Source organism: Amblyomma maculatum, unplaced genomic scaffold (assembly GCF_055883805.1).
Source record: "Amblyomma maculatum isolate TAMU_Amacu unplaced genomic scaffold, ASM5588380v1 scaffold_13, whole genome shotgun sequence".
Lineage (NCBI taxonomy): Eukaryota > Metazoa > Arthropoda > Arachnida > Ixodida > Ixodidae > Amblyomma > Amblyomma maculatum.
Window position 1 is genome coordinate 31,824,211 of NW_028146738.1, and position 72,089 is coordinate 31,896,299.

Consider the following 72,089-nt stretch of genomic DNA (forward strand, 5'->3'; position numbering starts at 1 on the left):
CAAAGTGATGAATAAATAAAAGCATACGAAGCAAATGCAAGAAATGCAAATTTCAGCACTAAACATGAAAAGAAATATGGAGGCTCTAGCAAAGAATGTGACCCATGAACTAAAAACAAATTTTTACTCAATTTTAGTTTCTCTTTTTGCCAAATTCTATCTTCTAAGCCATTTATTAAGGAAAGTTGAATATTTACGAAAGAGTCACGAACAGATATCAAATGTCAAGACAGGTTAAAAGCAGGGAATGAGAGACTTCTATGCACGTTTTGGACCACATGGAGACAGACTGTGGCCATATGTTTACTTTAGTTTCCCTGCCCTAATTTTTCCTGTCAGGTGAAGTTGCTCAGCCTTGAGTCAGTGTATGTGTAAGCATTTCCCAGATATATGCACATTCTGTGGCCACGGTGCCTCACACATGCCTATATAGACGCTCTCGAGTGACTGCAAAAAGATGCGGCCAATTTCACATCATGTCAGTTGACAATATGCAAGCATTCTCACAGATTCAAAGCCGCCATGTACTCTAGAAGAAGCTTTCATATAGCACGCTTTAGTTATAGAGATAAGTGTGCTGGCAAAAAAAATTATAGCAACACATCAGCGTTGCTCCAACTCCTTTGTTTGCAAACCACATAGGCATAATGGCCAACATCCGTTCTTTTAAACAGTGGCATAACCGGACACAATGATGAAACAGAAAACTTTACTTTAAACCTTTCCAAAAGAATTTCATTAAACCAGCATCATATTTGTACCATTCAGAAATCGCAAAAATGCCTTCGCCCATACATGTTAAAGCTCTCCATCATTAATGAGGCGAGGACAGGACTGGCATGGTGAAGGAAACCTGCACGTGGAAATAAACAAGACAAGAAAGGAGGATGTTGAAATTCAAAAATGTTACAACTGCAGATAGTGTGCATTAATAATTTGAACAGCCCTGCTGCCGGAAATGGTAAAATATGCAAGAGCTCCTGCTGCAAAAGAAAGCCAAGATCTATCCACATCACGGACACATCTAACTTATTCAAAAGAAGTTTTCACAGATAGAAGTGTAAATTTAAATGGCACAGTGAGTACCGCTTTTAGAATGCAAATAAAGAGGCTGCTCGATTCAGCAGAAAAATGTATTATGATCCCACGTGGTAAAAACACACAGAATGAGGTCTAATAGCGCAATTCATTCAGTTTTAACCTGACATATATTACCACGACCACATGAATAGAGGGGGGGGGGGGGGGGGGGCAAAGCACGCTAGCGCAGGATTATTCACGATCAGCCCCATGCCAAACCCCCAGGTCATTATTTTTTACAACAGTACAGTTTTACAACAAACAGGGAAACAAAATGACAATGCTGACATTAGACAATAGCTCTTTTGAAAAATCAAGTTAATCGCGACGAGACTCAGCGGTCTCTCCATGCTTTCCGGTCCCTCTGTTGCAAAATTAACTTTAGTTGCCCCGTCATGAGTTCAGACCACACCACTCATCGCAATCCTGAAAAGGCTAATGTATTCCTCATCTACCAGGGCGATGTTCAGGTTCTCGCTCGAAGGCTAGTCTATAATGAAGTTAATCAGAAGTCGCCGCATCAATAACCGAGACCCTGCACACCTGCGCTGCCGTGTAAACGTTCCCTTAACACGCCAGAAAGCGATGGTACAGCGACGACGAATGCTTTAGCTGTTCGCAGGCAAGTACGAAACAGCATTCTACGTGCACAACGAAGTATTTTCGCAGCACTCACTGCAATCAGGAGTAGGCTACAGGTAGAACTGCCCTTTTATTCAGGGTAATTGTCGTGACGCTGGGACTAAGTCGATCCCGGCCTTCACTTGGTAGCGTGCAGAGACTCCGGGTTGATGAAGGATTGAATCTTCGAAGTTGGTAAAATATTGACGCATATAGAAGACGACGCAAAAGATGACATCTGAGACGACAAGCGCGAGCCTGGAAGTGAAAGAAGCTTGAACGCAAGACTTGTTCTGGTCGACCATTCAAACCATGTATCGCTAGGTTCTCCTTAGTGTTCTACCGAGACGTGACACTGGTGGAGCGCGCTGGGGTATGCATAGGACTCCTTCCGACGTCCACAGCCGGGAATAAATGGATAATTGTCGCCACCGATGATCTAACCCGCTACGCGGAGATCAAGGCTGCCAAGGGGTACCGCCGCTGAAGCAGCTCGGTTCTTCGTTGAGAACATTGTCCTGAGGCATGGCGCTCCGGCACTCATTATAACAGACTGAGGAACTGCATTTACGGCCGAACTTTTGGAGACCGTTCTCCGCCTCAGCGGCACCAGTCATCATAAAACTACAGCCTGTCACCCCCAAACCAATGGGTTGACGGAACGTCTCAATAAGACCATCGCAGACATGCTTTTCATGTACGTCGACGTGAACCACAAGGATTCGGACGAAATTCTTCCCTACGTCACGTTCGCCTACAATACGGCACGCCAAGACACCACTCGTATAACACCATTCAGCCTCCTTCACGGGCGACCACTAACAACTATGCTGGATGCAATGTTGTTCCCGAATGCTGACACCGATGATCTCGATCAGGACGCCGAGGAATTCGCTCAACGTCCAGGGGAAGCTCGACAACTAGCGCGTGTGCGGATCAAAAATCAGCAAGAGCATGATGCACGACGCTACAATCAGAGACACCGACATGTCATGTACAAACCTGGCAACAAAGTGTGGGTCTGGACTCCTGTTCGCCGCCGTGGACTCTCCGAAAAACTATTGCGGCGATACTTCGGGCCCTATGTTGTTCAGCGACGTTTAACCGACGTCACTTATGAGGTGGTGCCAGACAAGGTGTCAACATCAAAGCCGCGCCAGCAACAAGCAGACGTCGTCCACGTTGTGCGTATGAAGCCGTACAACTCGGACTGACCTCATCGAGACGATGCTTCCTGAGGGGGGGACAAATGACGCATATAGAAGACGACGCAAAAGATGACATCTGAGACGACAAGCGCGAGCCTGGAAGTGAAAGAAGCTTGAACGCAAGACTTGTTCTGGTCGACCATTCAAACCATCTATCGCTAGGTTCTCCTTGGTGTTCTACCGAGACGTGACAATATATACAAGCAGGTTTAATGGCACTTTGAGAAAACTTATTTACATGAAAAAGAAGGGTATATCAGCAAAATGGCAAGTGTTAAGAGTTCATAGCGAGAAGCGTCTGGATGAGCTGTTTACCCAGGGCTCAGAGCAAAATTTCGTGCTCTGCAACGTCTTTAAAACCCCCTATGTCCAGCCCCTCTCTGAAGATGCTGACCAACCAGTTCCAGGGCACGCCCCTCAGATATCGGCATCCAATCGAACACATCACTGCACTGATGGTCTGATGCACTGACTGGTCCGATATTGTTTCGTCGGGCGTGGTCACTTGTCGGCGGGTAAAGCTTGGGAACGGCGAGGAGGTACATTTCTATTCTTCGGCAAAGATCCGATATGGTTGTTCCGGTAAGTGGATTTCCTTCTCAGAAACCCAAGTGCACGTGCGCGCCACATACTGCTCCCAGCATTGTTCCTTTCCGACAATTGCAAATCTTTCCTGCATTCTCGGGAATTCCTCTAATGGCCGTATTCGTCATGCTCCTTTCTTGTCCTGTACGTCAGCGGACGTGTCACTCTGTCGTCTCCTGTGGACAATAGGCATTCCTCACTTGACAATAGCGCTTCTCGACGGGAAGGGTGAACAATTGAACAAGAGCACATCCGGCTATTTCTCGCAGGGCGACGTTTCTTTGTATTTTTCTTGACGTTCGCTTGACAGGGCCAATTTGGCATTTGCAGGGTCTCGACAAAGCAAAACAGGCTCACACAAAAGGATTCATCGAAACAGGCAAGCCCTCGCACCAACAGCACATATCCACAGCACATATTCATGCCCACAGGCGAACAATAGAGCGCGCAAGTGCGGACCATGCACGGTCATAACAGCTCCTCCCCCGCCAGAAGAGTCACGGAGGGCAGCAGTCGCAGCTGCTGCATGAAGAGACGACTTAATGGCCTGCACATGAACGCTTGAAGCTCGCTGTTGCTTGTCGCGTTGTCTTGATTGTCCTAGGCCAAATTGCTTGAGCTGTCTGAAACTCAACCACATGTCTAAGCAAGCACTCGGCTCCCGTCTGAAGAGACCAGGTCAAAAGAAAACTGTCATCGTTGTCCGAGAAAAGCCCACACTCAAGACGCTCAGGACCCACGTATGCCTAGAAAACCAAACGTGCTGCTTTACATCGTCACATATATACAAGCGCACGAAAAAAAAAGAACCTGAGTATCAATTTGGATACCTGGTGAGGAGCACCTCGGACCGCTTAGAAACAGCGGCTAAGCGCGTCCGCATTCCCATTTAACTTGCCCTTTTTGTATGTTATTTCAAAATTGTACTGCTGTAAAATCAAGCTCCACCTCAGAAGGCGACTGTTCTTCGATGTCGCAGTTTGCAGCCAAGCCAGGGGACAATGGTCCGTCTCTACGGTGAATTTGGCCCTTCCAAGATAGCACTGCAATTTTTGAATGGCCCATACAATGCAAGCGCACTCTTTCTCTGACGCGCAGTAAGCCCTCTCTCTAGAACTCAGTTTTCTGCTCAGGTAGAGCACGGGGTGCTCATTACCGTCGTCATCTCTCTGGCAGAGAACAGCACCTAGCCCTCGATCACTTGCATCACACTGGACCGTGAATTCTCGGTCATAGTCTGGAGCTCGCAATACCGGACAGCTAATCAGCACAGCCTTAAGGTTTACGAAGGAGGCTTCCTTTTGTTCGTCCCAGACTACATTTGTCGGTTCTGTCTTGCGGAGAGCGTCGGTCAGAGGGCTAGCCAAAGCTGAATAGTTAGGGATGTAGTGATTGTAGTATCCCGTCAGCCCCAGGAATGCCCGAATTTCCGTCTTCGTGCTCGGCTGCGGGTAGTCTGCTACCGCAGAAATCTTAATCTCGCTGGGTTTCCTGAAACCTTGACCTACATTGTGACCCAAGTAGTCCACGGTCGCCCTTGCCAGGCAACATTTCTCGGCCTTTACGGTTAGCCCAGCTTGACGCAAAAGGCTCAGTACAGCTCTTAGATGTACCATGTGGTACGCCCATGAGTCGGAAAAAACCGCAATGTCATCTAAATAAGGCACCGCGAATGTTTCACACCCCTTTAAAACCCTATTCATGAGTCGGGAAAAACAAAATGGAGCATTTTTGAGCCCGAAACTCATCATTGTTGGCTGGTAGCTGCTCGTCGAAGTGACGAAAGCCGCGCATCTGCTGGCGCGTTCAGTGAGCGGTACTTGCCAGTATCCTCGAGTAAGGTCCAGCGTAGTCACATATGCCGCTCTACTGACCTGTTCCACTCTCTCCTCGATATTCGGAATGGGATACACTTGATCCCTGGTGAGAGAATTTAGCTTTCGGTAGTCTACCACAGGCCTAGGGTCTTTACCTGGAGCTTCTACTAAGATCATAGGAGGAGCATAATCGCTTTCCGAGGGTTTTATTACTCCCAATTCCAGCATGCGAGTTACTTCCCTATCCAGAATTTCTCTTTGCCTTGGAGAAAATCGGTAGCACCTTGATCGCACTGGCACGTCTGAAGTCAGCTCAATATCGTGCTCAGCAAATCAGTCCTGCCTGGCCTGTCTACGAAGCAGGCCTCAAACTCTGTTATTATCTCGCCCAGATCGGACAGCTGGGATTTCTTTAGTTCTCCTCTCTGCTCCGCCTTTTTGAGAAGCTCCTGAGCGTTGCTTTCTTTTCCGCTGAGGCAAATCAAGTTGTCCCCCATCTCCTCAGGAAGGTTTAACGTTAGATTTACCACGGCTTCCCTCTGCACATAAGGCTTCATAAGATTGCAATGATAAATGCGCACTTCTTTACGCCTACCGGGGATTTTCACTGCGTAGTTGGTGTTAGAAAGCTTTGCAACGACTTCAGCAGGTCCTTCCCACTGTACTTCGAGCATATTCTGCCTTGAACCTCTCAGCAACATCACCTGGTCCCCGATACGTAACGTCCTTTGACGGGCTGACTTATCATAGTACACTTTGGAACGAGCCTGGGCTGACTTCATGCTGGCCTCAACGAGTTCCTTAGTGCTATGTAAGCAATTCAAGAGATTCAGAATGAATTCTAATACTGTTGGGTCTTCTCCGCGCCCCTCCCTGGCTTCGCGCACCATTCGCAAAGGTGAGCGCAGTGACCTTCCGTACACCAACTCAGCTGGGCTAAATCCAGTGGATTCGTGCGGCACTGACCGCAAAGCGAAAAGTGCTGCAGGCAGGCAGGTATCCCATTCGCGCTTGTTTTCATAGCACAGTCCCCTCAGGACTCGTTTGAGAACAGAATGCCATCTTTCTACGCTGTTGCTCTGCGGATGGTGGATCGAGCTATGCACTACCTTAATGCCGCATCGCTCGAGAAATGGGGTGGTGAGGACACTTGCGAAAACGCTACCCTGATCACTTTGGACATCGGAAGGGAATCCAACTCGTGCAAACACTGACAGCAGCGAATCCACTACACTCTCGGACGTCACCTCGCGCAGCGGAACAGCTTCTGGAAACTTTGTGGCTGGGCATAACATAGTGAGGATATAACGGTACCCTCACTCTGTCACAGGAAGTGGCCCAACTACATCTATTACTAACCGGTGAAACGGCTTGGTAATGATTGGTACTAACACCATCGGAGCTTTACACTTATCTTGCGCCTTTCCAACCCGCTGGCACGTGTCGCATGACCGTACAAAATTTTCCGTGTCCTTAAAACATCCAGGCCAATAGTATTCTTGCAACAGCCTCTGCTTTGTTTTCCTTATTCCAAGGTGACATGACCACGAGCTGCCATGGGAAAGTCGCAGTAAGTCCTCGCGGTGCTTTTGGGGAACGACTAATTGGTCCCGCTCTACTCCGCGCTTATCCTTGAATAAGCGATACAGCACTCCCTTTCTCATCTCGAAAGAAATATTCTTTGCTGTCTTTGTGGCGCGGTGGCGCTCCCTTATCTCCTGTCTCTTGGGATCATTGGCTTGCTCCATAGCTAAGTCCTCTCGGGTTCCACTTAAAAGTCTCGTGAGATTACTAGACACTGGCGGCAAGAGGTTACTCTCAAGAACGTCCTCATTCCGCGTCTCATAAAACTCACTTTCAAGACTTCTGAGATGCCTCGCTCTCAAAGTTTTCTGACCCGCTATCTTCCGCATCGACCACTGTTTTAACTGCCGTTTCCTCCGATGTGGATTTTTCTGGAATGAGCAGTGTAGCTAGTTCTCGCGCCTTTGAACGTGTTAAGGCTTGCACAACTCTGCCTCCGAAAAGGATGCCCCTCTTTCGCAGTAGCATGTCCGATTTGTTTGAAAACAAATACGGATAGCACTTAGGAAGCTTTCCTGAAACGGCAGCCTCGGTTGTTAACTCGCCGAAAGGGCCCTCGATGACCACGTTCGCGATTGGCAAGCAAAAACTCTGTTCCTCCACTACCTGGCGGATCCATGCACACTGTCCTGTATAGTCGGAAGGCGACACATACGCCGGATGGACAACATCCATCGTTGCGGCCGAATCGCGCAGTACCTTGCAAGGCTTCCCGTTGACTACCAGGTCATGCAGGTAGGGTTCCAAAAGCTGCATATTTTCATCGCAGTCACTGACATACGAGAAAGTAATCTTTTCTTTCCGGCAGTTGACGGCAATGTGACCCTGCTCATTACACCTAAAGCATGTGAGCGGCTTCCTAGCCTCAAGCTTATTCTTTGTGTTCTGCGCGTTGGTCACTTCCCCACTTTTCTCACTGCCGCCCTTTCTAGGGAGTTTGCTTGAAGAAGCCTTCCTTTCTTCGTTTACAACTCTAGCAAAGTGCCTTTCCCGACGGTTATTCACACTCAACTTGGGATTGCGGGACCTATCCACTGCTGGGTTGCTGAATTGTCGGCGCGAAGCATACTCCTCAATTAGTTCGGCAGCTTCAGTTGCCGACTTAATGTCGCCTCGGTCCTGTAACCAATTTCTTTCTTTTTCTGGGAGTCAGTTATAAAACTGCTCCAAATGAATTCGCTCGACTACAGCGTCCCTATCACTGTAGGAATCTGTGCTCTTTAGCCACTCGCCCAAATTGACTCTTAAATTGTACAGGAATTCAGGGTAACTCTCGTCCCTGGACTTAGTAGCGATCCGGAAACGTTGTCTGAACGCCTCGGCGCTAAGCCTATACTTTCTCAGAAGGCAAGCTTTGACCTTCTCGTAGTTGTCCGCGTCCTCCTTGCTTAGCCGCGCGACAACCTCTGCTGCCTCGCAGGGCCGAACCGTCAATAATCTCTGAGACCAAGTGTCCCGCTGGAAGGACAGTTTTTCGCAGGTTCGCTCAAAGTTAGCCAGATACAGACCGATATCCCCTGCTTTCACATATGGCTGCATGTACTTTGACATCTTGAAATCTGCCTCCTTGTTGAGAAGTGGTACCGCTAGCTGGGGACAATTGCCCGACCTCTTGCTCAACTCTAGTTCTAATTTCCGGAGCTCAATTTCTTGCTCCAGCCTTTTTGCTTCTCTCTCAATTTCACGCCTCTTTTCCTCTTTTTCCCTCTCAAGTTCACGCTCACGCCTCTTTTCCTCTTTTTCCCGCTCTTTCTGCTGTCTGAGTTGCTCCTCCTTTTTTTGTCTGATGAGGTTCCATGCTTCACTGAGCTCCTCATCATCGGTTCCCAAATCAGTGATTGCCTTTATAATCAAAGGTTTTCGTGCGAAACCGCTTGTATCAATTCCCAATTCCTCACACAATAGCAACAGTTCCGGTTTCCGCAGCTTTTGTAGGTCCATGATCGCTCCGAGTGTCGGCTACTTCCAAAACAACTGTGCAAACTACCAAACCTAAAGGTGTTTCAACACTCTTTACCAGTTCTAAAGTCTAACCCTGTTCTGGAACCTGGTCCACATCAGAAGAAAAGCCAAGCACTCACCCACACATGCGATCGATGTTCCGAGCTGCTCTCTTGTTGGCCGATTGTTCCTCCTGCTTGTTGCTTGAGATGCCACCTCCGATCACCAGGTGTTGTGGCTTGTAGATTCAGATCCCACCGCTGGTCACCAGTTGTCGTGACGCTGGGACTAAGTCGATCCCGGCCTTCACTTGGTAGCTTGCAGAGACTCCGGGTTGAGCAAGGAATGAATCTTCGAAGTTGGTAAAACATATACAAGCAGGTTTATTGGCACTTTGAGAAAACTTATTTACATGAAAGAGAAGGGTATATCACCAAAATGGCAAGCGTTAAGAGTTCATAGCGAGAAGCGTCTGGATGAGCCATTTACCCAGGGCTCAGAGCAAAATTTCGTGCTCTGCAACGTCCTTAAAACCCCCTATGTCCATCCCCTCTCTGAAGATGCTGACCAACCAGTTCCAGGGCACGCCCCTCAGATATCGGCATCCAATCGAACACATCACTGCACTGATGGTCTGATGCACTGACTGGTCCGGTATTGTTTCATCGGGCGTGGTCACTTGTTGGCGGATAAAGCTTGGGAACGGCGAGGAGGTACATTTCTATTCTTCGGCAAAGATCCAATATGGTGGTTCCGGTAAGTGGATTTCCTTCTCAGAACCCAAGTGCACGTGCGCGCCACATACTGCTTCCAGCATTGTCCCTTTCCGACAATTGCAAATCTTTTCTGCATTCCCGGGAATTCCTCTAAGGGCCGTATTCGTCATGCTCCTTTCTTGTCCTGTACGTCAGCGGACGTGTCACTCTGTCGTCTCCTGTGGACAATAGGCATCCCTCACTGGACAATAGCGCTTCTCGACGGGAAGGGTTAACAATTGAACAAAAGCACATCGGCTATTTCTCGCAGGGCGACGTTTCTTTGTATCTTTCTTGACGTTCCCTTGACAGGGCCAATTTGGCATTTCCAGGGTCTCGACAAAGCAAAACAGGCTCACACAAAAGGATTCATGGAAACAGGCTAGCCCTTGCACCAACAGCACATATCCACAGCACATATCCATGCCCACATGCGAACAATAGAGCGCGCAAGTGCGGACCATGCACGGTCATAACAGTAATAAACCCCAGAAAAAAGCTAAATTCACCGAGTTCGCATCTAATTGGACGATTGCCAGGCAAAAAAGCGGCGGGCTGATGCACGAAAAAGAAACGGCAGCAGAACCATCGCTTGGCGGGATCTTGAGGCTCCAGGTCGCACTGGGTTTGAGACTTAATCTTTGAAAAAACAAAACGAAAAACAATTTTGACGTCATATCGGCCGAGCGACGTCTCATCCTCCTTTCCACCGGTGGTGCGGGCGCGCATGCGCAGTTTTGCAGAGTTTGTTTTTCCGATGTTCAGGTTGAAAGGAGGCCCTTGGCAGTCGGAGCACGGCTTCCAGCTGGGAGAGGGGAAGTGTCTAGCCGTCCTGCGAGTAAAGCACACAGCAGCAAACACGCTTTTTTTTCTTCGCAGCGAGGGGTGGGCTGGCTAGATAGCGTAGAAAGCGTGGTTTCAAATAAGTGACCGGGTGGAGCTCCCATCGGTTAGCACAGAGCTATATATATGCACTCTCACCTGCTTTCTTTCTTCTTTTTTTTTCCTAGCAGTGAGATATGGGCTCATTTTACCTGAGCTGCAGCGGAGGTAGCGCTAAAGATTTGACTGCTTCTGTGCGTAGCGTTTTGAAGCACAGGGCTCAATAAGCCACTTTTGCGCCTTAAGCTACGCCAGTAATGTTAAACAACTGTAGAGACAGAAAATGTTCATAAGCGAAACAACACCTTGTATATATTGCCGCGAAACCTTCAAAACAGTATTTGTTGTTTTTTAACAGCCGCCGGCATACAGGCTTATCACTCTTATTCTTGACCGCGTATCAGTTCCGTAATCTTTGTTTGTTAATGCTCGATGTCGCGAGTCACACTTTTATCAGTTTTGTTGTAGCGCAAGATGCACCGAGATTTGTCTCGAAGGTTCCGGCCACTCGGGTGTCTTTCCACAATGTTCCAGCCCGTGCTGGTAGCTGTTTGCGACGTTATCTAGATTGTTCTGTGCAGCCTTTAAATTGAGTGTTGCCGAGTGTGACGGGCGTTCTTTTTTCGACGACCGACGAGCGCGTTTGTTGCTATCGCCGCCGCCGAGTTGCTTAGTTCTTTTGCGGGCGCAAGTCAGCCCAGTAGAGTTTCTTCAGTGCAATCATCGACCCTTCATTTGTGTCGTCGACCTTGTCACCCCTATGCGACATCTGGTGGAGGTGCTGGGTATCGATCCCAGTTCACAGCTTAATTACGTCAACGTTTACGCGCCCGTAAAATATGCTCTCAGTCTAGACAGTTCTTTTCCGCCACTAAAAACTGAAAGTGTGTGGGCGCTCGAGCGTGCAAATAATTACTCATGCGCAGGTACTCAATATGTTGCGGCCCCGCATACGGTCAGTACTCCATGTTTCATTACAATGACGAAAGCAAACGCACGATCCCTGCAGCGCGCTGCGAAGAAGCAGACCCACCACTCTCTAGTCTCTGCGTCGCTTCGAATACCAGCCACCCGCCAAACCACCGGAAGAAAACGAATGAACTCCAAGTATTGCGAACCCACAGGATCGTCGCTCACTCTACACTTCCTCTCATCGCGCTTTTTGACTGAGCGACGCACCCCACCCAAAGAAAAAAAACACGAGCATCGTGAATGTCATGTATAGGCTGTCACCCAAGTGTCACGTGATTGCACACCGAGGATCTGCAAAAACATTTTCCCAGTCTGTTAAGTCTAGTCGAAAACATAAGTTTCGAACGGTTCATACCTTCGGTAAAAAGTGAAAATGTAGCCTGCTCGGTCGGATTGGTGGTAGTGGCGGTAGGTACTCCAGAGGAGGCAGCAGGGCCGTGACGATTGCTCCTCGCGACGTAGCGGGTCATGCAGTCAAATTCGATGGTCGCCTCTTCCCTCATTAGAGTCCTCATTAGCCTCAATATCTCGCTTGTGCGAGCCCATGCCCGCGCGCGTCGGCGTACTTAGTGGCGTACCCATGGCTGTCCCTCCTAGCACCTTGTGGTTTAGCAGGCTGGTAAAGAAACTACGAAGCGCGCTTGCACTCCCTCCCTCGGCGCCGACCGGCTGTCTCATCCTGGGAGTCTCGAACTTTTTCGTTGCAGAGCTGGGCACTCCATGCAGGCCGAGAAGTCGGCGCTCTGCGAACATCTGGACGTTGACTGGTGTTCTCGCCACCGCGGCTTCGGCGGCCAGCCCGGGCACCGACGGTTGCTCGTTCATCATCGCTTCTAGGCGCGCCAGAAACGCCTGGTCATCCTCAGCCACAACCTCAGACTCCTCCTGGAGCGGCTTGCTGATTGTGGACTTGGGGAGCACATCCGAATAAGGGTCGTCCGTCGAGAACGAAGTGAGATTTCTGTACAATATAGCGATCGTCTGCTTGTTGTCCCAACCCAAAGGGATGACCGAAACATCTTTTTCGATCACCAGTGCAGGCGTCTCGGACGGGAAGCCATAGATGCGATGCAGGGGGTAGCTGTGGAGGAGGTTACAGTTTTTGTCGTTCTTCACTGAGGTGTAGATGAGTGCGGCGCCATACAGCAGGCAGAATTTGTTCTCCCATTGCTGGATGAAGTCCAGGTGCTCGTCTCTGAGGTCATAGTTCTCCAGTAAGCTGATGTAGTCGGTCTTCGTGATAACGACGATGACGTCAAGACCCAGGTTGCTTCTGAGCGTGTCTTCGCACAGCAGCGTGCCGGCGGTCAACGCGTTGTCACCGACGGGGATAGCGGTTATTCGCTGAGGTGTAATTTCCCCTTCGGTCTCATCTCCGGGCTGGATGTAATCCTGGAAGCTCCAGAGAACTCGCTCTCTGTTCTTCTGGACCGCGCTGGGCGAAATGTGCTAACTAGTAAGGCGCTCCTCTAGCAACGTAGCCCAACGCTGCAGCGACTCAGGCAGGGTCCAGTGAGTCGTAATCGACACCGTGAGGAGCACAGTCGTGTTTTCGAGTTTGTGTTCATGGAGCATGATCTTTAGAAGGTTGTTAAAGGAGTAGAGACACCAACATTTCGAGTTCTAGTTTTATGGTTTTACTTGATGTTTTGGAACACAGTGATAATAGTATGTTGCCTAAACGTTCCACCGCGCCACGAATAATTAATTACACAGCGATTTATCACAATCACTATCGGTTTCCAATGTTAGCAGCACGAACTGTTGCGTGACGTAGACGACGCGCGCGCGCAACAAGTTAGTGATCACGTCACCTCAAAAACTTCTGACGCCGAGGCGTGAGCATTCGTCTGCTTTGAAAAGCACGTGCGCGACACAACATCGCATGCGTCCGCGCGGACGATGGCATCGCCATCGTTGTCGTTTCTGTCCTGGCCGTCCTCGACCTCACCAAGCGACATTGATAATTTATAGCAGGACTATTTTGCCTCTAATATGGGCCCACAGAAACACTATAAGTTTTACCCGCTGGTGAGCCCGTCAACAAGCCCGCCGCCCGATAGTGCGGGCAACGCTTCTGAGAGTGAGGAAGCAGACTGCCACGATGTCCGCCGAGGCACCAGCTGGTAAGTAAGTGGTCGATGCAGCGCATGATATTGTACCGCTGTGATGTTATGCAACCACTACATGTATCTTTTGGCATTTGTTCCTAATTTTACGAGAGCCTACCGCACGGTTTTCGGCCAGCGCCATACGCGAAAGATTAAACAAAGGTGCTAATTGTACATGAGTGAAATGAGTACGCGTGTAAAGCACGAGCATGTTTCCGGCCAGCGCCATGTCAGTGATGTTAGAAAAAGCTGCGAAGTGCATGAGTGAAATAAGTATACGTCTTAGACACCCGATTTTTTTACCGGTGAAATGCCTGCATGCCTATGCGTGAGTTTTCTCGCTGATCATCGTGCGCGCTGTGCGTCAAGCAAGGGCGGAAGTGAATGTTGCCGATCATTCTTTTAGGTGCCAGTGCAGCCGGTGCCGCCTCTCCTGCTGCAAGGTGCGACGTGTGAATGCTGTGGTGCAAGACGACGCAGACTGCATCACCGAGCACATTGCATTTCATGCAGCAGTAATCAGCATCTACGCTATAGAAGTCGCCTATTACGAACTGGTGAATAACCGGCTGGCCGGGTGCTGTGGAGGACCAGCGAGAGATACACTGGTATGTGACAAAAAGCATGTATCACTCATTGGTGGAGCTCACCGCACCGATTCTCGAATCATAAGGCGCCTCTGCACAATTTTGTATGACTAACTTTGTATTTTCGGGATATTTGCATTGGCTCCTCAAAACCCTAATTTACAGTTTCAAAGTGACGCACTTTTTTAAAAAGGCGTCCGTACACAGTAAAATGTCAGCGCATGCTGAAGAAACCTGGGTGGTTGGAACATCGTCAGACCTCAACCATGGTGTTCATAATAGCCAGAGTCACTTTGGTGTTTCGATCCTACAAATCAAAGCAAACATTTCTCAAAACTGCATGTGTATAAGGCATGTTGCATCTTTGCTAAAACACACACAAATGTAATACGACTTACAGCTGCAGTGCAGTGATAAATACGAAAAGCAGTGAAAGTATATCTTTGGAACGGCAGTTATGTGTCCTCACAGCTGTTAAATCATGCTTTCCTTTTTTTCAGCCGCTACAGATCTGCTGCTTACCGGCAGTTTTTGCGGTTGTTCTACCACCAACTCGGCAAATACAACAGTGCTGCCAAGCAGTGTGGCAAACGTAATAAGGGGCAGATTTCCTTCAGATGAATACACAGGATATAGGTATTCCCGGTTTTAATAAACCCATTTTGCAGAAAAGAAAAAAGTATCCTTAATTGAAGTTGCCATTTTTCATGAAGACATAATAGGGTGAAAACATGAGTGGCATCAACAAAGTTATATAACAAACTATTATGAGGCATGCACAAAAAAGCATGCTCCACACTGCACATCATATACAGAAGCCATATGGGTTCGTGAAGGTGCCAATGCCATAAGGCCAAAATGTGTCAAATGTGGCACCAAGAAATCAGCTCATCAAATGCAGTAAAAAGATGCACACTGTACACATTCTTCCCTACCCTGCTGATGTCAAGGTGAGGAAAAAGCATGCTCATATAGCAAGCACCATCTGCAGCCAGTTGATGCTTGCAGTCTCATAACTTCAGGTGTCTGCAGCAGAGGCTGATCCAGTAAGCAACCCATGCAGCCATCCAACTTGTTTAGGCGAGAATTGAAATGATGAAGTCATTTTGAGAGGGCTCCTCACATAATGTAGCAAAATTACGTCAAGAAAACCAATGTGACAACTATGCGAGAAGTAGGCTGGCCTCATTCTGCCACTTTACAGGAACAAACATCCGCTTAAATTATACAGAGCAGTCGTTCAATATTAGTGGTCACAAGTACAAGCCTCGCTAATTACATTCTGTGGCAAGGGAATCACTGCACAAGCAGACAGGTACGTTAAGTGCTAACCTGCCTGAATTGAGTGGGTGCTAGATAATCTCATTCTCTACAATTTGTATTAGATTAAGTGTAGTTACAGCACAGGCCAATGTTCTAATGGAGCAGACATCGTACATTGTAGGGAGGGAAGTAAAGGGTAGCAATAAACCTTGCTCGTAACATCTTGGTGCAAATGAGTCCTTGTAGCCTTGTTAGTAACAATATTCTGAATTTTGGGTGCAAGAATGCAGTGAAAAACTGCAAATGACTTCTTTTTATGTCATTCGTGCTGTACAGTGCAAAGTTGTCCAACCATTGTGCCTTACTGTTTTTAGTTACGCAACTGAAAAAAAAACCTCTCTGCAGGCTGTCAAGTAGACAGCCGTAATCGGCCGATTAAGCGCTGACACATATAATCGAGTGCCGACAGAGTAACTGCCCATGGGATGCAAGCAATCACAGGAATTACTCCACTGAGCCATAAGACACTACCAAGCCAAAGATAAATTATATCAATAGATGCACAAAGCTACACAAACTATCAAGCATAATGATAACCAAAATAATGTGTTTGGATCTGCCGTTATTACATTTTAATTTCCCTGTCAGTAGAATGCACAGCAGCAGACCTTTATCACAGCATTGCTTTTCAGAAACTATCTTATTCGGGATTTGATGTTATAAACAACTCACTTTATGGGAAGTTTTGCTCGGGAACCAGAGTCTAAATTAACAAGGTCACCACAACAGGCATTCGAAAATTAAATGTAGCAGTACGATACACTAATTCAATGCAATTAATGCCAGTGCACGACAAAAATGTCATGCATCATATTTCTGCCGCAGGACAAGCTTTCAAATAAAATCCCTAACAATGCTAGTTATCCTCAGGCTTAGCAAAATTTTTATGCTGCCGAATGTAGTGGTGCAAAGGGCAATGCACCGCTCTCAGCCTGCAAAGTGCTTGGAACTTCATTGACATTTATATATTGTCACGTGCCTAGCGCCGCGCGGCCGCCGTGCTTGGTGCCGACGACGACGAAGCGGTTGTCGGCTCGAGAGGCGAGCTGGTGCTGAACTCTGCTATCGGAGCTATAAGCCGACCTTATTCTCGGTACCTCGTCTACGTGTACCTTCACGGCTCCCTGTGACTTGAGTCGTGACAATATATACAAACATGCACATGAAAAATACTGAATGGCAACACCCTCTAGTAGATATGTCAGTATAGTTAGTAGCACCACTACGTCCCTTTTTCCCTAGCATCACTGTGATAACAAATGTTTACAAATTCACTCTTCGGTGGGATGACCCACCTTCCAGACCCCGTGTTCTTCATTCGGAGGTTGTTTACCATGGCTATCTTTAGCGCTACCCTTTAATGCTGGTCCTATCTCCTGAAAGTAGCAGGAGGCTTCTACTTTACTGGTTCAGAACACAATGATGTTGACACCGGAATTGTTACTGACCCGAACAAATCGAAGAAGACAAAATGCAAACAGGACGGGTTCCCTCTCAAAAAGCACCAGATGCCACTGTTTGCGTGATATGACACTAACACCCCTGGGCGTCTCCACAATGCAATGCAAGATTGTGGCCGTTGCGCTCTGCTGAAGTTCATAGCTTGCTTTTTCTTGGCAGTGCGCTGTCCTTTTGGAAGAAAACACCAACTGGCGGAAGTTCTGGTGGTAGCTTGTCTGCAGCCCCATGTATATGTGTTTGCAATACTACCAGATGTCTTCAGCTGTTCCATCAGTGCTTCATGCCCTTGCTTCCAGACCTAGCAAAACAAACAGCACTCTATAACGTGCATGATATTCATGTTAGAAATTGTGTGGCAGCAACTGTCTCACAAACTTGGAACCAAGATCGAGGCAGCATTACCTTGCCCAGTAAATGCAAAGTACTTGTGACTGATTCTATCTACACATATAATGCGTGACGGCATACTCCACTATGGCACTCCCTGTCGACTCCTTTCAGACCGTAGCCACTCCTTCCTCTCATGCTGCATGCAACAGTTTAACCATCACTGGGGATTCAGATGTTAGCAGACAAATTTTTGAACTTCACCCACAATATTTATATCAGTTATTCTGCCAGGTACTCTAATTTCTATCTGGACGAGACCCATTACTGCTCTGGCACCTTATTGCCTGCACCATGATACAGAGGGCAACCACAGCTAGAATCCATTGTGAAGATCGTGGTCATGTTCCAACTGTATTGTAAATGGTGTTCTGTCTATGCTGCGAAAGCTCGCCGATAAAAAATGCGCCGGTCCTGACGGGCTTTCCAATGCCTTCCTGAAACGTTTTGATGCAAAGTTATCTGTGTTTTTAACCACGATTTTTCAAGTTTCCCTACGTTCTGGTGATGTTCCGAAAGACTGGAGAATGGCCCGCGTTGTACCGATCCATAAAAAATGCGATAAGCAATTTCTTATTACCGATCAATTTCAATCACTTCTTCGCATTATAAGTTATTACAACATATCATTTCTGGTTACCTTAAATCATTCCTTGCTGAAAATAACATTTTACCTTCTTTGCAACATGGCTTCAGAAAAGGCATGTCCACTGTGACTCAGTTACGACCGTTAATGTATTATTCCAACAAGTTCCTAACAAATCAGGACAGGTTGATGTTCTTATTGTAGACTTTCGGAAGGCATTTGACACAGTTCCTCACAGTAAACTCATTTATAAATTAGAAAGTATCGTCGTCCCTACTTACCTTGTTAACTGGAATTCTACTTACCTTAATTATAGGAAACAATATGTAGATGTTAATTGCTGCAAATCAAACGAGCTACCAGATACTTGAGGTGTACTTCAAGGGAGCGTCATAGGGCCGCTGCTTTTCTTAATTTATATCAATGATCTGTCGGTTTCTATTTCAGAGAATGTCTCCTTAAAGCTTTTTGCTGACGATTTCATACTCTTTAATGGCATAAAGGAACAGAATGAACACTACATTTTGCAAAATTCACTCTTAGCAGTTCATGATGGTGTTTTAAATGGGATATGCAATTGAACCTAGAAAAAACTGTCCTTTTGCGCATCACGCCTACAAAACGTTTTAGTTCCTTGCCTTACGCCCTGCTAAACTGCTTAATTCAGGAAGTTGCACATTATAAATACTAACACATGATTTAACATGGACTGCCCATATAAATGACATATGTTCCTGGGCATTTTCCAAGCGGGGCTATTTAAGGCGGAGGCTTAAAGATGCACCAAGTAAGCTAAAATTTCTTGCATACTCAATATTTATTAGGTTTAACTTAGAGTACGCTTCGGTTTTATGGGATCCATTTATAAAGAAAGACGTATACCGAATAGAGATGGTGCAAAGGAAAGCTGTCAGGTTTATTTATAACAAATACAGGAGATTAGACTCACCCTCGACTGAAATGAAAGCCAACCATGGCACATCACTTGAAGTACGCAGAAAAATGTCCCGTTTATTGTTTATGCATAACCTTTTGACACATAAATTAAACATACCCTAACCTACAATTCTCAAAGAGCTGGCACGCCGAACACATCATTCACGAATTCAATTGCGCGAACCCATTTTTATAAGGACTGACACTTCAAGCACAGTTTTTTTTTCCGCGGACCGTTTCCGGCTGGAACTGTCTTCCAGAGGCCATTTTCCAGTCTCCCAATTTTAGTAAAGCTCTAGAGGAGCATTTTCATGAGTAAGCAAGTCCTGTATTTTTGTTCTTTTTGGTTACTGACTGCAACCGCCTGAACTGCCTATTTATTGTATCTTTTTTGTCTGTGAAGCATTGAATACCTTATTCATGATGTCAGGGTTCTGAATTAGGAGGAGCGACATTTCACATCGAGGCCCTAGAACAAGAAGCGAAGGTAGGACGGGCGGATTTTCTCGCTGAATTGCGCTACCAGCCACCCCCCAGGCCAGCCGAATCGCTAGAGCCGCGATGCGCCTGGATCGGAGGCCAAGACTCCGCGCTCTGCGCCAGAGGCGCAGACGTAATGACGGTAGGGCAGGAAAGGCCAGCGGAAGGCTCCGCTATTCCTCGCGCTCTTGCCCTTACGCGTTTGAGCAGCGGCGTTGAGCTGGGCTCGTAAGGAGAGAGAGGAAAGGCGTCCCCAACCGCTTCGTGGAACGCGGAATCCCCCGACCGCGCGGCAGGTGAACGATCGGCTCTGTTGGAATTGCAACCAGCCGGGCCACGTGGCACGCGAGTGTCAAGCAAGGCGTATACAAGGAAACGCGGACCGCCGCGGTGATAATTGGTAACACCAGCCTGTCACCGTCGGCGGGAGAATTTCGCGGTAGCTACGGTGGAAAATGGGAAGGGCAGTTCCACGCCGCGTCACCGGGCGACTGCACAAGCGGCGCAGTGGCTTTTGTTCCCCTCGCCTGTAGAGGGGAACAAAAGCCCTTTTATGCTAGTGCGGTTAGCTGGTCAAAGCTACTCTGCACTCATTGACAAGGGCTCAACGCTGTCACTGGTCGGTGACGACGTGTTCGAAGCCTGCCGTAGATGTAACATCCGTGTCAGGCCAGCCGAAACCCCTTTGAGCTTAGGGGCCGGGGTGGCAAAAGCGGAGGGAGCAGTGCGTATTGTGGTGCGCTTTGACAGCAGAAAGCATAGGCACCGCTTCGTCTACCTGCCCGGCTTAGGCATACCAGTTATCTGGGGAGAGACTTTCTTTCGAGCGAAGGCATTGGGCTCGACATGGAGGAGAACGGCAATTGCTACAGCCCCTTCACCCCCCTGAATTTCTTTGTTAGCGCACTCAGGCAGGAATGCACCGCCCGGCGGGCAACCATCCACGCTTGTGTGGCAGACGGCTCGCCCGCGAAAGGTAGCCCATTAGAAGCAATTATCGCGTCGTTCTCAGGACACGGTAGTCAGCGCCGAAGGCTCGCGGAAGCTTTACTCCCGTTTTCGGATTGATTCCCAGAGAAACCGAGCAGAACCGACGTGCTTCAGCACGAGATTGAAGCTGATGCGCGCCCTTTAAAATGTAACCCACGGCCGTTAAGCGCGCGTAAGAGGCAGTTTCTAGACAGCGCCCTTGACGAGATGATTGATACCGGCGCAGTGAGACCCTCACAAAGTCCCTGGGCGTCCTCGGTGGTTCTAGCGCCAAAGAAAGATGGTTCGGTCAGGCTGTGTGTTGATTATCGAAAGCTCAACTCACTGACGCCTACAGTTGCGTACCCTTTCCAGCCGATCGAGGCTGTGATGTACGCGTTAGGGAACGCAAGGTTCTTCACAGTTCTGGATGCAAGCAGAGAATATCTGCTGATTGAGGTGGCGGAAGGTGACATTCAGAAAACCGCGTTCATCTGCCACCGCGGACTCTTCAAATTTACTCGACTCCCGTTTGGTTCGTCTAATGCCCCGAGCAAGTTCATGCGATTGATGGATGGACATCGGGCTGGGCGATGCAAGGTTCAACTACGCGATGGCGTACCTCGACGACATCGTGATATTGTTACGTGCCTAGCGCCGCCTGACTGCCGTACTTGGTGCCGACGACGACGAAGTGGTTGTTGGCTCGAGAGGCGCGCTGGTGCTGGACTCTGTTTAGGGTGCATGTAAAACCAAGATGACCGGAAGTTGGTTCGCCGTGGCAGGCCAGGAGGATTTCGTGCCTTAGATCAGCCGGTATGACTAGCAGGTATGTTTTTGCACTCGAAGTAGAATTCTTTTTATAAAGCTCCTCATTGCCGAGGCAGCACGACGACAGCCCCCGAGCAAGATACCGGGTTATTGTAGGGTGCCCACCTTCAAGGATGATCAGTCGCAGCTCGGCGTCGGCACGCTGGTTGGAAACGAGGTCGGACGTAGTGACTGCTCCAAGGAAGCTATCGTCGTCGGTAGCATCTGACGAAGGCGTGTCGACGGGCGCGCGGGACAGGCCATCGGCATCGGTGTGCTTTCGGCCGGACTTATCAATAACGTCGAAATCGAACTCCTGCAGGCGCAATCCCCAACGTGCTAAGCGACCACAAGGATCCTTTAAGTTTTTCATCCAACACAACGAGTGATGGTCAGTGATGACACGAAACGGTCGGCCTTAAAAGTACAGGCGGAACTTGGCAGCGGCCCATACTACCACCAAACATTCTTTTTCATTGGTGGAACAGTTGCACTCAGCACGGGAAAGTGCACGGCTGATGTAGGCAATTACTTTCTCGACCCCGCCTTGGTGCTGAACTAGAACGGCACCAAAGCCGACGTTGCTCTCATCCGTTTGTAGCTCTGTGTCGGTGCCATCATCGAAATGTGCCAGGATAAGGGGTGACTGGAGCCGGCATCGTAACTAGTTGAAAGCCATCTGCTGCTCGGCGCCCCAGGAAAATGATGCGTCATCTCGAGTCAGGAGTGTCAGAGGGCTGACCATCTGTGCAAAGTTTTTGATAAAGCGGCGATAATAGGAGCACAGCCCCAAAAACCGTCGGAGTGCTTTTTTGTGGGTGGGGACGGGAAAGGCAGCAACGGCAGCAAGTGTCTCAGGGTCAGCTCGGATGACACGAGCACTCACGATGTGCCCAAGAAACTTCAATTCGGTGAACCCGAAGTGGCACTTTTGAGGCTTGACAGAATGGTTGGCAGACCGGACGGCTTCAAGAACAGTTCTCAGGCGGCGCAGGTGTTCCATGAAAGTCAGCGAAACGATTATCACGTCGTCGAGATAAACAAGGCATGTCTGTCACTTAGGACCTGTGAGCCCAGTGTCCATCATCCGCTGGAAGGTTACAGGAGCACAGCAGAGCCCGAATGGGAGGACGCGGAATTCATAGAGCCCATCTGGTGTCACAAAGGCAGTTTTCTCATGGTCCCTCTCATCAACTTGAATTTGCTAATAATCACCCCTAAGGTCAATGGAGAAGTACTTGGCTCGGCGAAGCCGGTCGAGAGAGTCGTCGATCCGTGGCAGCGCATAGACATCATTCTTTGTCATACTGTTAAGCTTCCGGTAGTCCATTCTTCATGAAAGACATTGTGCGAAGACATGGTGCACCGTCGACCATCATTACTGACCGAGGAAAGGCATTTACAGCTCGGCTACTGTGGGACACCTTAACTCTCAGCCATACCGAGCATACCGAAAAACAGTGTATCACCTTCAGATAAATTGCCTAACGGAACGACTCAGCAAAACTTTGGCGGACATGATCTCAATGTATATCGACGTTGAACATAAAATGTGGGACGAGATCCTCTCGTATGTCACCTTCACCTACAATACGGCGCCGCAGGAAACCACAAAGTTTACGCCGTTCCGTACGCCGTTACGCCATTCCGGTAGGGAGGCCCGCACGATGTTGGACGCGATGCTCCCGTACGAGGATGAAGAGGTCGAACCCGATGCCGCCCATTTCGTAGAACAGGCCGAGCAAGCCCATCAGCTGGCCCGCTTGCACATCAAGGAGCAGCATGCCACCGACGCTCGACACTGTAACCTTCGGCACAGGGAAGTCGACTACGAACCAGGGGACCAAGTGTGGGTGTGAACCCCCGTGCGCCACAAAGGCTTGAGCGAGAAACTGCTCCACCGATATTTCGGACCCTATAAAGTCCTGCGCCGTTTAAACAGCGTTAATTACGACGTTATTCCAGATGGAACTGTGACCGTCAGTGTTCGGCGTCAGCAGCCTGAAATTGTGCATGTGGTCCGCTTAAAGCCCTACTTTTCGCGTGACTTAGCGCTGTGTCGAAGTCAAGTTCCGTAACATTGACGCTTCCTGCAAGTGAGACCTTGAGTTATTGTACAGCTCACCTCACACCTAATTTTTTTCTCCTCTCACCTTGTAATCGGGACGATGTTTTTCTTTCACGGGGGGGGGGGGGGTGCGATAATGCCCCGTGCTTAGCGCCGTGCGACTGCCGTGCTTGGTGCCGACGACGACGAAGTGGTTGTTGGTTCGAGAGGCGCGCAGGTGCTGGACTCTGTTTCTCTGTCGTCGGAACTAGAAGCCGACCTTATTCTCGGGTCCTCGTCTACGTGTACCTTCACGGCTCTCTGTGGCTTGAGTCGTGACAATATTCTCACAGTCGTTCGAAGAGCACATCATTCACCTGAATTCCGTTCTCGAAAGAGTGAGACGTGTGGGTCTAACGATCAACCCAAAGAAAGTGCAGTTGGCATCAAAGAGAGTGAATCTCTTGGGCTTTGTGGTTGATGATGGCACTTTGAGACCGAACGATGACAAACTGCAGGCAATTCTGAACTACCCCTGCCCGATGGACGTGAAAAGATTGCAAAGGTTTTTGGGAATGGTTTCTTTGTACAAACAATTCATCCTTCGTTGTTCAGAGCTCGCAAGGCTGTTGAACTAGCTGTTGCGTAAAAGCTCGAAGTGGGCCTGGGGCAAGGAACAGAACGACGCATTTATTGCCTTGGCTTGTGTGATAGCGACTACCGCTAGTTTGCGCCTCCCCCACCTGAACAAGCAGCTTGTCTTGCAGACAGATGCTAGTGATGCCGGTGTAGGATCTGTTTTGTTGCAAGAACACGTGGGCAAGCTGCGCCCTGTCGCGTTCGCTAGCCGTACGCTCACGTCGGCGGAGCGGAATTACTCCATGACCAAAAAGGATAATGTTCGCATTGTCAAAGTTCGACATGTACATACCTAGACGGAGCGGTTTTCACCAGGCACTTTTGTGGTTAAAGAGGCCGAAAAAGCCCGCAGGTAGACTCGCGAGATGGGTGCTGACGTTGCAGCGTTACGCGTACGCCATTGAGTACCGCCTCGGCAGCATGAATAAGCAGCATGAAGGTGGCCGATGCTTTATCGCGCGCACCGTGGATAGCTGGCAGAAGCACATCAGAGGCACAATCCAGCATTGCTGAAAGCGGCGTCACCGCTATTGGAGAGGAGGAGAGGGCTAACGCGAGTGACGGGCCCTGCTTAGTTAGAGAAAGGATGCGGACAGAGGTACCGCACTGTGCTGCGAGAGAGAGAATGCGCAGCAGCTGGTGGTGGCGACTGGTCGCCGGCCAAGAAGCAAGGCAGAAAGAAATCTGTCTTGCAGAGTAGCGGTCATTAGGGAAGAGCTGATTGAGGCCCAGAAAGCAGACGGTCTTTGCCACAGGGTGCTGACAGAGCTTGCGAGTAGTGTAGCTTGCACCGGCATGTGCGACGCGTATCTGATGGGCGATGATGGTTTACAGCTCCGCTATCTTCCCCAACATGACGAGGAAGAGGCGACTACATCCCCTTTCCGACTTGTGCTCCCGATAAGGTTGCGGAAACGCTTCCTCTGGTACTTTCATGACTTAGCGCTTCGATTATATAGCTCACAGTATTCTTTTAGAAAAACTTAATCACTATGGTATACGTGGTCTTGTTCTATCCTTGTTAAAGAGCTACCTATCTCATAGATTTTAGTATGTTGACATCAACGGTTTCACTTCGCGCAGAGAACAGATACTATCTGGAGTTCCATAAGGCAGCATTTGAGGCCCTGTCTTATTTAATTTATATATTAATGATATTGTACAGATTTGCTCAGATACTAAGTTTATTATATACGCAGACAATACAAGTGGCCTAGTAACGTCACGTTCTGAAGAGGGAGGAATTACTAAAGCAAATATTTTTTTCTGTAAATTGGACTCGTGAACTACTTGTAATCAATTAAAAATTAACTCCACCAAAACAAAAGTAGTCGTCTTTAGAACAAAAGGAAAACAGATTTTGCCGGAAGACATAAAATTTAGGTCTATACCTATTGATGTGGTTGACAGCATAAAGGTAGTGGGGGTATATTTTAGTGCAACTTTACAATGCGACAATCATAACAGTCTAATAAGTAAATTAAGTTGTATAACCGGAATATTAAATCGCAATCGCTATGCTCTTCCGAAAAGAGCTAAACTAATAATCTATAATGCTCTCTTTATCTCTCACTTAAACTATTGTCATTTAGTCTGGGGAGCAACCACCAAAACAAACCTACTGAAGCTTCAGAGAATACAGAAAAAGATGTTACAGATTACTGACCCTGTACCCTGTACCCTGTTCGTTTTATATTTTTGCTTGCCGATGGTGGCGCTGAAATGCATTTTCTATTGTCCTGTATTGCCCTCCTGCTTGGTCTATATTGACTGCAGTATGTTCTAAATAAAATAAATAAATAAATTGAAAACGTTGAATACGCAGCGCCGACATCGCACATCTTTGCATCGCTTAATCTGATGAGAGTAACTAATATGTATGAGTACAAATTATGAAGACCATACCGTATAAGTAACGAACAACACAGTTCAGCTTTTTTAGTAATGGCAGACTTATGCCCAAATAATAGAGTCTATAACACCCGAATCCCGGAAAGGTGGAAAGTTCCAAAATGCCACACAATATATGGCGAACAAATGCTTCGACATGTTCTATTCTTGAAAGAGAAGGCACTGACATACTCAAAACCTCGTTCTCAAACGTTTACAAAACAGTTGCTGTTTTTTCAGTCTCCTTTTTGTGAATACATGCACCCATTACTCTCCTTCAGTTTTTAGTTCATTCTAATACTGTGAAAGAAGGCTAGGTTGAGACGGCAAGGTCGTGACGGCAAGGCCAGCGAGGCCTTGTCTAGCGTTTTACTCCGATGACAAAACCCATGCGTGTGCCGGAGCCGGCGCCGCGGGACGATGATGATGGTATGTACAAATGAAAGAGGAAGATCATGGCATGTACAAATTAAAGAACGTCCACGGAAGGCTCACACAATCTGCCCGGGGGGTCGGAAGCGGCCAGCCTGGCCGCTCCTAACTAACCGATGCATCGCGGCGCACAAACGGTTTCAAGCGAGACACATGAACAATTTCAGTTCCACAGTGGCGTCGATCAGCTGGGGGATCAACAGGCGTCACTTTGTAGTTCACTGGGGAAGTTTTGTTTATGACCTCATAGGGACCTACGTAGCAGTGGTGGAATTTGTCACTAAGGCCCGGGTGCGCAATGGTGTATAAAGCAGTACTTTGTCACCAGGACGAAAAGAGACCACTCGATCTGTAGAATCATAGCGAGTCTCGCGGTCTTCCTGGCACGCTGCCGTGTTGAGGCGGGCAAGATGACGGCATCTGGCCACACGAGATAAAAAATGGGTAGGTACTGATGTGGAGTAGTCGGGCGTAGAGATGAAGGAAGCGTCGAGAATTGTAGTGGGAGGACAGCCATAAACAAGGACATGGAGAGTAACCGGTAGTTCTCTGCACTGCTGTATTATAGGCGAATGTGACAAATGGTAGAACAGTATACCAATTTCGATGATCTGGTGTGATGTACATGGATGTCATGTCCGACAAGGTGCGAATAAATCGCTCAGTCAGACCGTTAGTCTGGGGATGGTAGCTTGTGGTTGTCTTATGAAGGGTGGATGACGCGTGGAGAACTTCGGCAACGACTTTCGATAAGAAGGCTGTACCGCGGTCACTTAGGAGCACCCGATGAGCGCCATGACGAAATACAATTGATCGCAAAAAGAAATTTGCTACTTCTTCAGTGGAACCAGTCGGTACAGGTGCTGTCTCAGCGTAGCGTGTGAGGTGGTCGACAGCCGTTATAATCCAATAGTTACCCGCATCGGAGAGAGGTAGGGGACCATATAAGTCGATGCCGACTACGTCGAATGGCGTGGCGGGACAAGGAAGAGGTTGTAGAAGGCCAGCGGGCGAAGAAGTCAGCCGTTTGCGACGTTGGCACAGAGGGCAGGATGCAACGTATTTGGCAACAGTGGAACAGAAGCCAGGCCAAATGTATCGTTTTCTTACGCGGTCGTAGGTTTTGTCAAAACCAAGGTGACCTGCAGTAGTCTCATCGTGCAGAGCCGCCAGTATACGTGGGCGAAGCACACGCGGGCACAACTGGGATTTAGCGAGTTCCATCAGGGCAATACACGTAGCGGAGTAGGATGCCATCTTCGAGCTTGAAATTGCGAAGCTGTCGGCGAAGCTTAGCATTGGGCGGGTCCGAAGCGCCGGTAAGGCGGTCGATGATGGGACGGCTGTAGGCATCGGCTAATTGCTGTGAGCGTAAAGCGTGCTTGCTCTCAGAGTTGTCAAAACAAACTGTTCTGATATACGTCGGGCAAAGAGATGGTCGGCTCTGGTCAGAGGTGGAAATGCATTGGGAAGAAAAACAGCAAGCTGATTCCGAGAGTGGACAGCGAGAAAGAGCGTCGGCGTCTTGGTGTTGGCGACCAGATTAATAAGTGACGTCGAAATGGCATTCTTGCAGGCGTAGAATCCAGCGGCCAAGTCGGCCTGTCAAATTTTTGAGTGAAGGCAACCACCAAAGAGCATGGTGATCGGTCACAACTGTGAAGTGCCGACCGTACAGGTAAGGGCGGAATTTTTGGACAGCCCAGACGACGGCAAGACACTCTTGTTCGGTAAAGGTGTAGTTTTTCTCAGCTGTAGTCAGAGTCCGACTGGCAAAGGCAATCACTTTCTCACGCAATGTTGCATCACGCTGCAGAAGTACAGCGCCAAGGCTGTGACCACTGGCATCAGTGTGCAGGATGGTTGGAGTGCTGTCACTGAAGAGGCCAAGAACAGGATCTGATGTGAGGGCGTGCTTTAGGTGATTAAAAGCAGTTTCGTACTGTTCATTCCACACGAAAGGCTGGGTGCTTTAAGTAGCTCATGAAGTGGTGCAGCAATAGTTGTAAAATGCCTTATAAAACGCCGGAAATAAGACGCGAGGCCGAGGAAACTGCGCAAATCTGTAGTCCGTTGTGGACGAGCAATGTTAAAGACCGCGATGATTTTTTCAGGATCTGGACGAATGCCGTCATGGCTGACCTGAAGTCCCAATATTCTCATTTCCTTCTGTGCAAACTGGCACTTCTTGGCGTTGAGCTGAAGGCCTGCCGAAGCGAGACCGGTGAGGACTTTATTCAGGCGCGTGAGATGGTCATTAAATGTTGCCGAAAAGATAACAATGTCGTTCAAGTAACACAAATAGGTTCTCCATTTTTGGCCACGAATTACAGTGTCGATCATTCTTTCAAATGTCGCTGGTGCGTTACAAAGTCCGAAAAGCAAAACATTAAATTCGTAAAGGCCATCGGGTGTTGCGAAAGCGGTTTTTTCTTTGTCGTCCTCGTGCATAGGTATTTGCCAATAACCTGAGCGGAGGTCCAAGGTGGCCCAAGGTCGAGAAATATTCGGCGCCTTGGAGAAAGTCAAGAGCGTCATCAATTCGCGGCATCGGATATACATCTTTGCGGGTAATTTCGTTGAGTGCGCGGTAATCAACACAAAAGCGTACCGAGCCGTTTTTTTTTTTTAACTAGCACTACTGGGGAGGACTATGGGCTTATTGAGAGACGAATAATTTTACGATGGAGCATGTCATTTACATTTTCATCAATTGCTTTTCGTTCAGAGAGGGAAACCCGATAAGGCCGTCGGCGAACGATAGAGGCACCTTCAGTAATGATGCGATGGTGCACAACACTAGTCCGTCCCAGTGGTGGGGAAGTGGCATCGAAAATGGCGTGGTGGTGTCGAAGCAATGTCACCAGTTCTTGGCATTGGTTCGGCGTGAGTTTAGGATTAATAGTCTTTGTGAAAACAGAGAGACGTCTGACGAAACTCGTTGCTAAGGCGGAGGGGCGGTGAGCACCATCAGGGAAAAAGGTTGAACATCCACCATGCAATGCAGAGAATTTCCTTTTGAGAGCACTAGAGATTCACGTGAAGTGTTGGTGGCCGCTACTGTCGCTCAGCCGTTGTGAAACCGGACAAGACTTGATGGCAAGGCGATGTCGCGTGCAAGATGAATATATCATGGTGCTATGAGTACGTCCCTGTCAGTGATATGGTCAGAAACAACAGTAAGCAGTTTTTCGCACTGAGGAGGCAGAACAGTATCAGCGGCGGCAACGAGGGGATGATGTTCAGAAAAGTCAGATGAAAAATCGCTGCCTGTCATATGAATAACACGGTCACTACAATAAATTAACGCTGAAGCGGTTGACAAAAATTCCACCCAAAAATCATCAGATGCGCACAAGGTGAGAGCACAGCAAACTGCACATGATGGCGGATGCCGTCGATAACAACTCATACGGTGCATTTCGCTGAAGGGCGCAAAGGGACGTCATTGGCTCCACGGAGTTCAGGCCCATTATCTTGTAGCGTGTGCAACAGCAGCCGCTAGACGGCTGCTCATCGAGAGTCTCGTGTGCGGACTCGAAGAAGTGCCCCGTGGCGTTCGAGAAGAAACTGAAGTTAGCTGCCGTCTCTCGGTGTTCCGAACCTGCTCTTATGCGCCTGCTAGCTCAACCCCCCGTTAAAACCCAACCTTCTGGTTACGGACCTAAACGACTACGTGACACTGGTGGAGGTGAGGCCTTGAACTACATGTCTCGGGCCTCTCGCAGCCGCTCATCGAGTCCCAACCGGCTTCCGCTCGTTTCTACACCTATTCATCGCTGCAGCCGTCGCCTCCGGGGTCTGGCGCCGGAATTCGCTCCTCTACCTGAACCGATGCCAGCTGACCAACAGTTAGAGACTTCTGCAATGGCCCAGGCAAGTCAGCATCAGTTGCTGCTTCAGCAGCCTCGTACGCCCCCCAGTTTCCACGGCGGTACTGGGGAAGATGTCGACGACTGGATCGACCAGTTCGAGCGAGTGGCGCAACTTAATCAGTGGAACCCGGCTCAGAAGCTGCGCAATGTATATTTCGCGCGTGAAGACTGTGCTAAAACGTGGTATGAGAATAGGGAGGCCAGTCTTCAAAACTGGGATTCCTTTCGCCAGCAGCTGCGGGGAACCTTTGCCAACCACGACCGCCATGATCGTGCACGCCGCCTCCTAGAAGCTCGTGTGCAACTACCTAACGAAAGTGTGGCCATGTTCACCGAGGACGTGACGCGTCTTTGCCGACAGGCTGATCCCGACATGACGGAATCAGCGAAGTTGCGCCGCCTGATGCAGGGTGTAAAAGAACCCCTCTTCGCTGGTCTGGTTCGGAGTCTACCTCAAACCGTCGCGGACTTCAACAATGAAGCTACCCTCATTGAGCGAGCCCTGCAGCAAAGATACCGGCGCACGGAGTCTGCCTGTGGTCAGCCCTTCAGCAGTGTGGCCACATTGAACGGGTCCACTGACGATCACTCTCTGCATGAGCTGATCCGCGAGGTAGTTCGCGAGGAGCTCCTCAAGTTCAACCTTGGATCGCCTAACCCGACTGCTGTGGCTTTCACCGAAGCCGTGCGGGAAGAAATACGCCAAACATTGTCACCGCCTGAGTCACTGTCGGAGCCACGTTCTATAAACTACGCAGCGGCTCTTCGTCGGCCTGCAGTGCCTCCTGTGCAACAGCTTCGTTTCGAAGCACAGCTGCCGCCCACTTTGCAGCCACCGTTCTACCAACCGTCCTACCAGCCGCCATCCCAGCAGAGCCTCGTCATGCAGCCGTCCGCTCCTCAGCCACTGTTCTACCAGCCGCCATCCCAGCAGAGCCCCGTCATGCAGCAACCGGTTCGGAAGGCAGACGTCTGGCGCACTCCTCGCCAACGGCCGCTGTGCTACCACTGCGGAAAACCCGGTCACTTGTACCGTCGTTGTCTATGCCGTGAACTCGGTCTTCGGGGTTTTGCTCGTGATTCCCCGCGTCCCCGGGTCGGCGAACGCCCTCCAGAAATCGAAGAATATCTGGCAACCCGTGCAACCTCTTCGAGCGACAGTACACAGTCTTCTCCCGTGCGCTACTCGTCACCCGGCCGCCGTACGTTTAATCATGTGCCGAGGCGCCGGTCGCCAAGCCCACACCGGGGAAACTGAAGGCGGCGACCTCAGGGGGGCAGGTTGCTGACGAACGGAATTAATGTCCCGAAGACCCTCCCGTGACGACTCAGCACGATGCCGTGACTACGATGCCTCCGCCGCCGCATGAACCCGAAACTCCAAATCAACCTCAAGCCGATCACGTTCTCAGCGCCGACCTTTCCGTTCTCGTCGACGGACACCCAGTAACCGCTTTGTTAGACACCGGAGCAGACTTTTCAATAATAAGCAAGAATTTCGCAGATCGGCTCTTCAAGGTTAAAACTGAATGGCTGGGGCCGCAAATTCGTAATGCTGGCGGTCACCTTATGACGCCGATCGGACGATGCACTGCCCGAGTAACCATCGCCGATTCAGCCTTTGTAGCCGTTTTTGTTATCCTGCCGCACTGCTGCAAGGACCTCATACTCGGCATGGACTTTTACGTGAGCATGGGGCCATTATTAATGTTCCTCGCCGTACTGTCACGTTTTCGACGCCTGCAATGACGACCGCTGACTCCGAACGACGCCACGCACCTTTACGCATCGTTGATGCGGATGTGTCTATGCCGCCACGTTCGTCTACTCTCGTCACAGTCAGGTGCGACGACCAGTCCTGTGCTGCCGGCATTGCCGAACAGAACACAGAGCTTCTGTTACATCATGGAGTCTGTGTTGCGCGCGGTATAGTTCATCTGACTAATGGTGTAGCTCACGTGCTGATTACGAACTTCGGGTTAGAACGGCAACGCATCGCTAAAGGCACCACGGTAGCCTACTTTGAAGGTGTCGCAGAAGCAGCCCACGACTGCTTTGTTCTTGGGACCAACACGTCTGCCAGCCAAACGCCCAACTTCGACCCTGATGTGAATCCCGCTCTATCACCGGCAGAGAAGGACAGACTCGTCGGGCTACTCTTTCAGTTTCAAGACTGCTTCTCATCCGCCTCCGCGGTTAAACAGACGCCCTTGACCAAGCACCGCATAATAACCGATGACCGCCCCCGACCAGTCCGACAGAACCCCTACCGAGTGTCACCGCGGGAACGCGAAGTCATTGCTCAACAGGTAGACGAGATGTTAAATGACGGTGTCATACAACCATCGAGGAGTCCCTGGGCTTCGCCTGTTGTCCTCGTTAAGAAGAAAGACGGAAGTTTAAGGTTCTGTGTGGACTACCGTAAGCTCAATCAGGTCACAAAAAAGACGTCTACCCGCTGCCACGCGTTGATGACTCATTAGACCGGTTGCGCCACGCGCGCTACTTTTCATCGCTTGATCTTAAGAGCGGTTACTGGCAGATCGAAGTCGATGAACGTGATCGCGAGAAGACAGCGTTTGTCACGCCCGACGGACTTTATGAATTCAACGTCCTACCTTTCGGATTGTGCTCCGCTCCAGCGACATTCCAGCGAATGATGGACGCAGTTCTATCTGGTCTTAAATGGCAGATGTGTCTAGTCTACCTGGACGGCGTTGTTGTGTTTTCACCAAGTTTCGAGGAACACCTCCAACGTCTCTCCGCTGTGCTACGGGCTATCAGATCTGCCGGCCTCACGTTAAAACCACAAAAGTGTCACTTTGGCTATGAAAAGCTCCTGTTCTTGGGCCACGTCGTCAGCCATCGAGGAGTTCGTCCCGATCCCGCTACAACAACAGCTGTCACCAAATTCCCTATTCCATGCAACAAGAAGACAGTTCACCGTTTCTTGGGCCTCTGCGCCTATTAGCGCAGGTTTATTGAAAACTTTTCGCGCATTGCCGCTCCGTTGACACGTCTCACCCGGGATGATGTCACCTTCACCTGGACGGACGAAGAGCAAAAGGCATTCGACGAGTTACGGCACCGCTTGCAGACAACACCTGTGCTTGCCCATTTCGATGCGAATGCCGAGACTCTGGTCCACACAGATGCCAGCAACGTGGGTCTAGGCGCTGTACTCGTCCAGTGGCAAGACGGTGCCGAGAGAGTTATCGCATATGCCAGCCGGACTTTGTCCCGTGCCGAATCGAACTATTCCACCACCGAAAAAGAATGTCTGGCTGCTGTATGGGCGGTGATGAAATTTCGACCCTATCTTTATGGCCGGCACTTTCGGGTTGTGAGTGCCCATCATTCTTTGTGCTGGTTAACGAACTTGCGAGACCCCTCCGGACGCCTTGCACGATGGAGTTTATGGCTACAGGAGTTCGACATGACCATCGTGTATACGTCTGGACGTCAGCACAACGACGCCGACTGCTTGTCCCGTTCACCTGTCGAGGCTTCGCGGGGAGACGAAGAACCAGACTTCCCCCTTATCGCAGCCGTCGACGCACTCACTGTTTCGCAGCAGCAACGTGACGACCCGGCTCTCGCACCACTTATCAATTTTCTTGAAGCGCGCTCTACAGAAGTTCCCGGTCTCTTCGCCAGAACGCATTCATCGTTTTGCATGCGAAACAATGTTTTATACAAGATCAACTTCTCTCCGACGGGAAGAGATTACCTCCTCGTCGTACCAGAGTCTCTTCGCGAAGAACTCTTACAGGCATGTCATGACGAGCCCACCGCGGGTCACCTGGGGTATGCTCGAACTCTGGCCCGAATTAAAAAGAGTTATTACTGGCCAAACCTTGCGGCCGCAGTGCGACATTACGTGAGGACATTCCATGATTGCCAGCGACGGAAAACGCCTGTGAAAGCGGCCGGTTTACTGCATCCTGTTCAAGTGCCAAGATACCCATTCGAACAAGTTGGCATGGATCTGTTGGGTCTTTTTCCAATTTCTGATTCGGGCAACAGGTGGATAATTGTCGCTACAGGTTACCTCACGCGTTACGCTGAAACGAAGGCTCTCCAGCGCGGTACAGCAATCGAGGCAGCGAAATTTTTTATCGAACGCATCGGCCTGAGGCACGGCGCCCCGACAGTTATAATAACGGACCGAGGCACTGCTTTCACTGCCAAGCTACTGGAATCTGTCGTGCAACTAAGCGGCACTACCCATCGCAGGTCAACCGCCTACCATCCACAAACTAATGGCTTGACAGAACGTCTGAACAAAACTCTCGCCGACATGATGTCCATGTACGTGGATGTTGAACATCGGTCTTGGGATGACGTCCTGCCATACGTCACGTTTGCGTACAACACGGCGCAGCAGGAAACAACGCAAATGACGCTGTTCTCCTTATTGTATGGCCGCGAAGTTCCGACAATGCTCGAAGCCATGTTGCGCCACGACGGCCGTGACCTCGAAGTTGGCGCCGAGGAGTTCACTCAACGCGCAGAAAAAGCGCGACAGCTGGCGAGGGCACGCATCCGGAACCAGCAAGGCCGTGACGCCCAGCGTTACGATCACCGCCACCATGTAGTGACTTTCGAACCGGGCGATAGAGTGTGGCTTTGGACTCCGATTCGACGTCGGGGACTATCAGAAAAACTTCTGAAGCAGTATTTTGGCCCATACAAAGTGCTCCGTCAGCTGAGCGACGTCACGTACGAAGTGCTTCCGGACGGCTTTTCTTCTACTCGTCGCCAGCAGAAATCCGAGGTTGTCCATGTCGTGCGCACGAAGCCGTACTTTCCGCGAGGAAATTAGCGCACCGCCTACCGCATGTTTCTTTATTTTTTTTATCTCTGCTTTCGAATTCATCAAGTTGACATTTATTTTTTTTAGAGAGGGGGTAATGTAGCGTGTGCAACAGCAGCCGCTAGGCGGCTGCTCATCGAGAGTCTCGTGCGCGGACTCGAAGAAGTGCCCCGTGGCGTTCGAGAAGAAGCTGAAGTTAGCTGCCGTCTCTCGGTGCTCCGAACCTGCTCTTCTGCGCCTGCTAGCTCAACCCCCCGTTAAAACCCAACCTTCTGGTTACGGGCCTAAACGGCTACGTGACAATATGGTGTTGTCACTTTTCGCAAATGGTTGCACAAATCAGCATGAATGAGAGACATTGCAGCCCCTGTATCAATCAAAGCTTCGACCGGTAAGCCTTCAGCGATAACAGCAATCACATTATACGGGCGATCAGGAGGACGTTTAGTAAGTTCGCAGAGTGCAGTTTTGCCTCAGGAAACTGCAACACTTAGTTTTCCGGATGGCGGACTGGGACAGTTGTAGCGGTGCGGAGAAGGGAAACTGAGCGGCGGTATGGGGATGGGGATCGGCGTCGGGATACATGGCTCATTCCACGAGGCTCAGACGAGGATACTAGAGGTGGGAGGATCGTCGAGGTGGGCTTGGAATAGACCGGCGTTGATAATATGAGGTTGAAGGCATGTCACTTTCGAAGATGTCGTAACCATGGCGCTCGTTCTGAAGACGGCGACGACAAAAGCGGGATATATGTCCTCTAATACCACAGTAATAGCAGACTGGTCGGGAGGGACGCCAAGATGCGTAATAGGGTGGTGTAGGTTGAGCCATCGCCATTGCATTGACGTGATTGTAAGTTGGTGGCGGTCGGGGCGGGGGAACCAAAGAAGGGGGGGGGGGATGCAGCGACGTGCGCGTAGGTCGGCGCTGGGCGGGTTGCAGGAGGTTCGGATGCCATAAGGTGGGTGATGGTTGCTAACTCTGCTTTAATCATGTTGCGGAGAACGGCGTCATTAGAAGGTACGGAAGAATGATCGCACCCGTGTTGACAGAAAGGATTGAGGGCTTGGAGCTCCTCGCGGATGATTCCTCGAATCATTCATTGCCCGCAGATCAAGGTCAGCAGAGGTCGGACCAGTTGCGAAGCCGGGCTGTAATTTAGAGGACTGCAGCTGGTCGAAGCGTTGGCAGGTCGTAATAATTGAATCAATACTTGAAGGATTCTGGCTAAATGAGGTGTGATAAGTCATAGAATTGAGCCATTTAAGACATAGTGCAGAGGTTCAGGTTCCTTCATGGTGGGACTAATACTCCGGCAATGTGCAAGTACGGCCTCTATGTAAGACGCATATGATTCATCGGGACCTTGAAAGCTCGAAGCGAGCTTGTTTTTCGTGATCTCAGTCCGAACTGCCGGGTCGGCGAAGTATTCTCGGAACTGCTGTTTGAAAGTGGTCCAGTTAGTAGTATGGGGTTCGCGATTAATGAACCAGTTTCTGGCGACCTCAATGAGATAGAACGAAATGTTGAGGAATTTTAAAGCATCGTCCCACCGATTATAGACACTGCAGCGTTCATATGTGTCGAGCCAGTTATCCAGGTCTTTGTCGCGACGACCAGCGAACAGCGGCGGGTCGCGTTGACGTGGGGGCAGAGTCGGAGGCGTCGGTGCAGCTGAGGTAGAAGGTCCGGCCGGGTCGGGATTGCTCTCGGTGGACATAACCATGGTGGCAGTTGACAAACGGTGAACTGAACGTAGCTCCGGCGAGAAGCAGGGCCCAAGGCAGCAAGGGGATCGAATTTCACCTCCAGCACTTGTGAAAGAAGGCTAGATTGACACGGCAAGATCGTTACGGCAAGGCCAGCGATGCCTTGTCTAGCGTTTTAATCCGATGACAAAACCTAGGCGCGTGCTGGAGCCGGCGCCGCGGGGCGATGATGATGGTAGATACAAATGAAAGAGGAAGATCATGGCATGTACAAATTAAAGATCATCCACGGAAGGCTCACAGTATGCTGGTGGGGACGACCGAGCAGCATAGAGGTTGGGATGCACGGCTGTCCGAACTGGCGTTCACCACTAGAACATAGGTAGGTGGGTATCACACCTGCTTACTTGAATTTTGGGAAACAAATCGCTTTTCCGCTAGCGAATGTCCTACTTGACGCGGCGGGGCCCGCGTCCCCTCCGCTTACCCAGTACGCGGCAAAGCTCCACTAGCGCCTTGCAGCGCAGTGCGCGGCTCCTTAAAATTTCGATGTCGCGAGCACGCAGCAGGCGGATCAATACAACAGGTCAACGACACGTCGTTTTCAACACGAGCGACTTGGTACTGAAAAGAACGCACCCGCTTAGTAACGCAGCGCGTGGTTTCGCCGCGTCGCTAGCGCACAAGTGGGTTGGACAATTCGAAGTTACGGCACGGACTACACATCTCGCCTACAAGCTGCGGTTGTTGAGCGGTGAAACCACCGGTCCGGTGCACGTCGCAGACTTGAAGACCTACCACCTTCGCAAGGACGATAACAGCGAAGCGGTGGAAGCTCAGGGTGATCCAGCGATATTGCGGTGAAACTGCGATCTCCCACAAAGTGATCTCCCCCCCAAGTAAGGCGTACAGGTAGCAACCCGGTTCGCCATCGGCGCTATAACCTTAGTGCACTATTAGTGCACTACTTCGCCTAAGGTTTTTGCGTCTTTCAGAATGCATTCTGATAAGAATTTGCAGCAGCCAGAGGAACACCGTCGCTGGGGCGGAAAACCGCACACGGCGCATGGTTCAAGGAGGGGCCACTTAAACGGAGGGGCACCCCCCCCCCCTAGTTTATCGTCGCCCATCATCATGTCCAGCGTGGCCATGCTGGCCGTCTTCAAAGAGGCTGGCTTTTGAGCCCGCTGCCCAGGCCTGGAGTACGGACCTCAGGGAGCCAGGTGTGCCCGTGGCGGAAACGCCTGCTGAAAAAGGGTCCCGGAGAATCCAGCACAGCGCCACGTGGAAAGGGGTTGACAGCGATGTGGAGTAGCAGCTCAGGGCCGCTGCCAGGAGTATGAGCGGTCGAGCCCACAGCTGTGCTGTCACCCCCAGGAAATGGTCGCTGCCGGAGAGGGACCAGGTGGAACAGTCCCGCCATGCCTGCTGCTTCCCTGCCGCCTGAAGGACCAGCTGAGCGGAGCTAGTGGCTGCGCCTGAGGCGCTGTTCTACTGATCAGCTGAGCGGGTATCCCGCCAGAGCCAGGCGACAAGCCTGCTTGTTGGACGCCGACCTGGGCACGGACATGCCCCGGCTGTTGACGGACCCCGGGTCGGACTTTTAGAGGGGGAAGGATGTGGGGACCGCGCCAGCCACATTTGAAGGGAGCGCTTTTCCCGCGGCTACCGATGCACCGCCCCTTTACCCCTTCCCTCTCCCCGCTCGTTCCGGGATAACCGGTCCCGAGCGGGGGCTATAAAGAAAGGCGCACGCCGCCGCCTCGCTCTCTTTACTCTTGGATTTGCTTCTGACCGCTGCCTAGCTGCTCTCCCGACAACGACCCCTGACCCCCCGCCTCTGCGTGAGCATACCTCCTGAGTAAGATCAAGATGTTCCTTCCACGGCCCGATGCGTGTGTGTGTCTTGCTTTTCCCTCGAGGAGAGGAATCGCGCACAGCTTTTGACGTTTTTTTTTTTTCTCTCTTAGTTTGCCCCTGAAGGGAATACAACAGATCTAAGGTTAATTGTTAAAAGAATGCATTGCCACAATGCATGCAGGCATAATATGCACAAATGAAACAGTTGATGTGACAAGCTAGGGCATAAAAAGGCCCCCAGGGTCGCCTAAACAAACATCTTTTGAATACTTCCAGTGATTATTCTGCAGGAAGGTGACAGATCCGGCGAAATTGCGTCAGGTCGAACAAGCCCCGTTCATGCATAATGAACTTTCTTACGGAGGAAGGTTCATCTGATGAGTTACGAAAACAAAATATGTTCTAACCTTGCAGGCAAACCTTACCCTCGCTGTGCGCTCCGAAACTTGAATGTTTTCGAAGTCTTCAAACATTTTAGTACCTAAAATATACCTCTGCCCCCATTTGGCTTCATGTTTACAGACCAATTTTTTCCAACTACCTTCATGCGTTTTATGCAGGGCGAGACACTTGCAAAACGTTTTGCTTGCTTTGCAAGCAAAACGTTCTCGCGATGTGTTATAATCAGGGTTCTCCTCATGGTGGGCGGCAGTAGTGTTACTGCCCGTCTCTCAGGTCAACCACCCACCTCTTCAACCATCTGCCCACCGCTGTCCACCTGAGGCTGAGTTTGCTATACTGTGGGGAGGAGCAACTTTCTGTGACTTGATGTGGCCAGTCATGCCATTTCAGACACTGCAACGCGCATCACTGGCCTTTTATTCGGGACTGCATCAGGCAACTGAAATGCCTACTAATATTTTTCGCTCTTGCATGCTCATGCTTCCTCCGATTTTGAGTATGTCATGTTCAGCGGAACCGTTGCGTTTTGAGGACGCGTCACCACAGAGGATACTCAAAATGAAACGGCCATTTGCTGATGAGGCATTACTGCTACTGGGTCGCACTGCGAAAATGGACGTAGTAGAACATGCGATTTTGGATTAATTCTTCAACACTTTCGACAGTGTGCGGAAGACAAAGAACTGGACAAAACCATGAAAAGTGTAGTTGTCACTTAGCTTTCATCTCAAATATATAGACAACCATGTTCTGGGTGTTAAAATAAAATTGGCACACTGTTTTTGGCACTGCTTCAAGGCCATCAATAACTTGGACTTTTGAATATTTTAGTTATATTCCTTAATTAACGAGATATTGCTTTATTCACAGTCTGCTCGCCGCTTTCTTTTACTTGATGTCATTATTGTTTGTTTCTGAAAAGCTGCATTTTCCTCTTTATGCAATATACTACCACTAGTGCAGTGCCTACACATGTGGCACATTTACACTTTCAGAATTTTTTATTTTTCACCGTGGTGGGGTGTTACTGAACGTCTCGGGTTTGGGTAAGGCCAAGATAAACCTCATGCTCTCTTGTGAGGCATTGATGGGTGAACAAAGCAAACATGATTTGATACATTGAAGTGAGGAGGGTCCAGAAAGAAAAGCTGCGCAGCCATCTGTGCTGTTTTTTAGATGTCTGATGTGTAGTTATTCGGATGAATCCCCCCCCTTCCTGTTTTAAAATGTCCGCTTCTCAAAATTCTCTGCAGAGAACCCTGGTTATAATAGCATACAAAGACTTTCAAGATAGTAAGCAAAGTATGCATTTAGTTTCCCTAGTAATGTTGTTAGTGACCTTCAAACAAGCAGCTTTGAGGCGACCAAGCAAAACTGTGCCATGTTCTAAGTGGTTCTTATTGCTTGCAAGCCTTCTGTTGAACGCCAACAGCAGCAGATTATACTCGTTCTAGGTCAGCTAGCTGAGGAACAAATCTTTTGTTCTGAAAGCCATTATATATGATTGTCCACAAGCATGCCCTAAATGTATGTGCATTACTCTGAAGAAAAGTGCTGCCTGCTTCAAGCTGAAACCTAATTCAATTTAACTCAGTGCTGAATGTAGTACTGCAACAACAGTAGTAGTTGGAATAATTTTCAGTCTATTTACAAGGCAGAACTGTTTAGTGAGAGCTTGTATGAAGCATCACAAGGATCATCCTGATAAGTCTCCATGGACTGCAGTGTAGCCCTGTCATGAGGTATGCCTTGCAGCAGCATGATGGTGGACAGCTCACCAGTTTGGCATTCTGAAAATTTAGTTACTCCTTCGGTGCTTTCACAAGAGTCCACTTCACGGTAATGCGGCATTGCTGATCGGCGGGCACAAGTAGCAACGAAATCAAACGACGATATGCCTTCACACAACAGGAGGGGGGCCAACACGCTGCAACGTCGATAGGCTGAGAAGGCAACGCAACGCGACAACGCTCTCGCCGCGCGCTTCTCGTCTACCCCTGCGGGCCAGTGAGCCTATTATGTCATAGGCGCAAGGTGGCGTCACGACTTATATCGCTTTCCAAACGCGCAGTCTGCGTCGCGATCATGTCGATGCGATGGGTGCGGCATACTGAACATTTTTCCGGGTACGTTCATAAAATCAAATTAAAATATGTTCCATGCAAAGCCCGCCGATGAAACTCGCGGCAGGGTACCTCGTTTCATTCAGAAGTCGTGTCGCATAGTCATCTAAGCTTTAAAATTTGGTGTCTCTATCTCTTTAAGCCAGCGATCACCGAGAACCCACACGCCCAGCTCAGTCTGGTCATCGCGGTTCTCGTCGATGATGTTAAGGTAGCAGTATTGTAGGCACGAACCCTGTTTGAAGTCCAAGTCCTCGTTTCTGTGCATTTTGGCAATCAGGGCCCTCTTGCCAGATTCTTTGTCGCCCAGCACAAGGATCTGCTTGCCCGAAGGGAGCTTGTCGGCCTTGCTCGCGTGCACTTCCTTGAGTAAAGAGGCCCAGATGTTCCGTCTCTCGTCCCTTCATTTTCTTGCCGTCCGCCCTGTTCTGGCTCGCTGACGCTTCGGTGTTGCTGGTCATGATGACTGTAATCTGATCTCCAGGAGTGACAGTCACAGAATCAGGAACAAAAATGGCGTCGGCAGAAGTGTTTACGTAGCGATGGGACGACGGGAGCACCAAGGCTAATAAACGTGCAGATCATCCTGGTTGGCATTATATAAGCTAGCAGCGGCACCTACCTCGCACGGAAATAAAGAGGAAGTGGCGCTTGACCTCATCATATTAAGTAAAAATGTTTAGCATGTGGTTGTAGATATTAATGTCGGAAACTATTGTAATTTTTCAATACGAATACATTAGTAGGCTGTATCAGTGACTAAACTGTGGGCGTAAAAAGTGAAGCCACGACGGTTCAGGTGTCCACAGAGAAAATGTGACAGATATAATGGCTCTCCTTTCCTGTAAACCATTGATTTTGGCTACGCGAAAAAAATATTAATTAGTGGTAATGATAATTATAAATAAGAAATAAATATTTATGACAGTGATATAAACGTGAAAAAGAACAAACGGCAAAAAAACAATTAAAACAACAAAAATATGAAATGAAGTAAAACAAAAGGTGCGGAGCGGTAATGCTTTCGCGTTCTCTTAAGCAGTTTCTCCAAAGAACCCGTATACATTGTTTTTTTTTTTTTTTTTTTTGTGTGTGTGTGTGTGTGTGCGCGTGCGTGCGTGTGTGTGTGTGTGTGTGTGTGTGTGTGTGTGTGCGTGTGCGTGTGCGTGTGCGTGTGCGTGTGTGTGTGTGTGTGTGTGTGTGTGTGTGTGTGTGTGTGTGTGTGTGTGTGTGTGTGTGTGTGTGTGTGTGTGTGTGTGTGTGTGTGTGTGTGTGTGTGTGTGTGTGTGTGTGTGTGTGTGTGTGTGTGTGTGTGTGTGTGTGTGTGTGTGTGTGTGTGTGTGTGTGTGTGTGTGTGTGTGTGTGTGTGTGTGTGTGTGTGTGTGTTATACTTGTCCCGTGGACACCTGAACCGTACTCTAAGGAAAAGGAGAAAGTTGGGAGTGAAAGAGGAAGAGGTGCTGGTAGTGGAGGGCGAGGTAGCAATTTAAATCACCTCGGTATCGAAATGCTGCAGATTTTGTGCTGCGATGCGGCAATGAAGAAAATTATGAACGGTATCTATCGGTAGGTGAGCTCTTTCCTTAGGCAGGCTACCACAAGAAGGTAATACATTTCCACCCCTTTTTGCGTATTGCAAAAGCTGCAGCGATTTTGCGTGTGACTTGATCCCAGTTTTATGTATGATCTTGCGACCATGAAGATTTGGTTTTATAGTTTTTTTTATTATGATGTGCGGATGGAAGTCGCTGTGAAAGCTGCGCGCACAACAGTGATGTATGTTGTTTTTCCAATGCAGCATTCATTTTTTATGTTTATTTCTGTATTCATTTCCTGGGTCCTTTGCTTTCAGGTAGCTGTTTTGGCAATCAAGTTGACTGCTTGCATGGGCAAAACAATCTGCCCCTTACGAAAATTTGACCGTCTACTCTAATCTTCGCTATTAAAAATAACATTTTATTAAGGAACTTGCTGTGATTTCTCATCTTTGTCATTTGCCATTTTTACAAACAATAAATAATGATACATCTATTAATTAGCTCTTATTTATTTTTTATCGCAAGCCTATCATCAGTTTTTCACATTCACTGCTGCTTGTTTTGAGTCGGCGTACGTTTCAGACGGCAATGTTAAGAAACGCGCAGTGCGCTTCCAGGTGCCGTGGTGGTTAGCGCAATAAATACTGAGCGCGGGATTTTTCCTTTCATCAAAGCAATTCTTTGTCTCTATAATTTCCAAAATGTTATTTTAATTATGGGGATGCTGCTTCTCGGCGAAAATTTATATTTGTAAAGAATGCAAGTGCCCGCGGTGTACAGATACAGAATTAGCACTTAAACAAAGCATTACTCGTGCTAATGGGGGGAGAGAGAGAGAGAGAGAGAAATAGCATTTATTGGCACCCGTCCAAAGGTTTGCGAGGATCCGAGGCGCAGCTCTGTCCCAGCCATGTCCTCCCCCTCAGCCCTTCGATCTGGATCTCTTGGATCTGAGCAGCGGCCAGGGCGAGACGGATCACTTCACGTTGCTCTTTTTTGTCCTGCTTGAGAAGTACCTCCCAGGACTCATCTATTCTGTCAGGTTCTCCAAATCTAGGACACTTGCATATCATGTGGATCATATCCGCTACGCCATCGCAACGTTTGCGCCTGGGGCTAAAAGTTGCCGGGTGCCACTTGCTGTAAATCTGAGGGTTCGGAGATACTCCAGTTTGTAGCTTACGCCACATAACCTTCTCGCTTTTGGTGAACTGCTTACACGCTTTTGGAAATATTGTTCTCCCTAATTTGTAATGATTTGAATATCTTGGTAGGTATTAAGGTCATCATCGAGCTGTAGAGGCTCCTCATCGCGCAAGGGGTACGGGGTTGTGAACAAGACGTCACTGGGATCCCGAAATGTAGCTAATCCTCGGGCCAGTATGTGCGCTTTCTCGTTCCCCCTCATCCCCTGGTGCGCCAGTGTCCAAATGAGCGCGACCTGCTCAGCCGGTGGTGTACCACTGGCCAACATTCTTGCCGCTATGGCCGAAATGCGGCCCGCGTCAAAGTTTCTAATCGCTGATTTGGAGTCTGTAACTATAACTTCCGTCCAGTTTTTTTTTTTTTTTTTTCACAAAGATCGTCCTTGTTATCTCTTGCAATGCAAATAAATAAGTGGTATGTTGCCCTGCGAAAACAGCCAGTGCATTTTCCGCATTACCGATACCGTCCACGAGTGAAAACATTGCTCATGGTCCCCAGAACTCGCGCATCAACTTCACATCTCTAAAAGTCGCACAGCAGCAACGGCCCAACAGCTGTAGGCATTGCTGACCCAGAAAAGTTAACCTTTCACGTGCCGGGCGAGCAAAATTCTGCTTGTACAACAGGTACGCAAATAAGCCTTCCCAACCACATTTACCTACTGCCATGCAGTCTAAACTTGAAACTGGTAATTTTACGACATAACGCGCGTGTTTGAAAATACAGATGACATGTGTCACTCTGAATTTGCGGTCTCTCTCTTTACGCCTTAAATGATGGTCCTTTTCACAAGTTTTCTTGCGCAATTCTTATAAGGCATCATTAAAACCAAACGAATGAAATTTCTCTTCGAAAACATCGGCGCAGGGCTCTAACAAAGTTTTCCGCCTTTTTCCTCCGGTAGCTCGTCAGCCGTCGTCTCCTTCGGGAGGTCCGTCACGGCACCACATTCGCGGCCGCGTCGCGAAGGAGTGTGGAACGAAGGAGAAGGTGAGTGGTTTCCCACCCCTGCACTTGAAATCGCGCACATGTGCAAAGCCAGGTCTCTTCGTCTGGGGAACTCGACGCGAGTGGACGTATCCTCGCGGCGCTCCGCGGTTGCTGGCGAGACGAATCCTGGCGTGACTTTTCCCGCCTGGTCGCCCTGTCCGGCCTCGGAGCTTGTCCCCCTAGCGTGGGCAAACATTCGCCTGTTGCCCTGGCAGTCAGTCGGATGACCTAGATTCATTCGCATGTTTTATTGCTAGCTGGCATTGTTGTGCAGCAATAAATGCCTGTTTTTGTCAGCACGTGTTATCCCTTTGTTCCCAAGAGCACCGACTGCAGTGCTCGGCGTGCGCTCGGCAGCGCACGCTACCACTGGGTGGAGTCAGCGGTTATTGACTGTCAGCCGCGATTAAGCGGGAAAAACGCATGTATCCCCCTATTACAACCCCACAGACGAGAACTAGGAGTAGGGTTCCTTGTCAATAAGGATATAGCTAGTAATACAAAGTAATTATATAGCATTATAAGAGGGTGGCAGGCATCCTAGTTAAACTTAATAAGCGGCATAAACTGAAGGTTGTACAGTTCTACATGCCTATATGAAGTCATGACTACCAGGCAGTCGAAAGCTTCAACGAAGATGTAGAATTGCAAAATGGAGAAAGTAAAGATGCAGTATACTGTACTAATGGGAGACTTCAATGCCAAGGCAGGAGAAACGCAGGCTAGAGACCGGGCAGTGGGTTAATGTGGCTCTGGTTTAGGAATAACGTGGGGTATTTACTAGTCGAGTGTGCAGGGGGAAATAACTTAATACCTTCTTCAGCAAACAAAATGCCCGAAGTGGGCACGGAAAATTCCTATAGGGAGACTTAAAATGAAACCGACTTCACACCGTGTTCTGAACGCGGCATTATGCAGGATGTAGAGGTGATCAGAATGGTGCGATGCAGTGACCACAGTAGGGTAAGTTCTCAAACTAGCCTAGATCTGAAGAGGGAATGAAACAGATTATTAAGAAAGAAGTCTATCAACGAGTTAGGGGTGAGTGCGAAATAGACATTCAGCTTTAGCAGTGAATGACGACCTTTGTTTAGAGGCACTCAGAGAGATTTAGCTTACCGCGATCCGCCACCGTGGCCCACTACCCTGCGTGGGCGGGGGGCACGAGCTGATTGGTCTCGACGCGGCAGGTCTATGTGCCGACTTCCTGTATGTGGCGCCATCTATCGGCGTCAAGGGATCTGTGCATGCGCAGTGGAACGCACGGTGGTGGATCACGGTAGCGGATCGCGAATCACGGTAAGCTAAAACTCTCTATCATTACTGAGTGCACGGTAGAAGTAGGCGGTAGGACAGTTAGAGAGGATACCGGTAAACTATCTGAGAAGACGAAAGATTTGTTTAAGAAATGGCAAGTTTGAAAGCTTCGAGCACTACAGACATAATAGAACTCTAAGACATATCAAAGGTAATCAATAAGCTTAAAGCGGCCGACATAGTAAGTATAACATGGAGAAAATTGAGCATGCTCTAAAAAAGAACGGGGCAGCCTTAACGTGGTGAAGAGGAAATCGAGCATAGGCAAAAATCGGATGTATGCACTGACGGACAAGACACGCATTATCATCACAAATACGAACAACATAGTCAAAGTAGCAGAGGAGGTCTATACTGATCTATACAGTAGCTGAAAAAGCGAGGATAATAATGAGATTAGCAGTAGTGAAAAGTAGTCAGACGTTCCGCCAGTGACTAGCGACGAGGTAAAGAAAGTTTTGGAAAGGGCGAAAGCAGTTGGGAAGGATCAGGCAATGCCAGATTTGTTGAAAGACTGAGGGGATATCGTGGTAGAAAAACTGGCCGCCACGCTGCATATACAACGTCTGGTGCCATCGACAGCACCGGAATCATGGAAGAAGGCTAACATTATCTTAATTCATAAGAAAGGAGACGCTAAGGACTTGAAAAATTACAGACCAATCACCTTACTATCTGTTACGTGTAAGGTATTAACTAAGGTAATCGCTAACACAATTAGGACAACCTTAGACTTTAATCAATCAAAGATCGAGGAGGTTTTCGGAAAGGGTACTGTACTTTCGATCATATACATACCATCAACCAGGTGATAGAAAAATTATCGGAATAGTATAACCAGCCCTTACACATACCGTTCATTAATTACGATAAAGCATTTGACTCAGTAGAAACCACGGCAGATATACAGGCATTATACAGTCATTGCGAAATCAGGGTGTAGATGAGCCGTATGTGAAAGTACTGGAAAGTACCTATAGTGGCGGCACAGCAACCATAGTTCAGCATAAAGGAAGGTGTTAGGCAGCTGACATGAAAGGTGGCCTGCTTTAACGGCTCTAGAAAATTGGAGTACATAGTGTATCTGTGCGGTTTGGTGGTCAATTTCATAGCATCCTGCAGACCAGACACGACTGGAAATATTCTAGAGAAGAGAGGAGATGGGCCCAACGCCTGTGTAGGGATGGTTTGGCGGAACATTTCTAATGTATAATATGCTGCTGAATTGATGCTCGCAAGTGTAGCATTGGTGCAAATGAGAGTAAGTTCTGGAGAAGGTTGATATTTATGTCTGTTGGCAACCGAGTCTCATGCAGTCCATTTACTTGGTAAAGGGACTATGCAAAAATTTTGAATTGGGGGGGGGGGGGGGGGGGGGGGAGGTGTCATAGATTGACTCCAGTATGCTGGATTACCTGAATGCTTTGTTTTGAGCTACAGTCAAACCCCGCTGCAACGAATGCCGCAACTACGAAACATTTCCTATTCTCCGTCAGGTCGCCATAGAAACTAACGCAAAACATTTCTGGTTGTAAGAAGCTATTTTTGGGGTGCGTTTCTGTTTCAACCAATCTGTTGCTTAGTGATACCGAATTTAAATATGTATTTGTCATTAAATATGCACATCACCTCCAATATGTGCACTTTCGTAGGTACACCCGCCCAATTTTTTAATGACCTCTAGTGTCACATCGCTAAATGTAACGTACATAACGCGTCCTTCGGCTACATCGCTTGCTACTTCAGGCCGTAATTTAACACACGATGTCCAACTTAGAGGTCCCTGTTTTTCTAATCACATGCTAATTGCCTGATTCAGTCAGAAATATTCTAAAATCCATACCGTCTGTTGCGATCTAAAGCCAAACAAGCAACATGCATGGCAATAGTTCTTGAGGCATATCTGCCTTAACTAGCGTGCCAAAATAACTTCGCTACAGTTCTAATTTCAGACCGGTCATTCACCCAAATGAAGCGAAATGGACGAAAACCACTGCTGTATATGCTGCTTGAGTTGGCTCTTTGTCGCAGCAAAGGGTGGTGATTTTCATTCAATGTTGACGGAATCAAGCAAACCTCTCATCACAGCATGCTACTATAGTAAAGGGACCATCCATTACTACGCCATGCGTTTAATTTCTGTAAGAATGAGGATCCTGCAAAGCTGAGAGGAGAACTTTACATGTTTCAGTTAGAGGCAACACTAATTATTGGTAAAAATTTGGCGGGTGTACGCACTCTTTTGCTTTACAAGAAAACTTTTCCTCTGTTCCTCTTCTGACCCACCAATGCACACACATGAAGGCAGTCTTCGCTTGGTGGCAACGATGATTGGGCTTAGTGTCTTGGGACAAGTCAAGCTGCTCTTCGAAGCAGCTTTTTAGCAGCTGCTCCTTTCCTTTCCTTGTAGTAAAGGAAAAATAAGGTATTATTATTATTATTATTATTATTATTATTATTATTATTATTATTATTATTATTATTATTATTATTATTATTATTATTATTATTATTATTATTATTATTATTATTATTATTATTATTATTATTATTATTATTATTATTATAGTAGCATTGGCTATAACTGCTGCCATTTTCTTCCGATCCAGAGACGCAGCCAATTCATATCTTGTAGCACCATTATCTCTTCTAAATGTGATGGATATATGTTATATTATGTGATACACAGTTTTATTGGTACCCACAACAGAAAGTATTTTGGAGTCTATAGACTTCTTTGATATACTTTATATATATATATATATATATATATATATATATATATATATATATATATTTATTCTTTTATATACTTCTTTCGCACAAGTATTGTACCGCGGGTAAAGAAAGATTTCCCAATCATATATATAAGCGAAAAGGTCCAAACGGACGAACTGTTCGTAAGGAAGTAATAAATAAATGGGATATGCTACTAAAGCGACCCACAGCCGGGGAGCGGGCCCAGGGAGACTCCCCTGATCTCCCCAGGGAAGCAGCGGAACGGGATGGACTAAGGAACAGGTAGTTTGGACTGAGGAATAGGTTATGGGCGTTTGGATAGGATATGGGGACAGCGAGTTTTCGCCATATGACCCTGATAGGCTTGGCTCACATTCGGGCCTGTCTGGCCAGGACAGGGAGAACACCAGGATTATTCTTCCAATATACGGCCCCGCCTCGCGGGAATGCCATTCACCCACCGGGCGCACCCGGGCACCGACTCAGAGACAGGAGAAAACCTAACGTGGGGGTGGCGAATCTGGGGCCCCTCCAGAACACACCCGGTTTCATAGTATAGTACGTAAAATCACGGGCCTGGGTAACTGGATAAGTCACTTCGAAGGGACCGTTCTCTCCCGCGGCTACTTAGCCCACCGAGTGCTTTCACGGGTTCCAGCTCCGAGTTTTATGTGTGATAATGCTTCCTTCTCAGGCGCAGGCCAATGCAGAAACCACTGTCCACCCAATGGGCAGTACCTGGGCTTACCAACCAACCTCCTGCCTTTATTTTCTCATCTGAGCTTACTACACACCTAGCGAGGTGCGAGCGTTCATGGCCTGGCTGCCGGCCAAATAACTATGAATGTAACTTGCAAGAATGGAAGAACGGCCTAGTTGGTAAATCATCTTGGAAAGCAAAATAGCGCACTTCAAAACATAGACACAGGAAGGGAACTACAACACAGCGCTGTGTTGTCGTTCCCTTCCTGTGTCTGTGTTTTTAAGTGCGCCATTTTGCTTTCCAAAACAACTATGAACCGGGCTCAATCTGAGATAACCTCGGGCCTACTAACCGTTGCTCTCTTAACTCGACAGGTGTTTTGCCATATCTGGGCAGCTGCTAGCCTCCTCCCTCCTCGGTGTCCCGCAGCGACACCTAAGCCGCGCGGCTGGCCGATAGGGCCACTTTCCCGAGGTTAACTTTTGAAGCCCAGCCACTATTTATATCCCCCCCCGCGAGGACCCGGTATCTCGTTTACCGGAAACCACCGCGTCGGTGACTGGACGGCACGCCCCCGCCTGCCGGAGGGAGATTTCGCCTTTTTAAGCACTTTGTGCTTTTTGTCCCGCGGGACTCCATGAGTTCCAACCTGGAAGACGCACGAAGTACACCCAAGTCTGCCTCCGCTCAGGCATTGGAACTCATGTGCACAGCTGGCTCTCATAGCTGTGTGGGAGCTCGCTGCCAACTCCCATGGGGTATAGGAAACCTGCGCTGGAGTTTTCCGCGTACCACCATCCCCGCCTAGTGGCCGTCGCGCCACTACCTTGGTAGGACGGCTGAGACTGCCGCGGCTGGAGGCGCTGAAGAGCGTCTAATTTATCGCGAAACCAAAGGCATGCTGCTGCGTTTAGAAGTGCTCTGTTACGATAAAAAGATTGCTCCGTACTTTATTTCACCGCAGCTGTACAAAACACAGCGGCGGTAGAACTCAGCTCAATTCAGGAGACTGGATGAGTACGGGGGATTGTTGAGCTTCTCGTTTGAGCGCTGCTCACTGCACTTCATAACGTGGCTTCTGTCGTGCCGTACCGTACCCCTGCGGACAAAAGTAAACGGAGCGCGCTTTTTTTGCTATTATTTTTCATGCGTTGCATAACCGAAAGTTGCAGTCGTGGTATGTGCGATCCGGTACAAGCTACGCCAGTGCCTTTTCACTACGAACAATATTGTTTTCTTATCTCCAGTGCAGAAGGCGTGATTTTAATTTGAACGGAAAAGCGTGCTCCGTTTACTTATGTCCGCACCTGTACATATAAACTTCTGTTTATTCGCGTTTATCAGTTGCGCAACCTGATGAGAACGTTTTGTGAAGGGCGCCTTTTAGAACTGGGCGTGAGTGGGGCTATTGCAGGAAGGGCGACAACTTAAAGTCAACAAAGGGCGAACGTAAGTGGCATCCCGATATGCATATTGCGATCATCTAGATGACAAACCGAGAAAGTTTGCAACCTATCCGAACGCGCAGTATTTTGTCGGAATTGCAGAGTCGCGTACTGCCTTAACCGGCATGCTTTCAGTCCTGCATTGAACTATCGCAACTCACCTAGTTGCCGTTCAACAATTTTTCAATAGGTCAGTAAGTGAGCTGTGATTGAAAAACGCTCCACAATTAGAGAATTCATTAGTTCGTTGTTTGCTTCGAATAAAAGACGTATTGCTTCAGAGAAAGCGTTTTTTTCTTTTCATGTTGGATGATTTAGTTCGTTGGCTGAAGTACAGCTAAAAATATTCATGCAATATTTGTTTTACGACACCTACGAATTAATCGGTAAATCTATACGATCTAGCTGCCTCACCATGAATGATTGTTATAAGGCACGCATGTTGATAACTGACCATGATTGCTCGAGTCGTTTATTTGGGCACGAAATAGTATAGATAAGCCGATCTCCAGTAGCAGTCGGCGCGCGGGGCGGGTGGAAAGGGGAAGGGGGATATTTCAGTGTATAACCACTCACATTCCCCCGTTAGATGGTGCTTGCGGCAATTTTCATTCTGTGCAAGGAACAAAGTATAGCAACTTTGTTGTTTAAAGCGCGTACTGATTTTTTTTTTTCATTAACCATCACCGATAATAACCCCACCTTCGATGTAGTTCATTCGTGACTTTTTACAATAGAGAGCGCGGGTTTAGACTAAGCAGATTTAAAACATGACAACTCTCCCCCACGCTCTCACAATGTATGGAACCGATAATTTCTGCCTAACTTTTATGAACAGGACAATTGCAGCCACTTAACTTTTTACATTGCTAGCAGTGCGAGCCTTTTAGATGCATGCGTCGCAGCGGATCTCGGTGTTATGTGCTTCGAAGAATAAACAAAGGACAAATAAACCCATCAGTTGCTTGTCGTTCGTTTACGTAAATAGGCAAGTGCCGAAACGCGACTGCAGGCCTTTGTTTCTCTACAGATGCGTTCAACGGCATCGCCCTAGCAACTGTGCATTATATTTCGCGACACGCGAGGCACCAATTTAATCGACAAATTTTCTCATCACGAAGCTAGTTGAATTATTAGTGTTCCTCAAATGGGCAGTAGGTGAGTACTGCATGCGTTCAATGCTCTTAACGCGCGCAGTATTGCCAAATTCTACTGAATGTTATTATAGCAGTGAGGTCCAGTCATTTTGCTATGATATATTTACCCTCCATTAGCGATGCTTCATAGCAGGAGAATATCATTTGCCAGAACATGTACCCGTATTTCACCGTGCAGAGACGCTGTACTTTGCAAGCGCCCAATAGCAAGAAAAAAAAAAAAGACTGAACTCATAACTGTTTCAAACCTACGCGTAGCGACTTTGTAGCTTCCATGATGCAGCAGCGGCACGGCTCGTAGCCAAGATGGCATGCAGCTGAGGAGGTCAGGTGGCGCCTTCAAGCAATTAAGGTGGCGGTCCCACTCCAGCGGGGAAGAGACGACATTTTTGGTGATATTCATACGCCCACTGCGCCTCACTCGTTTAGTTTATAAATGTGACTTTGATATATTTGCAAAGTTTATTTCCTCTCCTTTCTAGTGGTGCATTTGGTTTATAAATAGCTGCAACGATGTTTAAGCTGTAAAGGAAAACACAAAGGTAAGAAACGGCTTTTCCGCTCTACTTGTCTCGGGAAAAGCAAAATTGTGCAAAATCTTTTGCACCTAAAAAAACACCGTTCGAGATATTTTGAGATTAGATGTTAATGAACAAAGTTAAGCATTTTTATTACTGTGTATCGCATAGTTTATTAGCTACGCGCCTGTGAAAATTGTATAAAACAGGTAATTATACATACAATAACTTTCAAGATACGCATTCTGCTGCGGAGATTTTTTGCGCAGTTGGAGGTCGTACATAGTTCGCTTTTTCCTGAAAATACCATCTGTCTGCTTCATTTAGTGTAAAAGTTATTTGTGATCAAACTTTGCGTTTTTTGTAAAATGGCTAAAAGTATATGCTAAACTGTTCAAGTAATAAGCTTTTATCTGTGCTGAAATTTCGCGTGGAAAAACTTTACACCTCGCTGTCAGAGGATAAGCATCGGTTTTGTTCTACGACTCTCGAGGAATGTGCACTGTCAGGGTGATTTCAGCTAATTTTTTCGTGGTTCACTTGAAGCGCGCGAGCTCTTCATGAAATATTTTAAGCATGATTGAAATGCTCCATGGCTTGTTTGTTTCTGGCGAATATAACTTAAAGGTTCGGGCTTTCGTTCCTTTATTCAACCGGTAACAATTATCAACTACAAAGTGTACAAAAAGCAAATAGTAGTGGAATAACAGAGCCACGTGTGATAAACGTAGTAGGTAGCGCCATCTGTGAAATTTCATGTGCACTAAAATGTCGCAGTTCAGAAAAATTACGAGGATGAAGCCACAAACACCCTGAATCGAGGGGTATTTACGAGAGGGTATTGTGCTTCTACAACGTTTTCCCTCTGCCCTTTCCTTTCCATCGGGCGAGAGAGGTAAACACTGGCGAGTCGGGTCGAGTGGTCGGGTCGAACTGAGGTGCATATGCTTCGCGCACTCAGGTGCTTCGCGCATGCACAGTAGCGCTACTTGAAAATGGTCCCTTGACAAATGTACACTTGCTTGCTTTGAGGTTTATTTATCGCCTCGAATTAAGTGTGTCATACTGTGTGTGTGCCGAAAAGTTGCCAGCTAAGGCTCTCGCGCTACTTACTCTACCTACTCAGCAAGATATAATCGTGCCGGAGACATTGAAAATTTTTATTCTGGTTTTGTTTTGTAGTCTTGTAGCGCCCCTCGTGCCGCGCTTTTATCACAAACAACGGCACAGCTCTGGAGAAAGAAAAATTTGGCAATAAGCGTCTCAGTGCAAGCAGCGAAAAAAAAAAAAAAAAAGACAGTTCGAACCCGAACGCTGTCGGAGCTGGTTATTCCTTGTCTTAGCTTCGCCACAAAGCTATCTTCAGATGTTCGCGGTGTTAGCATATATTGTGAGGGTGTGGAATTTAGAGGTTTTTTTTTCAGTGGCAAGAAGAAAAAATATCTTCCCCTTTCTACGATAAAATGAATAGTAGAGCACGGAACTATAACACTGCATAAATTAATATAATATAATTTCAAAGACCGTCTCCCTAGGAGAAATTGCACGAATACTTGTACCCTCTGCCACTTTACTGGTACAGATAAAATGTTTCGACAGTCTGCCAAGTACAACTTGAAAACCTGAACATGCACAAGCATGCCTCTTCAACCTTCCCACTGAAGTTCCTATATAGCGCAAGCAGTGCAGGCTCCAAAGAAAAGGAGAAAAAATGATATAGTGGGCAGCCGAAGATAATCACCAGCGTTTCAGTCATGCTTTTTTTTTTTTTTTCAAATGTTGCGTTCCGGTGATGATAGTAAAGGTAACGTGCCGCAGTAGCTGCCGGGGATGTTTTCGGTGAATGGGGAAACAGCCATGTGAAGTTACTCCAATACAAAAATGTGATGTTGAATCGGGTTTTGCCACTGCATTTCCGTCATTCACCTCACTAAAAATTAAAAAAAAAAAGATGAGGCTCAACGCTGCTGAACTGAATGTCGAGCTTAGCTCAAATGGGAGAAACCACTGTAATCAAGAGTTCGACGAAATGCAGTATGATCAGGTGGTGGCATAAAAAAATATACAGGCTCACTGACCAAGTCAAAGTTTCATGAAAACGTACTATCGTTTCGAAAGATCTACAGAATTCGTTGTTCACAATGGAGAAACCAGACAAAAAGCATTCGTTTATATCTTCTTTAAATACTTTGACTTGATCAGTGGCCCTATATATATATATATATATTATGAGAGAAAACACTGAATTGGTTTCCCGTTTGATGCTTTTATTTGCGCTTATCTTATTTATTTTATACGTGCATGATGTCCCGTCCTCTTCCCAGCTAATTCCGCTTCGTGAAGGGGGATATACCGCGGATTGTCCGAAGCATTACGGCGTCTAGGGTAACCCGTTGATGCATTCGGCAGGCAAGCTGGTTCGGCGTTCATTTTGCTATAATGGTATAACTGCTAGCATCGCCCGCTACTGCGCTTTGCCGTTGTGGCCGGGGGCGTGGAGCGTTCGGTCTAGTTTGCCCGGGCACAATGAAGACGGCAATGTTGTGTTTACGATTCTTAGAAAAACGCGCCACTCGCGCAAGTTAGCAACAGAGCTAACGCTCTAAAAGCCCGTCGGCAGGCAGAGCGTTTCCAAAAGAATGGGGCCCTTATCTCGAGTAAGGTAGATACCCTGTCACCCAGGCGTCCACTCACCCGCCGTCTCAACGCCCAATTTGTTGACTTTATATTTGAACCTTGTTTTGAAGCAACTCGACTTCTTGTGCTCTGAAAGGTATCCGATCATGTTAGCAAAAGTGACATAAAAGCGTGTGAGAATTTCGAAGCATACAAAGAACGTGCTTCCGTTTGACCACATGACGCAAAACCGCTGTACTGCATTGGTATGGAAAAATTCACAAATTATAGCACGTGCCAAATCTGACCGAACGCGATCTGATCGATGTGTCTAATCGTTTGGCATTTGCAGGAAAACATTTGGTAAGCATGGGCGCTCTTGCATGGAGTAAAACTTGGGCTCTTGATTATTATGTTGCAAATGTGTGAATGTACAGTGCCACATCACGAAATTATTGACTACCAACACATGAAGCCGAAAGGCGGGCTCAACACTAAAGTATACTTGTTGCATACGTGTGTGTGCCCTGTGAAATGAGTACAAAAAAGTAGGCTACAAGCTACAGTAGTCCACCCAATATATAATGGTTCAGAAAGCGCATGCATCATCACAGGAAGCTGCAGCAGGACAGGTCAGCGTCTTCCATAGCATGCTACTTTTCACATCAGATTTCAGTGTCGAGTGAAATTCTGCAGGAGAAAAATGTTTCTAGGAGATTGATTGTTAAAATTTTATTCTAATTGCCGGCAAATACTGGGTTCCTTTAATTGCACGCACGCACGCACACACACACACACACACACACACACACACACACACACGCGCGCGCGCGCGCGCGAATAAATAAAATGACTGGTGGAGCATCCAACTGGGAGTGGGGAAGTGGCCGCCATAAGCGCCTACAAAACTGTCCCCGTTAGGGCCTTTCTTCTGGCAACCTTCCTTTACAACCCCTCCTCCCCTTCCCCCATTTCCCACATAGTGTGAATGCGCCTCCTCAGTGCCCAAGAGAACATGAATACATGCCGGCCTCCTGCGCGATACATAGCCTCTTGGTGGATTTCACATCTATTTCGGAATATCGATTCATCTCAAAAGGAAAAAATTGGCAATCATTCACTTATTTGCACATTGTAACTTACCAGCAACTAGTTTCCAAGATTGGACAAGCACGAACAAAAAATAAACAAGGGCGACTGTTGACTGAAGTTCAGCTAATTATAGCTACATTATCATATTTGTAATCACGTTTGATAAAGCAAATTTCTGGTGACCGCAAGAGCTGACAGCTTCCACTACAGTCAAGGAGTGTTCCGATCTCTACTATATCTATGGCATCAACAATAGGGAGGTTTAGAATATGGTACCCCTACCGCTTAGGGGGACAGGGTAACAGCGCGGGTGACAGTAGGAGCACAATTCTCTATTATAGTGCGCACGCTCCGCTATTACTCTATCCCACTTACGGATAGGGTCGCCGTATTCTAAAGCTCGCTAATGATCACTCGATTGCACAGCCCAAAAGACGAGGATCAAAAGAGCACAAGACAGGCGCCGACTTCAACTAAGGTTCATTGACGAAGTTTGCAGAAATAATGCCATTCGCTTTTCCTTTTCACTCGTACTAAGATTGCACTCTGCAATCATATTGACACCCTGTTTTATTTGTGTTCAGTCAAGCTAGCCTACTGCAGTCCGTCCAACCCCCTCACGCTCGGCGGGTAGGAGCAATCAGGTTCGTGGCTCTACAGCGGAAACTATACTTCATCTCACAAGATATCTGCAGCACTGCGAAAGGCAGAGAAGCCCTTTCAATTGTGCTCCTAAGTGCCTCTCGCCTGTGCGCACTATAATAGAGAATTGTGCTCCTACTGTCACCCCCGCCAATTTGGAGGGGGGGGGGGGGGGGGTGAGAGGCGCTTAGAAGCACAATTGCCTATTGTACGCGTGATCCTGGTTGGACCGGCTGGGGTGCCTCTGCCTTTCGCTGTGCTGTAAACATCTTGTGAGACGACGTATAGGCAAGAGAGGGAAGGCTCTTGTCCAATTGTCGGGGCGCGTATTGTTCGAAGTAGTGGTGCGGTGGGGTGAAGAGGGAAGTTCAATGGGGCAGCCCATGCTTCGCAGGACGGGGACAAAATTCCTCCCCTTCTCTGCCTGGGCACTGCTGTGGAGCAGCAAAAACCTTTGAAAGTCCACGCAGCAACACAAGAAAAGCGTTCAGGCAGCTCAAGTCGAGAGGGCTGAGTGGCTGGGTACTCAATTCATCAGTCATGGATTAGTGGCGTAGCCTGGTGGCAGAATCTGAACTACTTCCAAGATGGCGACCGTAGAACCGCCACCTTAAAAAGGAAACTCCAAATTCTTCACAACATTAAATCTGCGATAAAAGCATTACGCATGAACAGAAAGCTCAAAATCATCCGATGGGCGCAGCCGCCGTACGACGAGCGGCGTTCTCTGTCCAACTATACGCTTGCTCATTTTGAAACCAGGTGGCGCTGGGCGTCTGATTTTAAGCGGACGCGTGCGGACGCGTGTTCCATCGCTCCTCCGATTTCACGTGGCTACCGGAAACGGACGGACTGGCGACAGCGGGAGCTTCCGAAGCGTCAAATAGATAAGTTCTTCCTTTTATTAACTTTATTTCTTTTTCAGCTAGTTAGGTTAGGTGCAGCCTAAAGAATAGATTTTAGCTCTTGGTCCTAGCGGCCTGGTTTTTCGTGCCGGCAGCTAGGTTTTCTTGACGTTCATTGTTTAGCTATCTTGTTTAGATAAATATTTTTCTTTCTAGGCTATTGGCATTTGCAGATTTTTTTTTAACGCGTGTTTGCTAGTCGTTTCTTGTGTCTTCTTATGGCAATTTGTATATTCTAAGAATTCGTAACAGTTATAGTTCAGTCGATGAGCGCTTAAGATGTGCAATCAAAAGAAGGTAAAGTGTACTCAGTGTGAGGCGCAGGTTAATCTCAAAGAAACGCGTTTTGATTCTGTAGGTGAAGCGGAAGACAGCGACTTTTTGTGTCGGTGTTGCGTACTGAATGCACGTCTAGATAGATTTGATCAAGAAAGGGGCAGTTTAGTGTCTCGTGTGGAGGATTTAGAAAATGAAGTACGTTTGCTAAGGACGGAAAATCAGAAACTGCTTGGACAGCTTACTCAGACTGAAAAGAAAGGGGCCGACTTTGTCCTTGGAACCAACAAGGACGAACATTCCAATGCGGGCCACGTGGCTGGGGCCAGCACTGGCATGAAAGGCATAAGCAAAGTAGGTCAGGCGGATCCGAACCGTCAGAGTTATTTAGAAGCAGCTAAGACGCGGGAAAAAATGGAAGAAGTAAGGAAGAATGAAAATCCCAGAGATAAGGACACAGATAACCGAAAGCAGGAGCCAACAGTTGGGAGAGGGAGAGAGAAGGCCCAGGTGCTTATCGCCGGAGATTCTAACATGAACAGGTGCAAGCGAGATATCTTGGAACGTGTAAGGGGTGATAAGAGAGTGTTGTTTGGAGCCTTCCCAGGGAGAACAATGAGGGCTGTACTAAAAGAGAGTAAAAATAGGCTGTTGAAGGATTCCGCAGAGCGCAGTATGGTAATAGTAGCCGCGGGTCTAAACGATGTCCTAAATGGTGACGCTGCAGGAGTGGTGAAAAGTTTAGCTAAGGGAGTTGACGAGATCAGGGAGATAGCACAGCAGACGCAGATAGTTGTATGCACAGTACCAGAGGTGCTAGGATTGAACGGAAAGATGGAAAAGGACGTGGTGACAGTTAATCAGGACATAAGAAAGTTAAGCCTGGAGAAGCGTTTCGAAGTGGTTGAGGTAAACAGGGAGGTACATAAAGCAGGTTTTGGTAGGGCTTTTCAGCGAGATGGCATTCATTTTAACAAAAGGGTCGGAGCAGAGATCGGCTGGCGCTTGGCAGGCAGGGCTGTAGCTTTTTTAGGGGGTCCGCGAGGACTCCGTGCACAGAGGTAGTAAGAAGTGAAGCAGAAGAAAGTGTAATAATGGAGGCTGAGCCCCCAAAAATGGCAAAGAGTAGGTCGAGAAAGAAAAGTACAAAAAAGAAATTTAACACTAGGATCAGCTACATAAACATGCAAGGAGGTAGAAAAAGAGCGAAATGGCTAGAGATAGAACAGCAGTTGAAGGATGACAAAATAGGTGTGTACGCTCTTTGCGAGACTCGTCTCAGGGATCTAGAAGATCCGCCGTTTATAGAAGGCTACGTCTGGGAAGGGTGCAACAGAACGAGAACGGAAAGAAAGGGTGGAGGGGTAGGTATGTTGACACACCAGGGAACAAATTGGCAAAGAATTAAATCATTTTGTAAAGAACATATCTGGGTTTCAAGAACCATTGCCGGCATAAGGACATGGCTAGGGGTAGTTTATTTAGGAACAGGACATCAATGCAGGCAAGAAAACAGGGATCTTGTTGAATGTCTCAGTGACGATATAAGCCAGTTTGGAAACGGGGCCAATATTATTCTGCTGGGGGACATGAACGGCCACATCGACGATCTGGATGGATACACGGATTGTAACGGGAAGCTAATGCTAGATTTCTGCGAGCGACACGATCTAGTTATAGTAAATAGAGAAACAAAATGTGAAGGCCAAATCACGTGGGAATTCCGCAACAGGCAGACGACCATTGACTATTGTCTAATGTCGCAGGAAATTTATAGCAAAGTCACAAAAATGGAAATAGACGAAGAAGGGGAGTGTAGTCTGGGAAGTGATCATAAACGTATTAGTCTGCAGATGGGGCCCTTGATGAAAAGAGAAATGGAACTTAGCCAAAACATAAACGCAAAATTAAACGACGATCAAATAGCGCAGATAGCAGCAGACATAGAGGAAGCAATAGAGAAAAGTCCCATGGAAGACTGGGATTATGAACAGGTAGAACTACTCATAAGGAGTAAAATTCAGGAGGTTAAAGTAGCAAACCGCTGGAATGGAAAGAGGAAGCCACGGAGCTGGTGGAATAAGGAAATCAGGGAAGCTTTTGAACAGCGACGGGCTGCTTCAAGGGAACACCGAATGGCAAAAAAAGCACAGCCTTCTCAGGAGGAAATCGACCAAAAATGGGAATCATATCGACAAAAGAAACTTCAAGTGCAGGCCCTCGTCCAAAGTAAAATAAGACAGTCCACCGATCGCTGGATGGCTGATATACACGATGCCCCTAGAGGCGGAGCAAGAAAATTCTAGAACCATATAAGCTGGCTAGGGAAGAACGACGATAGGGTAATCATTTAAGAACAACGATAGGGTAATCTCCGCAAATCAGGAAGCAACACAAGGTAGCAGAATACAAAGCACCTTAGAACTGACCAATCTAAACTGGAAAAAGGCAGAAAAAAATATTCCTAAAAACACATCTACAGGAATAGATGGAATTCTGATCAAGCTGATTAATGAACTCGGTCCAAAAATTAAGGAAACGTTGTTAAAAGCTTTGGAAACAGTCATAGCGAATAAGCAAATTCCGGACAGCTGGCGGCAGAGTAAAATGAATTTGATTTATAAAGGGAAAGGAGAAAGGATGCACATAAAATCCTACAGGCCGATTACCATAACATCTGTAATGTACAGGTTAGCCATGCAGGCGGTGAAATTAAAGGTGCAAGCATGGGTTGAAAGTAACAAGATACTCGGAGAACTTCAGAACGGCTTTAGAAATGGTAGGCGCTTAGATGATAGCCTGTTCGTGCTTACCCAATGCATCGAAATATCTAGAGTGGAAAATAGACCTTTGTATTTGGCCTTCCTGGACATAAACGGGGCGTACAAGTAAGCAGGGAACTCCTGTGGAACATATTAAAAGAAGAAGGTATCGGTTATGAGATAATAGAGTTCCTACAGGAAATATACCGGGATAACAAAGTAGAAATTACGTGGGAAGGGATAATAAGTACGGAGGATGTCAAAGTATGCAAAGGATTAGGACAAGGCTGTCCTCTATCACCGGTGCTGTTCATGCTTTATATGATAAACCTGGAACGGAGGATACAAGACAGTAACCTAGGTTTTAACCTGTCATACAGATTAGGTGGAAAGGCGGTAGAGCAGCGCCTCCCTGGTTTGATGTATGCAGACGATATTGTGCTGCTAGCTGAGAGTCTGGAAGAATTGCAAACTCTAGTTAAGTATTGCGGAGACGAAAGGGACGCTCTAGGCTTCAGTTTCAGCGCAGTTAAGTCGGGTCTGATGATTTTCAACGGCTCAACTGATCAGGGTCTTAAAATTCAGGGCCTTGAAATACCTAGAATAGCAGAATATAAATAATTAAGGGTATGGGTAAACGAAGGATTGGCATACATTGGAAAGCATGAGCAATCACTTAAGTCCAAAGGGCGAAGGAATGCCGGGATAATGAAGCATAAGGCATTGTGGGGATACAATAGGTATGAGGTATTGAGGGGTATTTGGAAATGAATTATGGTGCCCGGACTTACTTTCGGAAATGCGGTTTTGTGCCTAGAATCAGAGGTACAGTCGACATTAGAAACAAATCAGAGATCCGTTGGACGATTAGCACTAGGTGCCCACGGCAAAACTACAAATGAGGCGGTACAGGGAGATATGGGCTGGGCATCTTTCGAAGTACGGGAAGCTCAGAGTAAAATATTATATGAGGAACGCCTGAGGAAATTGGACAGTAACAGATGGGCAGCTAAGGTATTTAAATACCTGTACCTAAAAAGCATTGACTCACAATGGAGGAAAAGAACTAGGAAACTAACTAGTAAGTATGCTAGTAACAAGGACGGAGAAATAAAGAGCACTAAGCAACAGGTGAAAAACACAGAAGGTAAAAATTGGATAAATTCGATGAAAAAAAAACAGTGTGGAATTATACCGAAAGTGGAAAATGCAGATCAGGAAGGAAGATTTCTTTGATAACTCAAGAGGCAGTGCCCTACTTTTTGAAGCTAGATCAGGGTGCCTTTTTGAACACGCAGCTACAAAAAGAAGTTTAACAATGGAGATGACGCATGTGCTGTATGTGGAAATTACAGTGAAACAATTGACCATATTATACTCGAATGCAATGGTATCCATCCGGAAGTTGATGCAGGCGCAATCACTGTTCCTGAAGCTCTGGGGTTTAGAGATAACAGTGGCCGGGTGAATAAGCCGGCGGTGGAAACTAGCAAAAAACGGCTGGAAGATTGGTGGCTTAAAAGCAGAGAAGTGGCATAATGTTAGTAATGTAGGAGCAAAATTTAATAAATAGAAGGATGGTTTAGTTAACCATTCTAAATCAATAATTAAGATATATGGAGAAAAATGAGCAAGATAGCTACTGCTACCACCCCGTTTCAAAGGGGACGCTCCTATATTCCATCCATCCATCCATCCTAAGCGCGCCCCCTGGGCAGCGCAGGTTCCCTATTGCCTCCCCAGAGGGTGGGTCGCGGCACTCCCACCCCACCGCTGGATGTCAGTCATTGAGCAAAGCCAGGCAGTCGAAACCACCTTGGCCCACTCAACGTGCGGGGGGACCACGTGCATGTCGCCAAATCGGATTTACCCCCCCCCCCCCCCGCCCTCCAGTATCCACGGCAGTGACATTGTGATGTCTTTGCTGATAGTGTGTGAAAATTTCCCCGCGGAACTCACAGAAAAAAAAAGGAGGAGTCGCCGCCGACCGCCACCTTTGTAAATAGATCACATTTTTCGGTTTCCAAATAGATGGATGGATGGACTAAACTTTAATGTCCAACAGATAAGGTGATCTACCCACCCCCCGACACGCAGGTCAAGGGGCGGGTGCCGCCGCCTCAGAGGCAGGCCGGGAGGTCTTGGGTCCCAGCAGCCTCTTCAGCCAGTTGGACGAGTAGGAGCTGGAGCTCAGGGTCCGAGCTGCGCAGCAGGGTTTCCCAGGTGTCTCTACAGCCTATATTGTTCGTCCTCCTGGGAGAATGCGGGCATTCCCATATTATGTGGTCGAGGGTCCCTCTCGCCCCACAAAGATTGCACTTGTCACTCCTAGCCTCAGGGAACATGTGGTTCGCCATAACCGGGTGCGGATATGTATAAGTTTGCAGTCGCCTCCACGCCACTGCTTGTCTGCTGTTTAATTTCGGGTCTGGTGGGGGTACCAGTCTACGATCCAATCTGTAGTGCTGCGTGATCTCCCCATTCTGCATGGGCTCAAGCTAACCCGAAAGCCTGGGGCCGGTCGGGCCTGTAAATTGCTGTTTGGCAGGCCCGGGCCAAGCTTGGGCTTGAAGTGACGGGTTCAGACCGGGCTGGGGCTAGCAGTGTATGGTTTTTTTTTCGGAAATGAAAGAATTCTAGCGCTATAATTGTTCAAGTGGTTTACGGAGAGAAACTCAATTGTAGACCGAGTTTAATCAGCAGCCTTCTGTGGTTTGTCCAAGTATCTTCGTTCACTCACGCCTTGCTCAGTTCAACGACATAAGCGAAAAATTTAAAAAGAAAAAGCGCAAAAATCTGCTCTGCGCTCTACTATACATTGCAGGTCTTATAGAGCGCTGCAACACATGACACAGGGCTCGATTATACGAGCAAGAACCTATTAAAGTACTCAACACCCCTTGCTCGTGATTTTACAGCAATCAGTGACCACAAGCCACACTCCGTCGGATCTGGCAGAAGGCGCTTTTTTATGTTCTCGGTTTTCTGTTACCACTATCTTGCCCCACGAGCTAATTTCTAACAAGAAGCCATATTTAAAATACCTGTCATTCACAGCTCTTATACGTGAACGAGCACAATAGCTTTAAATAAAATGGCATGCCAAAAATTTCTTGACGAAGCATTTTCTTCTGCCTGTACTCAGTGTCCTTCGCTGCTGAGAATATTTTTTCAGATTTTTTTTTCATCTTAGCTTTTATTATGCACCATTTAGGCTGTATTATTTATTTACTTTAGCAATATCATCAGTTCTATATTCAGGGCTAAGACAGGAAAGGGTTATTTACATTAAAATCATACACATAGTTGTAAGCTAAAACATTATACATAAAATACTGTCATGAATAAAAGCAAGAAAAAATTGGGAATGGCATATCAACCAGAACTAGTTAAGCAATTGAGTAACAGACAGAATTACTCATGGCTCTTAGCACATACAATATTACTAGTAATTGTATTAGAATTTCGCTTTGGGCAGTGGCGAGCGCATAGAGAATATGTATACAGAAGGTAGGTGGACAGTTCTTTGTGCGATAGCCATTACATCCGAATCTAGCAACCGACTAACCTATACACGCCATGGTAGTACTATATCGAGCTCTTTCAATACAAAGAGAACACTTCATGCAGTCATTTGAAAATCCTTTATTTTTTTAATAATGCCGTTTATTGCCTCAGAGCATAAAAGAATATGTAAAAAGAAAATTAAAAGAAGTATCGAATGAAACAAAAATTGTTGAATGTTGCAATAAAGTTCAAGAGGGAACGATGATAAAGCCCTTGTGTACAAGCAATGTAAGAAGATGGGTTGTTTGGAGAAAGGCCCACTGCCATCAAGTTCCGAAGTCTCATCGGCTTCAGTGCAGGGCAAACCAACAAATGGTGAATATCTGCCTCATTTTCTTCTTCATGCATGGAATTTTTCTGCGCGCCATTCAGGAAGGGGACACTTTATATACTGATGCATGTTAATCAGAACTAGATCATTTATGATGGAATAAAAAAGCACTAAGCGTTTCTTTCTTCACCTTAACTGAACATTTTTAAAGAGTCCTCCTAGACTGACCACCGGGCCTTGGCCGGGCTGAGTATCGGTGGTGCGGGCCTGGTTCAGCCCTGATCGATATCGGCGTGGGTGCGAGCCGGCCCCGGACTTAAAACATAGGCCTAGGCTGAGCTTCAAACGATGCACGCGGGTCGCAAAATGAGGCTTGTACATTACGTGCTCTAAATCCAATCTGGCAGTATTCTGGGGGTGATTTCGCCACAGCGAAATTTTTCACGCATCCCATATGAGTTAAGATGCAGCGAGGTTCAATTTTACACAGTTGCACTGTTTACTGACCTCTGGATTGTTAAGGAGTTGAATAACTGACAAAAAGAAACCTGCGCTGTAGAGGCAGCATGTGGAGAGTTGTAAGCGGGCGTGTGAAGTGGCTTTTTACAGGGTACTGATTACAGTTTTAGTTCAGATTTTTGTTGAAGATGGATTTTAAGGAATGAAAGGGTACAGATAATTTTGTTTAGTACTATTGCATAGATTAGCTCTCATGCCTGGCCCTCGCAAAGCTCTGCATGTCTTCTGACAGTTTATCTGATCACGTGAGTTAGGGTCTGGCATGTACTAATGGAGGTGGATTCTTCGTAAGCAACTGCGCCACCCAACCCAACACTCATGTGTCTGTGATGTCGGACGCTCGTTATTTCGGACATGGACACACTATGCTTTGCCACACTGACTGTGCGGTGATGCTTCAAAACACGACAAGGCTGTTTAGTGAAGGGACGCAACTGCTACTGCATCACAAGCGGAGGTCCTTATGAATATCTAGCACTTATTAAACATACTGGCAGTGTGCACAAAGCACAGCATTTGAAGAAAACTGGAAAAACACCACTGTTCAATTGGGTTTCATATCAAATGCAGACAACTATCATACAGGTGCTCTTTACATAAAGTTATTGTAATGGGAACGGGTTTAAGTTTTTTTTCCAGGCCCATTCTATAATTTGAACTTTCAGCGAATTTGAAAATTAATGCTGGTCCATGAAGGAGAAATTAACGAATGTAATGTACTACAGGGTGAATTTATAGGTCGTAGGTTGGGAATAGTGGCTGATAGTTTGGACAGAGGCTCCAGTCTCATCTTGAATAGGGCTGGGGATACTAGTTCGGTGGTGAACCTCTTAATAAAATAATTGGAGTCGAGATTATGTCTAGTAGATAGAGCTGTGCTTGGTGGTTTCGTAAAGAATTTTTAACTCTTTCCTGCTTCATTAACTAACTGTTGTGCTGTGGTGCATGGGATTGCACAAAATGGTGGTGTCTAAATCTGCACCTTCTTGGTCAGTTATAGCCGAAATGAAGTCTTCACCATGTCACAACGTTTTTCACTAAGCCATGGGGCCTTTGCCAAGTTAACCATAGGACACAGTGTGTGCCCTCCACTTGCCTGGTTGGGAGTGGATTCTTGTCCAGCAGTATAAACATTATGTGAGATCGGAGAGTTAACAGGCTCTGCAGGTGGCGGCTAGTGCCTCGGCGGAAGCATCAACGCGCCGGCGGTACACGCGTGTCCGCAGACCTCCGGTTACGCGCCTCGAAAAGAACGGCTCTACCCCGGCTGTTGTCGTACAGGAGCTCTGGTGCAATTGCCTGCTTGTGTGTGCGGTACATCTGGAGCGTTGTTTTGGTCTCCATAGCGGATTGCCTGCGGCCGGTCTCTGCTGCTTGCACACATGTCCGCACCGCGCGTCCGTCTTCCGTTGTTTACTCCGTGTTCTCTTGGATGGAATTTGCGAAGAAACCGAATTTGCAACGCAACCGCTGTACTCGGGAGTACCATCGCGTTCTGGTCCCCTTAAAATGGAGGTACCGAAACACTCGTCGTACCCACTGTGAGTCGGGCAATGTGCGGAGCCGTTCCTCGAATGTGATTTTACTGCTGGTTTTTCGTGCTTCGGACGACCAGCCGAGGTCACCCTGGATAGCCTCAATGGCAAGTCGCCCGTGAAACCCCAGGGCCACTCTGCCAACCTCGTGTTGTCCGCGCTCGAGCCAAGCACACGTGGAGGCCGATATGCATACCACAGCATTCGCGAAAGTCAGGGTCGGAAAGTGCACAGCCTTCCACAATTCACGGACTATCACGTATCGGCTGCATCCGCATAGGCACCGCTTGCGCAAAATACAGCACGCTCTCTGGGAGGAACGTCGCACGTGTTCTACGTGTGCTGCATACACGTCTCCTGGGGCACTGATGTTGATGCCAAGGTGCCTGTAAGTGATGGTCTGAGGTATGGGCTCTCCGTTTGGCAGACGCAGCATGGAGATAGTGGTGCTGGGGCCCGCGAAGTACAGCACAGCTGATTTCTTTGCATTGAAGGCTAGCCCTAGTTTTCAGAGATGTTCGGCAGAGATGGAGACAAGCCTCTGCAGTTGGGCTTCCTATGCAGCTAGAAGTATAATGCCATCGGCAAAGACCAGGGCCAGTATTATAGAAAGTGAACGCAAACTGAACGTTTTTAGGTCACCTGATACGCACTTCCGGTGTGTAGTTTTGCCGAAAGGAAGAGGGGGTGCCGTGACGTAAAAGCGTTTAGTTCCGAGGCTTTGAGCGGAAGGGCTTCCAACTAATCACAGAACTTTCCGAACTGAACGAACTTCTGTAATACCGCCCCAGGCCCGGTAGTGTCCAGGCCTCTGGGATGCCATTTTGTAAGTATGGGAAGGCAACTCCGACACCAGAGCGGACCAAGGGGTGTTCGAGCTCTGCTGTGTAGAGCATGCACAAGATCGGCGACATTGGGCATCCTTGTTTCATTCCTACCCGCACGGGGACAGGCTCAGAGCAGGCATCGGCGAAGTACTCCACCACAATGTTGTCGCTATAGATTGTAGTTCGATCCACCTTGTTGGCAACCCGATAGTAGCCATTCGATGAAGTAGAAGCTCATGGGGAAAACTATCATAGGCCCTACTTACATCCAGCAATCAAGCCATAAGCCCCCGATTTCGCTTGCGCGCAATCTCAATGCATTGTCTCAGCACCCTGTAGGAATCCATTTCGCAGCTCCGAAAGCAGGCCCTTCACCTCGGTCCACAAAAGTATTCATACCTTCAGTGCCTGGGCGAACACCGTGTAGAATACACTAGAGACGAGATAATCAGACGCCTGTAGTCCCTAATGGAGCCTCGATCCTCGCCTTTTTTCGGGAGGAGGCATACCTTGCCGCGGAGCCAGTCGTCAGGGACAGGGTCGCCGGCGATGATTCCAGTGTATATTACAGCAAGCTGTTCCCGGACATCCTTGCCAAGGCATTTAACCAACCGAGCGGGAATGCCATCCAGTCTTAAGCGTGGCCCGCATGGAGCGTTTTTCGCACGTGAAAACGCGTCGCACGCCCGACGCCCGTGCCGGCGTCGACGATTTCACTCCCGCATGGTCAGCAGCCGAGCGGCGTTTCTTTTTTGCCGCCCAGTTGCGCGACGCACGCGCCCCCATCCGGCCGTGCGTCGAGGTCGCGCACATCGTTTTCCCTGTCCCCGCGAGCTTAAAGTTGTGGTTTCCTCTCTTTCTTCTGGGTCAGGTGTGTCAAGAAAACAGGCACAGGCATCACTTCCAACAGCTATGGATCTAAATGCAGAAGCCATAGCACAAGGGAGGCATCAGAGGTCCGCTGGCAAGGCTATCAGCTCATAAACAACCTCCGAGCTCAGCGTAAACACTCGTGGCCCCGGCGGACGGCCCACCATTACCGAACTCCAACCTAAAAAAAATTACCGACGATTACGTTACTTCCTAATGCGAAATTTGAGCGCAGCAAATAAGCTGTTTCACCTTTTCAATAGATTGAGGCAAAGAAATCGAGCAACACATGTATGCGCTATCACAGATTTTTTTTTATTTTTCACACGTATTCCTTTAACAAAGACTCCCTTCTCGGCGGCGGCGATGAGCTTCTGCTTCAGCCTCGCTTACTGCTCTGGATTCTGGCGGCGACGGCGCTGGGCCTCTGCTCTGGCAGCTCGTTTAGCAGCAGCAGCAGCAGCAGCAGACGGAGGACTTCCACCGGTCGTCTCGCTCATGGCTCAGAAAGAACTGGCAGATAATTTCGCAGTGGCGAACGGCAGCGGCAATTTCGGCTCGGGCGGTGCACATATACAGATCCGCCGCCACCGATCTGGCTCTCTGATTGCCACCGCACAGGGGTTGCATTGGAGGAGGAGCAAAGAAAGGAATTAAGTTCGAGCCGGCGCTTTGACAATCGGAGACTCGCAGGAAGAGGGGGGAGGGGGGCGGCGTGTACACCCAGCGGCAAACGATGGGGGCAGAAGCGCGCGCAGCAAGCGGACAACGCGATAAAGGGAGGAGGGAAGAGATAGCAGCGACTGACTGATGCTGCTGACGCCGATAGTGAGTCAACCCCAGCTGCGGAGTTGGTTTCAGGGACAACGCCGCCGATACCGACGCAAACAATATGATACCCTCGCTTCCGCAGCGCCAAGAACCAGGTCTATCCGTGGGAAGGTGGTCACGTATTCGTCGACGTGCCGGGGCCTACGTGAAATAACCGGCGCGTCGGCAACTGAAGAGCACCCTATGCGCCACACAGGAACAGGGGGGGGGGGGGGGGGAGGACCCTCCCCTCCTCTTTCTGCATGGCGGCGACGGTGTTCTATGCAGTCACGTTATCTTGACTCTCTAGCGGCGTCAGCGGCATCCAGCGGTATCAGTCGGTCGCTGCTAGCGCTGGGGGGATGAAAGGGGGGCGGAGCTGGTTACGATGCCGACGCCGACGCGAAACCCAGGAACGGACGCCAAAGAGCTGCGCTCTAAAAAGGAAATGCACGGTGCCCGATGCCCGGACCTTGCTGTCGTCGCCTCGTGCGCGGAGCGACTCCGAAATCTTCATTGCTGCTCGGCCGTTTCGGCCGAGAAACCCAAAACCCTCGGCGCCGTCGGAGCGCCAAAACCCCCGTCGTTCTTTCCGCTCTCGCGAGCTTCTCTCTCTCGGCCGGCGTGGGCGTGGCTTCAACCGGAATCACGTGACGACTGCTCCGGCTCTCATTGGCCCTCTGCCGCTGCCGACTTCCGGCGTCGGCGCGTCGTCGGCGTTTTCATCTGTTTAGCCAGATCCCGACGATTTGGCAAAATCGCCCTCTACGGCGGCAAAATCGCCCTCGGACTACCGTTTGTGGATCCGGATCGCGTCTCACGGACAGCCGGAGGCGGACATTCGGACGTTTTCCGGAACTTGCTTGTCGTGCCATGAAAATTTCAGTCACATACTAGTGCTCAATGGCTTTGTCGTGAGAGTAAAGCAGACAACAGAATATGCAACAGATTCAAGTTTCCTGTTGTCTGCTTTGACCCAACAAAGCACTGAATAGCAGTGTGCAATTAAAACTTCTATCCAAAGGCACATATGCTAGCTGAGCTTTACACAAATGCCCCATCTCTGAAAACATGCGAAGTACATAAGCATAACAGCATGCGTGGTTGTAAAAACAACATTTTCGATTCTTTTAAGGCTGTATTGCAAAAACTGCATGCATAAATAGTCTACACTAAAAAAATATCTATGTTAAAGCTGCATGCAAAAATAGACGGAATGGCATGGCAACATGCGGGCCAACTGGAGTAGTAAGAATCTACTTGAAGAATTTTTTTTTTTATTATCCTTGCCCGTGACAGCTCTTCTCTTGGGGAGTTGAAGGAGAAAAAGGTATTTATTGAAACCTAATATTTGGGAACTAGTGAGCAGATGGTCGAGTCTTCTGAGAGCGGCCTCCGCAGGCCGGGATGCTGGGACCCGCTACTATCTTGCGCATTTGCTCGATCAGCTATTGCTGGTCTTGCAGGTCTAAGCTGCAAAGAGCAGGTTGAACTCTCTTTCAAAAGAAGGATAAATTAATTTCAAATTATCTGCGCTGAAATTTGATTAGATATCTCCAAGGTCAACTACCAGTTTCCCTCAATTGCTTTTTTCCAGATGGCACTGTATATGTGCATTTCCATTCTGAACGGTCACATACTATATTGAAAGGTCATATAACTGCAGCAAAACCCAATAATATATAGAAAGGTCATATAACTGCAGCAAACCTTGTGCAAAACAACAAAAGATACAAATGTAGTTTGGCCAGAACCTGGAATTCAGTATTTTATTGTTTTATGTCGTCTTTTTGAATCTGCCACTCTTACCCAACATAGCATCTTATGTTTGCTACTATGCGCCCTCAGCAATGCCCAAGACATAGTGCACATGCAGAGGAACTAAACATAAAGGATGATGTATATTAACATAAAGCACAGCCAGAGCATTGTAGTATTACGTAGGTACGCATTCATGGAAGAAACTTGCATTTTGAATGATTTTACAGGCAAATTTCTTAAGTCATTGTTCCTGCTCTGAAATAAAAGTGATCAATAATAACATCATTTAAAATTACCTTTTTATTCTGTAAACTGTACAACGTTTCGCTGGTTTCCATGCATCCTTCCCAAAGACACTCCCTGAGCATGTCAGGAATATATTGACATCAACATCTAGGCTGCAAGCATTTAGAAAGCGTCTCCTTAGAACAGCTGTGACTAGGTAACTTATGTTAGTGTAACTGATAACATGCAAGCTGCAACGGCAGAATAAAGATAGATATTTAACATGTGGCTAAATTCTAATGTGGAACCATAGCCTGCCACAAAAATTGTTCAGTTTTCATGCTTGTACAGTTTAAAGTCGAATTATTTGTTTACCCACAGTGCTATATGTGACATTACAATAGCAAGGCTTACAGTTACACAAAACAGAAAAAGCAAGCTGACAACCCCAAGCTCCTGATGTATTACCGACAGAAAACAGAATATAGTTACTAAAATATGCTTGTATAATTTTGGCAACCAGCTGTGTATATATGTCATGGATTTCTCAAATACGCACCGCAAATTTAAAAAAAAAAGTTATGGTCTGTATAGATGCTGCCAGCTGTTCACAAGAAACACTGTACCTGATTTAAGGGGGAGAGCAGTGGGGTCAAATAAACTGCCCCTGCCCAAGGACGGCCCTTATATGCCCCTATGTAATACCGGGGACAAAAGTGTGTGGATGTCACGAAATCGGCGCCCATTTTCATCAAGCCGGTACGGCGCGAAGCCCGCACGGCGTCGCGTGGAAGGCATGGAGAGCAAAGCCCCCTTCCCCGCGCGGGAGAGCGCGTAGCTTTGTACGCGTTGTTGTCACCCTCTTTCCCCCTGCCCGGGGAAGACGGTGGTTCATCGGCCTGGAATGTGC

The 72,089-nt window shown here is 48.0% G+C and overlaps 1 pseudogene; it reads right to left on the reverse strand.

Annotated features, from left to right (window-relative positions):
• Positions 1-11,919: 11,919 nt before the first annotated feature.
• LOC146172510 (cytoplasmic dynein 1 light intermediate chain 2 pseudogene) lies at positions 11,920-41,349 on the reverse strand (annotated as a pseudogene).
• Positions 41,350-72,089: the final 30,740 nt, after the last annotated feature.